Raw genomic sequence first — 56998 nt, 5'->3', positions numbered from 1 at the left:
CAGATTATATTTTGCCCCAAAAAAACCCTCTGGCAATCATGCATAATACATAGAATTCAGCCAAGTGTATACAAGATGATGGTTAATAATTGTGTCGTTTTCTTTCACATATTTAAAACAGGGCAATTTAAATATGTCATGTTCATTCAACTAAACAAATACCAGTAATATTTGCAGAGCTTTGTTTAACTAGTCAGTGATAATACATGAAAAAACACAATATGCCCTTCTCCTCACTAAACAGCTTGTTTACTTGTGAAGTTGGAGGTTTTGAAGCTGGTAGAAATTCAAACTAACTGAAGTAATTAAAATAAAGGAAAAGAGCTTATTGTTGTGTTTTTGTTTCCTGACCTTCCTCCTCATTCTACACATTCTTTGGCGAAGCAACATTTTCCCAAATACTTTGACCATCTGTTTTTGTGTTTAACTAAGTAAGAAGTGATGAGATAATTTAAGCATTGCAGAATAACAGGCCATTATAACCTCTGCAATCTGAGCCCTTATTGAATATATATTATACAACAGCCAAGTTCAACAAATGAACTAAAATAACAACAGCTCTGTGCTATTTCTCAAGGCGAAGAATTGATTTATTAGCAATAAAAATAAACTAAATGTACTTATTTTTCCTTCTTCTGTAAAAGGTTTTGTATATATAAAAAAAATATGTTTACTGAACTCTAACTTTACAACATTGTGCATGGGAATGTGGAATGTCCTAATTACAGTCCACAGAAGATAATGACAGGGCAAATTACAAGACCGATCCTTAGCGACTTTGCATGGAAGTTAATATATTATATAAAACACTTTTGTCACAAACATAATTGCTTTTCCATGCAAAATTATATGATAATCACATTGGACATATAATGAGAGAGGATTTACAGTAATTTATTACTCGTGGCCTCCCTGAGGGCTTGTCGAAACACCCCTGGGGGGGAGGGTCACTCACACACAGCTAGCACCTCAAACACAACTTCTGATAGAAAACTCTGGAAATCATTAAATATACCCTTTGAAATCTCATGGGTTCATAATATTGCACAGAGGAATACTGGGTTATCTTTTAATTTAGGTCAAACAGTTCTTGCACAGTTTGTGTGGTATCTGTGTAAAGGCCACCTCACCCACATTGTTAATGTCACTTAAATTCACTACCAGTGGATTGCATTAGAGAGATTTCTTTTTTGAAGCATAATGCTGAGGGCAACACACCCACACCGTTGTCTAAGGCAGTGTGTTGTTTGCCTTGTCTGGCTTTGTGTGTATGGAACCCTTTTGCATTCCAACGTAGTTTTGATTTATCCAATCTTATATATATATATATATATATATATATATATATATATATATATATATATATATATATATATATATATATGTATTATGCACACACATATTCATTTTAAATTTGAAATATGTCAAGTGGAAGAGGAGGTAGGAATCTATCTTGCCATACTAGGAAAACCAAATCCAAGACCACACAGTCTCTCAGGGACATGTCAAGAGCTGGTGCTTCAAAGCCATGCTGTACCCATCTGTGGCAGCCCTGTCATTTTGGACCGTCTGGCTGCGGTGGCCGTGCCTTTTCACTTTCTTCTTGCTGCAGCCTGTCATTGAGCAGCTCAAATAGTTAATATCTGACTCTGAGAGGACTCTCTGCTGTACCTTTCCCTCGGCCGTGCATTCTTCAGCAGATGCCCTGGGAGGCCAGCCTTCAGCGTTACTTCAGTATAGGATTACAGGGGTCCAGGGCTGTGGGGTTGGCTGAGTGTTTTTACAGGAACAGAGGTGGCTGCTTTGGGTCTAGAAACGTGGGACATTAAAGTAATACATTACATAACCTACATACTGTACCCACATTATAAATATATTATATAAACAAGCTTAATTCATACATATATATATACATACATACACACTCACACATACATACATACATAATACATACATACATAAATTCTAATGCTACTACTAATCATTATTATTAGTATTATAATAATAATAATTATTATTATTAGTAGTAGCAGTAGTTGTAGTAGTAGTAGTAATGTGCACATTATGTGTCATTGACATGTATTTATTTTACACAATTATTGGGTGTATTTTGTATGCAGATGCACACACTTTCTCCACTCCTCTCCTGTCTGTAACGACAGAAGCGCTGTGATGAAGTGCAGGTGGTCGGTGTGTGTGTGACACTGTTATCTGAGTTAAAAAGTTTGCGGTTTTTAATCCCGCAGACCCCTGTGCTGGAGGTGGAGCGGGTGGACAGGCTTGCTTGTGCGCACTGACTGACACAGATGCGTGTCTGGCTCCGGGCTGAGGGGCACAGCTGTGTCAGGGGCTACACACTTTTTTTTTTTGCACCGCTGTGTCCTGGCGTTTCCCACTGTTTCCTTCACTTTGTCTCCCCGTCCAGGCTGGTCAGGTCCGCTCTCTTCTCCCGGGCTGTGGCTCTCGCTCGCCGGTGCTGGTCAATGGCTTCGTTATTAGGATCATCAATGAAAACATCCTGAACTCTGATTTATCTCCATTTCCAGCACTGATGGCACCTCCCGTCTCTGCGCAAACTTTAACCGTGTTGGGTCTGTTGTTATCCACGACTGTCTACTGTCAGACAGGTAAGGCATGTTCACTTTTGTGGTGTTGTGTTTCTCAATGCAGATGTTTTTAGGTGTTATACATTGCACAGTTCAATTGTAATAGTTAAGGTGAGTATGCACATCTGGCATTAAGCAGAAACTGGACGTAACAAAGTTTGTAACCAAGGTCGATATCTCTGATGATGATGATGATGATGATGATGATTGTAGTTGTAATTGTTTGTATGGTCCTTTTAAAATTTTAAATAAATTCCAAAATATGAGAGGGTAAGCCAGTGCCCCCAACCAACCCACAAGCTTACTGCGACGTTGTTTGAAGTATGTATTGGATAAATACATTCATACGTAATGTAACCGTATAACCACATTTTCGTGTAAATTAATAGAAGTCTAATTGAATATGTTTAATTGTGTGTGTCTTATTTGTTTGTATAATCGCTGTCCGTTACATCTAATCATAACCTCCCCTTTCACATATACTCCTGTGGGGTAATCCAGCCGTATTTGACATATTGTTACCTATCCACTCCTTCATACACTTATTTGTAATCTACTGTTCCCACCTACAGCACTTTATTAAGTCCCTGCATTAACGAATATAATAAATGTGTGGGACGGAGTTGGATAGTAAATAAGTTGGTCACACCATTAACGCAGCGCAAAGGACGCTTCAGATCTGCTACACATTGGCGTTGCAGCTGTGATGGCTCCTTATAGCCCAGGCATGTTGACTTGTTTTAATGAACTCGTCTCTTAAAAGTGCCCCCATCTTCCCCTGCGGTGTCAGATATTTACTGTCGGCTGGAGACGCTGTTGGCTGCTGTCTGTCTGATCCTGCCCTTCTGTTGCCCAGCGGGGTGCCACTGAACAGCCACATTTCTCTCTGGGTATTTCCATGGGCAGCCCACAGGCACAGGCACCGACCGCTCAATCATTCCCATCCCATGTGTTCTTTCTTTCTTTCTTTCTTTCTTTCTTTCTTTCTTTCTTTCTTTCTGTAATATATATATATTGTTTGTGTGAATAATATTATGAAGATCATCCTACATATTCAGTTTAGAGATATTTCATCCTGTAAACAAATCTACAAACACATTTTCCTGGAGCTTTCTCATTACAGACGGAAGCATAGTAAGCTAACAGGACCCCATTATGCTCTTTAAAATACCAAAATGCTGAAAGATGTTCTGGACTGTGATACATATTTAATTTAATCTTTTTAAAGGCAATACAGAAATATCAGTCATTATTTATTCCACATGGAGATGCACTTTCTCCAAGCGACAAACTCTGGCCACCTTGTTCACATTTTCTCAGTCTTCTCAGGTCCTTCCAGTGTAAACATTTATTTTTCAACTAAGTTGCAGTTAGTCCCTCTGGGTGCTTGCTCTCTTTCTTGTTGTGCCAGTTTTTTTGGCCCCTTAGCTGGAGGAGATGAGGCTGAGAGACTGAGCCTGGCTGTGCTGACTTCGGTATCGGTTGCCACTGCTGTGACCTTACGGTGTCTTTGTTCGGTGACATTGCAGCCATAAGTTGAGTTATAGTTGGTCCTGTAATCTTAGGACAATGAGGAGTTTGAGGGATGCTTGTAGCACGGAGTTTCAGCGTTGTCATTCATAGATGGTAATGAGGCCATTTTCATTTTATTGGGTCGTCTGTATCTATCAGCCATCAAGCTCGAGCTCAGTGCCCTTGGTTGTGTCCTCTCGATCTCCCTTGTGACCTCCAAGTCCGTTTGTTGCTCGGCCTGAAATGCTTGGCTTGCTGTCTGTTGCCCCACATTTGTGGAAGATCTGGACTGACTCCATGACTAAGGTGGCTCTTGGGTTGCTCTGCAATGCCCGTATCTTCTTCTTTGCCATTTGATCTGTGAAGAATCCCCTTTTTAATTGCTTTCAGAAAATCAGGCTGTAGAGTAGATTGAATCAAACAGAGTCTTTATTTAAACTGCTTGGAGAAAAGTAATACACACAGACACGCAGGTCTCTGTCCTTACTTCCCTAAAATCATAGAGCTTACATGATGTTATATACATACTGTGATATCCTGGACAGGGTGAATTTGAACCAATAAGGGGGAGACAACCCCCTATCTTATGATATACTCACTATCTTCCTGATTAAGCTTAAACACAATGTTTTCTATTTTATGCCCAAATATGGAGACATATGTGGCCATTTAATTATTTATACTCCACACGTATCTAACGCATGTCTAGATAGGCAAAGGGGGGTTGTGTGCCCACTTCCCCATCTTCTTGTGGTTTTACTAGAACGTACGTTCTGTACTAAATTTGTATTGTGTGTCTGCAGAGAGATGCATCTGGTACAATCCAGTAGAAGCTGGTCTCATTATGTGCTCTTTGGTAACCTCATGTACGGGTGAGGAATTTGGGGCCTCTTCAATCTGGCAACTTTTGAAGTTCTTGACTGATCTAGTTCTTCCTCACTGACACCCTGCTCTCCTCCATGGGGTTTTCATTTTTTGGGCTATCCTTGTCCTTCTCATTTATCCCATTGAATAAAGACTTTCTTCACCTTCTCTGTTTGGCCTGTTATCATACCTTCCTCAGCTCTGTTGTTCTTTCAGTTTTTTTCCCTCTTTCTTCTAATTCGTTTGACCTGCTGTCAACCCCTCACCGAACCCCTGCTCTCCTTTAGCTTACCTGCATTATCAGCATTAGTTTCTGATATGCTAGTGTTGCTCGATTCAGTCTGCCTTCTTTCAAACCCTGTCATTAGGACACCATAGTCATCCACGTTTAAAATGCTGTCCCTCGTAAATCTCATGCCAAAGCTATTTTCCATAAATAATAAAGTATCTACTGTATTTTTATCAATGGCAATATATTCCATGCAATTACTTTGGCTAGTGAACTACTACAGGACCATTTAGATGGGATCTTTCAAGACAACCATGTAGTCAGATCATCTCAAATTTAAATGTTTATAACAAAACGCAAAGTTTCCGCTCATATTGGCAGTAGTGAGTTGTTGTTGACATTGTGATTATGTGTATGGTTTTCCCAGCAGCCCCTGAGTGCAGCCCAGAAGGACACCAGATTCTCCAGAGCCCCTACCGCAGTGTCCACTTCGACTCCCAGAGACTCCAGCAGTCGGCCATCCAGGATTTGATATGTGACCACTCCTTGAGCCCGGGCTGGTACCAGTTTCAGATATTCGATAAGCCGGCCAGCATGCCGACCAAATGTGTGGAGGTAACAGAGCGTTGTGTTGTCAGTCTGGTGATTTGTCTTTCTGTCTGTCTGTGTCTGTTTTCTTGACGAGGACTTACTGAGTGACAGACTTGTTTATCTCACAAGCAAATCCTTATTTTCGTTATCTTTAGAGCTGAATCCTTAATGAATAAACTAGTCATGTTACTGTAACGAAAGACCACAGATACATAAAGTTAATCCCTTATATAAACATAAGGAATAGGACATACCGAGTATTTGCTTTAGATTTTTTCTCTTCACTCTATAAATAAATAACCTCATGCCGTGAATACATTAGTGTCAGTTCAGATTCTGAAGTGAGTTATTTAATCTCTCTTTGATCAAGGGGAGGCAAATAATTATTTCAACAGGACCAAACTTAATGAGGAAATCTGGAAAGTAGCAGTAGCAGTAAGATTCCTCTTATGTGCAATTCCAGTTGTCATTTTCAGTTTTAACTCTATATTGCACTTATTTGTGATTCAGGGCATTTTCATTTTCCAGGGGAATTTATATTTTTATAAACTGGATCAGAACATGCAGATGTTCTGGCATAAGTAGATATTTTCTTCTCTTGCATTAAGCCCCTACAGCGTACTAATATCGTAATCATAATTTGTACTTCAAGATCAATCTTTTTAAGTGAAATAGGACACAGTGTAAATGCTCAAACCCCTTGAAGTTCAGAAGTGTCCTTTTCTCATTAAAATGATAAAGAAATATTTAGGAATTCTAATTGGACTCTTACTGTGTAAGAACTATCACAACTATGTTTCTATTGTCATTATTTAAAGAAAAAAGAAATGAAAGAATTAATACAATAAACAGACGGGGGGAAAAACACAAAAGTATGACATTCAAATGTTCTTAGAGGATCCAAAGACGTGATGTGGAAAAATATTTTCGTATTAAATGAAACCTATGTTTATTTAATTGAAAGTGTAAACCCACGGAAACAAAGGCAATACTGCAACACTTTCCCTTCACTCTGTTTGGCAGGTGAACCGCTGTGGGACGCAGGCTCCCGTGTGGCTGTCTTTAGCGGACGGGGAATCTCTGCCCCGACCCCTGGAGGTCAAGCAGCTCACAGCCTGCGCCACTTGGCAGTTCTTCCTCAGCTCCACGAAGGACTGCTGCCTCTTCCGCATTCCCATCAGTGTCAGGAACTGCGGGGACTTTTACGTGTATCTGCTGCAGCCGACGCAGGGATGCATGGGTTATTGCGCCGAGGGTCAGTATTGGGAGAAACCATCGCCATGGTCTTTATATGTCAACTCCAAAGATGCTTCTGTGAAGAAAGCATCATAATTTGTGTTTGTCTTGATCTATAAACTTCATGCAGACATTTTCCAATATTTTCCATTATTTACGGTTTGTTTCTTTAGGAAATTTGCTATGACTGTTTTTAGTTTTGGTTGAGTATCGTCCTTTTTAATACTTCTGTATAACATTTACTTAATTATTGTTTTTGTACACAATATATCATATCTTATTTTGTGTTTCTGTTATACAGTTGTTTCTGGCACAAAGACGTCTGACTGTGGTCCAGAAGAAACAGATATTGATGGGATATGCAGAGGTAAAATAATCCTGCATAATCTTTATTTAAAAATCAAAAAATACTTTTAAATTACAATATATCAACTGCAGGTTCCAAATTGGCCACACTGGTTTAAAAATACAATGATTAGACAGAAAAATCAAGTTATACAAAAACAGGTTATACAAAGCACATGCACCTTTGAAAATGCATTTATTTACTTATTTGTTCATTTTTCTACTTGTTTGTTTGTTCCAGCTAAACAGCCGCCTCCCCCATCCATTCCTGAAATCATGGCTGAGCTTTCTGGCGAAAATATTTACCTCAAGTGCTCCTTCGATGGTCATAATGGAAACAGCTCTTTGGGGTATGTTGTGGCTTGGTCCAGACTTTCACCCAGTGGGACCAAAGAGGAGCTCAAACAGGAGACCACCGTGCAAACCTTCTCCTTCATTGAACTGGACGGTATCAACCTGCGCCTGGGAGACAAGGTATACGGCCACCTGCTTTCCTCACATTTCTTAGTCAGGGGACATTTAATGTGCGAGCTTCTTATTGTCCTTCTCCGGTTACACTGTAAATGATAAACAAAATGCTTTGTCAAATGGAAACTCACACAAGAGAATCAACAGCCCTGACCAAATCGTGTACTTCACACCAATCTTTTCAGTACCGTTGAGCAGTGTCTCGTCATAGCGCTGTCCTCGCGTTCTGTCTGATGCAGAAGAACAACAATCATGTTCTAGTGAATTATTAGAAGTTAAAATAGCAACCCATATCGAACAGCAGTATTGTGATTGTATTTATTGTCACGGATAGATTTACTGCCTGAGCGCCAGCTTCTTCCTGGACTCCCCCGATGTGAAGGGCGCAGCGGTGGAAAGCAAGGAGTTCTTCACTGGTATCCAGGTACGCCACGCAGAACTGGGTTATATGAACCAAAAAAATCAATCACTAGTTTGCAATACTGGTTTCGGCCAGTCGGTGGCAGTCGCTGGCTTTGGGACAGTCCAACAGCAACCGAGGGATTGATAGCTATTGAAAATTCAAAATACACAATTCAATTTTTTCTCCATTGATAGCCTGTACTTGATGGTACAACTAAAAGCAGTAATTCTAGAATAAACATAATTGTGTATTACTGATCTGCATACATAACATAATACTATACATTTTGGCCGAATCTTTTACTTTTAAATGCCTTTGAGTACATGTCATCTCTTCCTCCTTCTAGCTGAGTCCTGAGGTTTCGTCTGTTTCAGAAGATGGTAAGGAGTATAAGTTAAAAGTTGAAAGCACGGTACCCATTCCCTGCAACGCCGACGGGAAAGACATCGAACACTGTAAACTTACCCTACATCTGAACACAGTCAATGAAGGTAAACATTTTGTAAGTAGTAGTTAATACAATACAGTTTTACATGGGTAATGCAAACAATAACGTGTAAATGTGTGTGTGACTTATTTACTCAGTGATGCTCATCAAAATGTTAAAAAATGTGTTATTATGTGTCCCGATATGTTTTATATCCCTTTTTCCACACAGGTGAGAAACACCTTGGCCCAAACCTGGTCCTGTCCTCCTGTCGAGTCGATCTGCTTCAGGGTCCCTGCCGCAACAGCAGCTGCGCCTCGACCGCCGTCCATTTCACCGCAGTGACGGACTTCGTGCAGGACGGGGACAGAGTGACCGAAATCACCGTCAAACCCATCGAGAGTAAGAACTTCTTATGGAGCGGTTACATCCCACAAGGTGTTCAGGTAAGCCTTGAACAATATCATCTTGACACCATTATCATGACAATTGTTGACGTTCATTATCCTTAATCTTTTCTTCATGTATTCCTGTTATTAGTGTAATTGTTAAGTATGAAAATCATGCATATTATGATATCACAAATCTTAGATTCACAAACAATCAGACCTGAACCACTCCTGTCACTACTTTGTGGATTACCATAAGGTTTTTATATTTTGTTCTTGCAGATTAAGGTTAAGGATATTCCCTCTGCCTACTGCTACGCATTTACAGACCCTCACATCATTACATTTGACGGCAGGTACTGTGAAATCTTTATGAATCCTATACATTTATACATGTGGTGTGGATGGTAACAGCGAAAGACATCTAAACTCTGACACTATTCATAGAGGGAAAAACTGGTGATATGAGAGGGTGGTGTTATAAAAGGGGGCTGTATCGCATATAGAGAATTTAAAAAGCTGGTGGGTGTTATTCTCTTTCTTTCCTCATAGGAGATTTGATAATTATCAGACCGGGACCTTTGTGTTCTACCGGAGCATGGCGCGGGAGTTCGAGGTTCACGTCCGCCAGTGGGACTGTGGGAGTCTGCATCACCCGGCCTCGTGTGTCTGCGGCTTCGTCGCCCGTGAGGGAGGGGACGTCATCGCCTTTGATATGTGCAACGGACAGCTGAGAGAGACCCGGCCACACCTCTCAGTGAAGAACAGGGACCTGGTCAGCAACAACATCCAAATCGCCGAGTCATACCAAGGAAGGAAAGTGACAGTGAGTGTTTCAGTGTATCTAACATCATGTGGTTGAATACTTACTATATAGCGATAAGATAAAATACACTGATGTTTTAAGTAGAGATGCCTTTTTAATCCTTTGTCGCCTTCGAGTCCAGAGTGAGTGTGGGCTATTCTTTATTTCCCCCGCAGATTACATTTTCAACGGGAGCTTTTGTTCGTGCCGATGTCGGCGAATGGGGAATGAGTTTAACCTTCAGGGCCCCGAGCTCCGACTATGGCCAAACACAGGGCCTGTGTGGGACTTTCGATGGTGATCCTGAAAACGATTTTCACAAAGCTGGAGGCGATTCTGTGCCACAAGATGAGTCAGGATTTATCGATGAATGGAGGTGAGTCTGCGGAGATGTTATTGAGCACATATTCCAGACATAATTAATGGAGAAAAAGAGGTATATATCTTATATAATAATGATATACACTCACCTAAAGGATTATTAGGAACACCTGTTCAATTTCTCATTAATGCAATTATCTAACCAACCAATCACACGGCAGTTGCTTCAATGCATTTAGGGGTGTGGTCCTGGTCAAGACAATCTCCTGAACTCCAAACTGAATGTCTGAATGGGAAAGAAAGGTGATTTAAGAAATTTTGAGCATGGCATGGTTGTTGGTGCCAGACGGGCCGGTCGGAGTATTTCACAATCTGCTCAGTTACTGGGATTTTCACGCACAACCATTTCTAGGGTTTACAAAGAATGGTGTGAAAAGGGAAAAACATCCAGTATGCGGCAGTCCTGTGGGCGAAAATGCCTTGTTGATGCTAGAGGTCAGAGGAGAATGGGCCGACTGATTCAAGCTGATAGAAGAGCAACTTTGACTGAAATAACCACTCGTTACAACCGAGGTATGCAGCAAAGCATTTGTGAAGCCACAGCACGTACAACCTTGAGGCGGATGGGCTACAACAGCAGAAGACCCCACCGGGTACCACTCATCTCCACTACAAATAGGAAAAAGAGGCTACAATTTGCACAAGCTCACCAAAATTGGACAGTTGAAGACTGGAAAAATGTTGCCTGGTCGGATGAGTCTCGATTTCTGTTGAGACATTCAGATGGTAGTCAGAATTTGGCGTGAACAGAATGAGAACATGGATCCATCATGCCTTGTTACCACTGTGCAGGCTGGTGGTGGTGGTGTAATGGTGTGGGGGATGTTTTCTTGGCACACTTTAGGCCCCTTAGTGCCAATTGGGCATCGTTTAAATGCCACGGCCTACCTGAGCATTGTTTTTGACCATGTCCATCCCTTTATGACCACCATGTACCCATCCTCTGATGGCTACTTCCAGCAGGATAATGCACCATGTCACAAAGGTCGAATCATTTCAAATTGGTTTCTTGAACATGACAATGAGTTCACTGTACTAAACTGGCCCCCACAGTCACCAGATCTCAACCCAATAGAGCATCTTTGGGATGTGGTGGAACGGGAGCTTCATGCCCTGGATGTGCATCCCACAAATCTCCATCAACTGCAAGATGCTATCCTATCAATATGGGCCAACATTTCTAAAGAATGCTTTCAGCACCTTGTTGAATCAATGCCACGTAGAATTAAGGCAGTTCTGAAGGCGAAAGGGGGTCAAACACAGTATTAGTATGGTGTTCCTAATAATCCTTTAGGTGAGTGTATGTGGTAATAAAATACACAAGTCCAGATGTTGCATGCATTACCACTTGCAAGATATTTACGTTTTTGTGTCTTTTCAGAAATGTGAAGTAGAAGTTTATGTATTTGCTGATCCTCTGTTCAAGAAACGGAAATAAAAAACATGATGTAATATTAATTTTCTACAGAGTGGTGAGAATGATGTTCTCTCAATTGTTTGATGAGCTTCTTTAATGAGATTTATGTGTCTCTGAGAGGCATAGTTGAAACACCATCTTTCATTTACAGAGTGCCTCCTGGGAAGAGTTTGTTTGACAGCGTACCGCACTATGAACACTCTCGACGCAAGAGACATTACTGCAACTGTGAACGAGAGCCTCTGGTCGCTCCTCAGTCAGTAAACAAGCCTACAATCCCTCTGGAAGCCGTGGCTGGATCCTTGTGCCTTAAAGGTGAAAATGTAAGGCTCTCAACTTTAATACCTGCCCTGGATATCACGGCAGAATACATCCACTCAGTCGAGCTGCTCCGGGGTTTGGAGAGACGCGAGGCCGAGAGCAAAATGGAAAAACCTTCTCCCGGCAGGAGACTCCACAAGCAGGGCCTGCTCAGTCAAGAAGGACACCTTGGGAGAAGCAGACGGAGGCGCCAGGGTTATTATGAATATAGCTCAAGCCTCCCGTACCAGAGTCTCAGCCAGACCGACTTGGAAGGATTCAGCTATTTCTTCCCAGAGGACCATGAGGACGATACACTCTCTCATGTCCCGCCTTCCTGGCCGACCCCCTCAGGGCTGTCTGAGTCTCGAGCCACACAACTATGCCACCATACCATCGCCAACTCCAGCATCGGCACGGGCTGTGCCACCCTCCTGGGCCCCAGAGTGCGGGACGTGGTCAGCATGTGCGTCTCAGATGTGCAGCTCAAGGACGACCTCAGCTGGTTGGGAGCCACCCTGGCGTTGTTGGAGAACGAATGTGAGAGGAAGCTGTTGGAGGACGGTGGCCCTGGGGAGCCAGCTGGGGACATCCTGTCTTTTCTGAAGTGTCCCAACCTGTGCAGTGGAAATGGGAAGTGTGCCGAGTGGGGGTGTGTGTGCTTCTCCGGGTTTGGTTCCTACGACTGCAGTGTTTTATCTGGTAAGGGTTGTGCAAATCCTTTGACTGCAGCTGTTTCTACAAAGAAACATGTTTATAAATTATATTCTGCAAGGGGTTTCTTTAATGATATTTGCCTTTCAAAATGATCTAAACTGTCTGTTATTGTTTTTTCCAATCTTGTATTTTTATTTATTTATTTGGATGATGCCTTGTTCATTTTCAGGACTGTTTAATAAGCTGACAGTTGTGTGTTGTGTTGTTAGGATGAATGAGAAACGTGGCCATAAATATATAGACTTTATTTACCCTTCATTGTTAGTACAATGTTCAGTGCTTAAGAAAAGCTGTCTGCTGTCTGCCTGCTCCAAATCTTAAATTAAAGTCTGTATAATGTATATTTAATTTATTTTGCTTTAATCATGTACTCATTTTTATAGACTGAGAAATGCTTGTTAAATTATTGTTTTGTATGCATGTGTATCTAGTCTCTATGTGCCATGAAAAAAAAAAACACCCGTTTTTTTCTTTTGTGTTTTATTCTTATTTTGTAATATTGTTCCGAAGATCAGATTCCAGAAATCACTGAGCTGGAAAACGGCGGACTTTGTGACGTCCGACAGTACGACTGCACCTCCGTACGGGTCTTCGGTCAGGGTTTTAAGGACTCGTTTGAGCTGAAATGCGAAGTCGTGAATGAAAAGGTAGATTTTGATCAGCTCTGATTGTGTATGGATGCCTTTTAAACTAAATATTTAAAACATTATTGGTATGAGGCAGTTGTGCTGTTCAGCAATTTCAAAGCGTAATCAACCCAATTGATTAACTTCAAAATCTTTCTGCCTCAGATATATTGTATGTGTGTATATATTGTATGAAGTGTTACATATTATATTAAGAATGTAAAGTTCTGTAGTGACATTTTATCATAATCATAATTTCTACATCATAAAATAAAGAATCCCAGAAGAAGGTCGAATTTGAATAGAAATGCCTTTTTGACCCTCTTTGGCTTCCATTCTTGTGGATGTTTTATTGATCCAGTTCTGTGTCTTGACCCAAATACAATCTCCTTCTTCTCTCTCGCAGTTCTCCGGAGGCGAGTGGACTCTGGGTAATCCTCAGTTCACAGCAGCGACCTTCTTAAGCAACAGCGTTTTGGATTGTCAGCTACCACCCGAGAGCGGGCAGCCATCCGACTCTGTGGACATGGATGTAGTGGATGACAAGCCTATTGCCCGGTGGCACATTAAGGTGAGTATTAGCTTCACAAACACTCGCAATAATACACTGGATGTCTGTGCCGAACGCGTGCTGACCGTCTCTCCCGCGGCAGGTCTCCAACGATGGCTACGGGTTCAGCGACGCAAAGGTCTTGACGTTGTTTGACGGAGCCTGTCACATATGTCAACCCAACGCCGAAGCCCTCTGCACGTTGAAAGTGGGTTTGTGGCTTCAATAACGTAAATAAATCCTGTTCATCGGTTTCAGTGTACAATAAATAATTAGAAAAACGCCCCAGCTCTAATCAGAACTGTGACGATATTAATAATTTACATATTTGTGTGTGACTTCTTCCTTCTGTCTAATGCAAACCAATCCAGACCTGTGTCTTAAACTTGGCAGGTGGTTCAGAGTTTATGATTTGCTCCAGCCTGTGTTTGTGAAACTGTCCGACTTCCTGCTTGTGGACAGAGCACACCTCGTCCAAACACACGGGCACAGGGAATAAACTGTAGCCCCCCAGGGGAATCAAACGTGAGAACCTACCCACTGGGTCGATCGGTGTCTCGCCTGTGACAGGACGGCTCTGTGGGGGGGACAGGGGGAGGGATGTGGTTAAGGTAGTTAAAACTCTCCCAGCTGGCATCCTCACCTTTCCCACAGTTAACATTACGGTTATTTCCTCAAACACAGGAAGCAATCTTGTATTTATGTGTCAAAGGCTAGATCCCAGCGGCACGTGAAGGCAGTGTGTTTCTCTCTCTCTCCTTCTCTGTTGTTTTAGTGCGGCACCGGGTTATGTTCTGTTATTCTGTATGTTCTTCTGAATAATATGGGGCATATGTAGATATCCTGGAATTCACGCATAAATTACCTTTTCAGCTTTTGTTTGGGTGCAATCCAGATCATTATTTAAAAATGTTTGTTTCTAACTTACCGATCTAGGAGAAGACATGTAACATCGATGGTCTCTGCTATGGCGAGGGGTACGTGAATCCCACCAGCCCGTGTCTCATGTGCAGACCGGACTCGTCCAAGTTCTCATGGTCAATCACTGAAAGTACGTAAAACAACAACTTAAACTGGACATCATTCAATAGTCCCTAGGACATTTTCTCAGAATGTTTAGTTTTATTGCTGTCATCGTCAAAAATGTATCACACTTTAGTGGATGTGGGAAAAAAAGTAATTGTACTTCTAAGTGAACAGAATAAACGGATAAATATGAAAAAAACTGAGTGGAAGCAATTAAAATATTAATATACCTTCGAAGGAATAAGAGATTAAATACCTCACTATGCAAAACAATTCAGTGCTGGAATCAAATGTAATTAATTCATTCATTCATTTACTGAGGCGCAATTTTCTTTCACAGATAACGCACCTCCCGTATTCCAACCAGTACAAGACCTCCAGACCTTCAATGGTGAAAACTTTGTATACCAGTTTCTGGCCTCTGACCCTGAGGGCTCAGCCGTCCTGTTCACGTTGGAGTCGGGGCCCAAAGACGCAGTTCTGTCCCCGGCCGGGCTGATGATCTGGAAAGTCATGTCAAACACGCCACAGACATTCGAGTTTGCTGTATCTGATGACTGCAATGCTGAAACCAGGGCCTTTGTGAAGGTAAACGACAACAAGAAAAGATAGATTATGAATTGTAAGTAAGTAGTATGGAGACACTTTTGACAGTAAAGAAAAGGCAAAAATTCTAAACCATTTCCTTTTATGTGTACCACAAGAGGGAGCTATGAATATATATATATATATATATATATATATATGTGTGTGTGTGTGTGTGTGTGTATCTATATATATATACACTCACCTAAAGGATTATTAGGAACACCTGTTCAATTTCTCATTAATGCAATTATCTAACCAACCAATCACATGGCAGTTGCTTCAATGCATTTAGGGGTGTGGTCCTGGTCAAGACAATCTCCTGAACTCCAAACTGAATGTCTGAATGGGAGAGAAAGGTGATTTAAGAAATTTTGAGCGTGGCATGGTTGTTGGTGCCAGACGGGCCGGTCTGAGTATTTCACAATCTGCTCAGTTACTGGGATTTTCACGCACAACCATTTCTAGGGTTTACAAAGAATGGTGTGAAAAGGGAAAAACATCCAGTATGCGGCAGTCCTGTGGGCGAAAATGCCTTGTTGATGCTAGAGGTCAGAGGAGAATGGGCCGACTGATTCAAGCTGATAGAAGAGCAACTTTGACTGAAATAACCACTCGTTACAACACGTACAATCTTGAGGCGGATGGGCTACAGCAGAAGACCCCACCGGGTACCACTCATCTCCACTACAAATAGGAAAAAGAGGCTACAATTTGCACAAGCTCACCAAAATTGGACAGTTGAAGACTGGAAAAATGTTGCCTGGTCTGATGAGTCTCGATTTCTGTTGAGACATTCAGATGGTAGAGTCAGAATTTGGTGTAAACAGAATGAGAACATGGATCCATCATGCCTTGTTACCACTGTGCAGGCTGCTGGTGGTGGTGTAATGGTGTGGGGGATGTTTTCTTGGCACACTTTAGGCCCCTTAGTGCCAATTGGGCATCGTTTAAATGCCACGGCCTACCTGAGCATTGTTTCTGACCATGTCCATCCCTTTATGACCACCATGTACCCATCCTCTGACGGCTACTTCCAGCAGGATAATGCACCATGTCACAAAGGTCGAATCATTTCAAATTGGTTTCTTGAACATGACAATGAGTTCACTGTACTAAACTGGCCCCCACAGTCACCAGATCTCAACCCAATAGGGCATCTTTGGGATGTGGTGGAACGAGAGCTTCGTGCCCTGGATGTGCATCCCACAAATCTCCATCAACTGCAAGATGCTATCCTATCAATATGGGCCAACATTTCTAAAGAATGCTTTCAGCACCTTGTTGAATCAATGCCACGTAGAATTAAGGCAGTTCTGAAGGCGAAAGGGGGTCAAACACAGTATTAGTATGGTGTTCCTAATAATCCTTTAGGTGAGTGTATATATATATATATATATATATATGTGTGTATCTATGTATAGGTAGATAGATAAATTGTTTTTTTTCTGTTATACAGTAAGCTATCATGGACAATGTCTCCCCCAGGTGAGAGTGCGGCCCTGCGATTGCTTAAATGGCGGATCGTGTGTCACAAACATTAACTTCCCCCCTGGAAGTGGGCAGTACCTGTGTGTCTGTCCCCTCGGGTTTGAAGGAGAGAAGTGCGAAGCCAACATTGATGATTGTAAATCCGACCCATGTAACCGGGGCAGATGTGTGGACGGGCTGAACTCCTATTCCTGTGAGTGTCCTTCTGGAGTACAAGGTAAATGCTTCTTAACTCTTTCGTAACTGTTTTTATTCATAGTAGTGGTAGCAGTAGGAAGCAGTACTTTTCATATTTGTGTTGTGTATATATATATATATATATATATATATATATATATATACATTTGTTTTTGTTGTTATTAGAAAACCATCAGCTGATATATTTTTTCTCACAGGTACTGACTGTCAGGTAGACATTGATGAATGCGCCTCCAGTCCCTGCTTCCCCCGAGTCGAGTGTAACAACACTTTTGGTTCCTACGTCTGTGGATCCTGTCCGCCGGGCTTGTTTGGAGACGGAAGAACTTGCAGAAGTGGGTTCATTTCAAAAGAAGTTTTAATACCATGCAGTAAATGTTTCAAATGCTTCTCGTGATAAAGGAGTCTCACAATATTTTGAGATGGGAGATGCCAGGCCTTGTACTGTTCTGAGTCAGATGTCTCTCTTGGGCTCCAGCTCGCTTTCCAGGGCCCCCCAGCAGCTGCTCCAGCAGACCCTGTTTCCCAGGGGTGCAGTGCTTTGACCGGAGCCCCCCAGAGGCTGGCTTTACCTGTGGATACTGCCCCCCTGGACTCACGGGGAACGGTCAGACCTGCAGCCGACTCCCACTGCCCGGTACGGAGTTTGTGTTTTTGAAATGCTTTTCCTTTTGACAACTCTTTCATTTGTCACTGTGAGCATAGTTGAGGTTACAGGGAGTCCTAAACTAGGGCTGTGTGTGCTTACTGAACAAGCAGGGTTTTATTTAGTGTTCTTTGGTGACAAGAGCAAGAAATATTCCTACAACGCAGGGTGATTAAACTGCACACTGTGTTAGGGGGGTTGTTTTCACTCCGACAACTAAGAGGTGGGTTTTGATGTGGCCGGACTAGAAGACTGTGCCCCCCAAGATGGTCTCTGTCCATCTCAACCGGGCTTTCACAAATTAATACCACCTTCTGACTACGGGATCCCTGCTGGAACTGGCCTTTGTATGCATTTGTTTGCATTGCTGTCGGCTTTAGGAATAATTTATCACATTCTTGTTGAACCGTATGTAGTAACAACTCACATATATATTAGTAGTAGTTGTTGTTCTACTACTTTTTAATAGTTACCTTCCAAACCAACCATCTTTTCAGGACAAAGGGCATCAACCACGACAGCCAATGAAACAGCAGTTCCAGCTAGAACTGTCTCTACGGCGGGAGTGAAACTTGAAAAGGAAAGGCCATCAGACTCAGGCAGGACAATTGAAAACCACTCATCCGTTCACAGATCTCCAGCTCACACCTCCTCTACTCACAGCAAGGTCCCCAGGCCAGAACAAAGACCTGTTGTGCAAAGCAAAGGAGCAACTTCCTCTTCAGGGGACCAGACTTTACAGCCCAAATGGTCCTTTGAAGCTGAGAGCGACAGAACCCTTTCAAGTAGCAAGAAAGTGTCACCGAGCGACACCAAGAAGGACAATAACCCCAGGAGTAGAATTGCACAAGAAAAAGGCATCCCAAACTCTGGAGGTCCTCCACTTCGCAGGGGGCGTCTGGAGCGACTGGGGACGTCCGACGTTGTCGAGCCACCGGAGCTGTTTGAGCCCAAAGGAGAGACTGCCACCGTGTCATCTGTGGTGACCTGCACCCAATCTCCCTGCTACCCTGGGGTTCCCTGTGAAGCGACTCAGACGGGGACGTTCAAGTGTGGCCGCTGTCCGTACGGATACTCCGGAGATGGAATAAACTGCAAAGGTTTGGTTCATAGTCAAATTCATAGTTTGGTTGAATTGGCTGAAATGTTATTAAAATAAAAGCATGCCATTTATGTCAGAAAAAAAGACAGGCTGTTGATTTTGAAGGAGATATATATATTATTATTGTGTTACTTCCAAAGATAAACAATACTTTCAATATTTCAATAACACAAGGTTTTGGACCAAATTATTTTTGTGTGGTCAGATTTCACACAAGTAGAGATTCCTTTGCACACAAAAAGCCAAATAAATTTTCACATAATGAAGAATACTAAGCACTTAAGAGTATTGCTTTGTTGTCCCTGCAGCTGTGTGCCGATATCCCTGTGGCCAAAACATGGAGTGCTCTCTGCCAAACACCTGCCGGTGCAAACCAGGATACACCGGCTACAGCTGCCACATCGGTGAGAAAACAAACCCGTCTTCAGGCGCCGTGTGTTATTTCCAAACAGTCTTTTGTGTGTCTGACTTATCTGCGTTGTCCTTTAACACCAAACGTTGCCTCTCCCAGCTATGTGCCGCCCGGACTGTAAGAACCAGGGGAAGTGCATCCAGCCTAACGTGTGTCGCTGCGCCGCGGGATACAGCGGCCCGACGTGCGAAGAAGGTGTGCGCACTTTAATACATCTGCTTAGAATCAGTAAACACATTCTGTCGTTTCAGCACCTTACTAATTAACAACCCTATTGTATCAATTAGAAGTGGATCTTGCTCCGTGTCGATTGAAAGCTGGTTGAGAAATAAAAAAAAAAAAATGTTTTGTAGCGAACTGCACCCCCTCCTGTCAGCACGGCGGGACCTGCCTGGCCCGCAACCTCTGCACCTGCCCTTACGGATACGTTGGGCCAAGATGTGAAACGAGTAAGAGTGCTTTCATATTGCACGTGGTTTTGCTACACAGCTGTATTCACACAAATAGCACGAGGAGGTTCGTTTCAGGAGCGGTTGTACAGTCTTCTGAAATCGGGTTTCTATTTGGACATTTTCACATCCCTATATAATGTATGAACTTCCCTGTATAGTTCTGCATGATTGATAGTAGAAACTGCATGCACTTCATGTTGACAGTACACTCAAATTCATAGCATTGACACTTTCATAGGGTGGTGACTATCCATACTGATGTGAACATTATGGTGACCGGTGTTCTGCTTGTCTTTCCTCAGTGGTTTGCAACAGACACTGTGAAAACGGGGGAGAGTGCGTTTCCCCCGATGTCTGTAAATGTAAGGCAGGCTGGTACGGACCAACGTGCAGCTCAGGTAAGATGGTCTCTCTCCGAACAGCAGGGTGTTTTTACCTTGTGATATTATTGCTCATGCCTGCTCCACCCCTTTGGCACACTCCAGGGAAGAGACTCTTCTGTTTGCACTTGCTTTTGCTCATTTGTTCTTCTGCTTCTTATCATATTTGGACTTATTGCCTTTACTGCACTTTGCAATGCTTTGAAAATGTTTCTCGTGAAAACTGTCAGGCACCCTGGGTAAGTGCATCTCTTATGGAATAATAAATCCATAATAAATACTGCTTTGTATATAGAGAATTGCAAATAACAAAGAATCTCCAGATCACAATCGAGAAACTGAATCTCTCTTTATTCTTGGTGTCGTGTAGCTGTGTGCAGTCCGGTGTGCTTCAATGGGGGTGCGTGTATCAAGCCCAATGTCTGTCTCTGCCCCAGTGGGTTCTACGGCTCTCAGTGCCAAATCGGTGAGAGACTTTTCCTCTACTGTGAACTGTGAGCTGCTGTGCATGAAAACAGAAATGAAATAAAGTAACTATCCAGAATGCAAAGCGCTGGTCTTATGTTTATCGCTCTGTTCCTGTTTTAGCCGTTTGCAGTCCTCCTTGTAAGAATGGAGGCCACTGCATGCGCAACAACGTCTGCTCCTGCCCAGAAGGCTACACCGGGAAGAGATGCCAGAAAAGTAAGAGACTCCACAGCTTCATTCGGCTGAGCTTTTCATTTTCCCTGTTTCCCCCAGTACAGGAGACGGTAAAGAGGCTGATCGTGCGGTTGGCGTTTGCTGTGGTAAAATGTTTTCCCTGTGTGACTTTTTCAGGTGTCTGTGACCCAATGTGCATGAACAGGGGGAAGTGTGTCGGCCACAATCTGTGTTCGTGCTCTTCTGGGTGGAGAGGGAAAAGATGCAGCCAACGTGAGTGTGTCTGCATACCATGCAATGTATCCCGTCTCTGAAACCCTCTCACCTGACTGTTCATGAGCAGATCTACTGCACCGCCACAAACTGCGTTCCCAGTCTTAGCGCAGGACCTGAGAGAAGCAAATTTAGCCATACAACAATGATCCGTACTGGATTATTTCTCAAAAAAATTTCAAGAAAGGGACGGGGAGATGTTTAGAAAAGGGGATTCAGTTTCGCAGCCTCTCTCGCAATGTACGTAGTGCACCGCATTGTACAGTTAATGCAAAGAACTGAAATCTTCTGCTGACTGTTGCTTTTCTGTCATTATATTTTCAGCGGTCTGCCTGCAGAAATGTCGAAACGGGGGCGAGTGTGTGGGACCCAACACGTGCCACTGCCTAGTGGGGTGGGAGGGTCTGCAGTGTCAAACGCGTAAGTCTCCGCAACTGTGCTGTCGTAGTCCTGGTACTTTTACAGATGCACATTAGGGTCCAAATATCAGAGCCCCACTTGGCTCTTTTTGTCCCCTGCTGATTGCTAACTGATTCAAGGATTTCAAATTCCCTGTCGTTCCCTACTTGTTCCAGACTCCCACAACCCTCCGTGTAAAAGAAGTGCTTCCTGTTTTCAGGATTAAAAGCACTTCCCCATAATTTCCTCATCGTGTACTCTGGTCCGGGGCATCACTGTTGATGACACTGTTGTTTTACAGCTGTATGCCAGCAGAAGTGCCTGTTCGGGGGCCGCTGCGTTCTTCCCAACCAATGTGCCTGTCGTCCCGGATACACTGGAGGTTCCTGTGCGAAAAAGGTTGGAAACAAACTTACTTAACACAATGGTGCCTTTGATGTTCTTGACTCTAGAATGCATTGTAAATATTATTCTTGTTTTCTTGTTATTTGCAATAACAGGCTTGGCTCCTGAATTACAGACATGGACATTTCCAACCCTTGTCTTTTAAGGCAGGACAGTGAAATGTCAGCTTTTTCTATCAGAAATCTGAGGGAGCAATACAGACAAGATACAAGATGCTGAATGTATTCACCACACAGCTCTGAGATTCAATTTGTGAATACTGGAGTAAATACTGATGCTTTTTTACCTCGTGCTTTCCCAGGTCCCTGTCGGATGAATGGGATTTTGTGTTTCATTCAGAAGAACCATCCTACGAACCACTGACATCGTCAATGTGTCAATAAAGCAGTGCTATATTGTTGCAGTTTATCTTCCTATATGCGAAAAACATGTTGCAAATAATAAGGGAATTTGTGATCTCCCTGAAGTTTGTTTATTATTATTAATTTGACATCCCTTGTCATCACTACCTCATGATGCAGTTCATTTATTAAAGCCTGGTCATGTCACATAGTCAACCAACACAGTGTTATTATCCCAGAAAGACGATCTTTAATGGGGGGCAATTGTTACTTACAGTTATTTTCACAGATTGATGTGCACTGTCATATTGTATACAGTATTTATTTAGAGATTGTTTTTTTATTACATTAAATAGATAACTTTCAGAATATTAGGGTATTGTTTTTCCTGAAGAAGAAGAAAATAAGATTTATCTTAAAAACAAAATTGCGGTGGTCAGTTTTGTCCAGACTACCTATGAATGAAAGATGAGGGTTTTTAAGAAATAAATGAGAACTCATTAATTTAACTGAAGGGTGACGAGGGAGATGTTGAATCAGTGCTTTGTAAAACTTGTATATATGATGTGAAAATACCAAATTGAATAAACTATGTTAAGGACTTTGTTCAAGTTATTTTTTGAAAATTGTATCTTTCCTGTTAGGATTCCATCTCACAAACTCCTCCTCCTGTCAATCAGACACACTCAACAGCTTTGCTTAACACTGTAAGACTCACTGGCCAACAGGGGTCGCTGTTTTGATATTTAGGGTCATGTTAACAACACAGTGTGTCAAGCGTGTTGTACTGTATTTACTACACAACAGGACAGAGCTGAAGATAAACACTGGAAGAGGCAACTGGAATAGGTAAGAGAACAATTCATCACATTTACAAAGTCTCCAATTGCCTTTTATTAAAAACATAATTACAAAAACAATAATGTAAAAGGTTACACCAATTAAAACAACATTAAACAAATGGTTACACTGATTTCCACAGATAAAGAGAATTCCCTCTTTTGCTCTGTGCATCCCTTGCAAAGCTATATCTCCTATTTAGCACCAATGTACATTATTTTTAGACATAAGATGAGTGTGACGTTTCGGGAATTGTAGCTGATCTCCCGAGACCGTTCACCTCATTGCTTCTTCTTCTCTCTGCACTGGGGCCCAGAGTAAGGGCCACGGCACCGGCACGTGTGGGGCGCGACACATTTCCCTCCATGGAGACAAGGCTGGGTGCACACAGCTGAAAAACAGTCACAGTGCAATATTCAGTATCTCAGGCTGGACTGGTTGTTATCAAAATGTCACAGCTGTGATTTTTTCATACATTTTTTTTTTTACCATGCTGATTATATTTATGTGTGCTGCATAAAATATGCAGTCCTAAGCTATGCACCATAAGTGATATGTGCAAATGGTCCAATTATAAAGATGACTGTTCCTCTTACCAATATGGCACGCCCCCCCGAGCCAGCCCTCGGGACAGCTGCAGATGCCAGGGGCCACACAGCTCCCGCCGTTCCTACATCCCTGAGGACAGATCGCTGAGGACAGAAGACATGTCCCCGGTTACAGGGCAGCACACTTCCCTTTCCATACTCTTAATATCGTTAATTGTGTTAAAATAAATGCACAGCTGCGAGGGAGAAATGCCAAAGCCTCCATTCACCACAGCCGAGTCACAGACAGCTTCAAGGAAGTGATTTCAGCCGCTCTGCTCTCAGACACTGAACCTTAGTTACCTTCTTGACATTTGGACCCTGTCCAGCTCGATGGGCAGAGGCACTTTACTACGCTGTTCACAGAGATGCATTCCCCCCCGTTCCAGCATCCGCCTTCACATGTTACTGTAATAGAAATACGCACATCACTCTGCTTCTTCTAAAACACATACATACACAGGTACACATGCACACATATATTCAGACAGATAGGTAAATTATCTATCTATCTATATATCTAGATTGTTGAGTTGCTGATTTATATGGCTTGGTGTATAAGTTTATAATGTGTTAATTGTTTTTTGAATCTGTTAAATAAAGTTAATTTTAAGTTAATCTCTTTCTCTCTCTCACTAGACAATCATGACTTTTATATTGTCTGCAGTAATATATATTTAAGGGGTATCTCCTTTTAACATCTCCATGTCATGTTATAACCGTATAACATCGATGTCATGTACAGACTTTTACAGAGAAGAACAGTTACCTTTGTGACAATATTTGCCTCCATATCCTGGCAAACATCTGCATTTTCCAGGTCTCAGGCACTCTCCCCCATTTTTACACTTGGGGTAGCATGTAGCTGCAATTAGAGACATATTCTTTACTACAGTTTATCATAGTATCAAATAAATTGGCAAAAATAAAATGTACTTCTTTAGTAATTTATCTGTGTCTAAAAAGATTCTGGTTGTTATAGTTGTGCAGTTTCCAAACTTAGTTATTCATACTTAGTACATCATATAAGTTAATGTCTTTAGAAAATATTAAAATTGCCAACATGATTTATATATTACAATGTGACTAACACTAACACTAGGAATACAGATAGCTACGACTTACACTGCTGTCCTAAACTTACCAACCTGATAAATGTCCCACAACTCACCTATGGAATGTTTGCAAACCAGTTCAACCACTGGAAGGTATAATAAATGTATAACATAACATTGAGCATAAACAGACCAATGCTTTATAGTCCAGTTTAAGCATTTATTAACATGTATAAAAACAAGACAATAACACCATCCATAAATTGGAAAAGCCAAGTTGGTATTTATGCTTAGAAATGGACTGAAATTAGTTTTCAGTCTATATAAGAAACAATGATTGTATAAAAGATGTATCACTTGTTACAAAGGATTAATCACACATAATGACCCATGACTTCACTACATAAATAAACAAACAAATAAATAGATAAATAATCACCATACTGGCAGAGCTCCCCTTCGTAGCCCTTGGAGCAGAAGCAGGTATTGTTCCTGATGCAGAGCCCTGCATGACGACACGGTGGGTCACAAGTAGCTTTTGCATCAAATACGAAGGGAATGACGACCCCTCTGGACGCCTCTGACCGGCCATCGCACACAGACACACACATGCACAGGGACGCCAAGAAGAGCAGCATCCTCGCCAGAGCCGCACAGCTGTGCCACAGACCCATGTTCCCCTCACGGCTGGTGACCTGTTCACAGAGCAGAGATCCTGTGGAAACTTCTCTGCAGCTCATTCAGGCACATTTCCCCCGAAGGCTCCAATTGGTTAAAAGTGGAATTGCTGCAGGTTTAGCAGCCTGGGACAATAGTGGAAAATGAATAATGCATGAGCAGGAACCTTTAACCTTCAATACAGGGTGTGTGTATATCTATCTATACATGCATGTCTAACCATGACCATGTCAAGTGCATTTCTGACAATATTCAATATTAAAAGAAGTTTCTTCATGTAGTGCTGGTGAGAAAAGTCTTCTATTTTTTTTCCCAAGATTTCACAAAAACTCTTTGCTGTATTAATTATTTTCTTGTGGGTTAATAAAGAAATAATATAGCTGGTTTATGTTTTTGTGTTTTTCTTTTTTCACAGATTTCTACCCAGAGATCAGCCAAGCCTTCGTGATGAAGAAGCCCAATTATTTCAGCATCATTTAACATCTACGGCCGTGATCATACATGTACATGCATGTTTTGTTTGCATGTAAGAAAACAAAAACAACAGTTTTTGAAATAATTATTGGTCACATACAAATACAGTTTAACTGTATAATTTATGAGATGTTTAAATGTAAATGCTTCTTCAGATTCTTGTATTGGCAAATTGTATGTGCACTGATACTGTTGTGTTGCAATAACATAAAATAAAATATCGCTGTGTATCATACTTTTATCTCTCGATTTCAAATTACACCACAACATAACTGTAAAAAACAACTTGATAAGAATACCAGATAAACACTGGAATCATTACGAATGAAATAAGATTAAGAAATAAATTAAACAGGGACTGTGTGACTGTTCAGTGGAATATGTTTCATGGGACATTAGCAGAGGAAAATTCTTCAAACATCGTTCATCAGCTTGTTATTCTACAAAATTTAAGAGCAATTTGAAACCTTTCATTACCCTCTCTAATGAATCAGAGATATAATACAGTACACAAGCCCTACAATTTGAATTGCTAATGAAGGCATAATGTAAGATACGGAGACTTCAGCAGCACTGTGTACATTGTGCTTTTCCCCAGGCCAGTGGTATGTTAATGTCATCACAGAGGAAATGTTTATTTGAACTAAAAGCTCATATTTTACTCTTTTTACCAGATGTTGAACACCAGCTTTCGCAGATGCACTTGAGATTAGCACATGCTAACAAAAATACAGAACTCAATATTCAGCAGAAATGTATTACCTGTGACCACAATTTAAGGCTGTCATGTTTGTGAAAGCTAAAAAAATAAAACTATAACACTGTTCAGTCAGTGAAGGTTAATGGTTTGACATCTGGATGATGCAGAATATGGCTTTACACAACAAAACACAAACTGGGATGGTACACAGAGAACAGGCATTTATTTGTTTGGATCAATATTTTAATCACAATTCAGAGGTAACTGAATCCCAGAGTTCATTTTGTATCAATGATGCATTTTTGTGTAGCAGCAGGTTACTGTGAGTTTACTGTCCCTTCACCAACATCTTAAAACAAGCGTAAAAGTCACCAATCAGCACTGCCAACTGTCTCATCACAGCTTCTTCAATCTGCTTCACCTGGCTTCAGCCACTGCGAAAACCCTGCTTTCTTCACCCCCGACTAACCTCACTGCCGGAAGCTCAATGCACAATTGTTTCCCATCTTCAAATCACTTTTTTACCACAGAGACGAATATCTATCACAGAGCGTTTCTCCCTGCAGATAACGTGGCTAAGGAGTTCTCTCCTCTTCTCTTCCTCTCTGTCTCCATCAGGGTCACGACACACATCCATCCATCTGTAATTCAATACAGCCCTGGCTTCCTCAGCACTGACCTCGGGGCTGCTCCCCTGAAGGTTTCTGCTCCCTGATGGATCCTGTGCTTTACTTCAAATGACACACAATACGAGTACAGAGTCTCCGAGTTAGATATTTGCTGAAAGTAAAATCTAGAGAATGAAAAAAAGGATTCCAGAGATCTTTTTAAACATTACATTTTACGCTGGGATGTGAAACTCTGTCGGGAGACTTTTAAGCCCCCAAGTTGCCTTTGTCTAAAACTGGAGTGGGTTTTAATATCTTTTTCACGCTTGTTTCAGGTCTACACCTGGCCAGGGTGCAGGGATAGATATTAGGTAAGCTGTCCAAATCAAATCCGACCACGTTCGATTGTCTATATAAATAGCCTCAGCTCTTGACTGATCCGTAGGTTACTCTGGGACTCGGTTTCTGTTTTGAAGTCCAGACTCAGGCTGCCACAGCGCACAGACATTGGGATTCTTTTTTTTTTTTTTTTTTTACCGGATCCAAGATTTCACTTTGGCCTGAATATGTAAATAGCTGCCGCTTCCTGGGATGATTTACATCCAGCCCGTGACACGCAGGGCTGCTTTGGGAATCATCAAACACAACTCTCCAAGTCAGAGCCTCCAAAGTTGGACCAGTGCCGAGCACATAATAGGAGAAACAGATGGTGCCAGTATTCACAAGAGGTGGCTGCAGGCAACGATGGAGGGAAGGAGGGCCTGATACAGCAGCTTTATTCGAATAAAATAAGTACAGATATCACAATGCAGTTAGATACTTAGGGTACTTAGATATGTAGGCAGTATTGTGAATAATAAATATAGATATATATCTTCAATTTTGCTGCTCTCAGTCGCTGTGTGAAGAATGTGAATATCTAGATGATCGAGATATTAAATGTAAACCACGCAACAGCATGGTGGCTGCAAAACTGCACACAACTCATTCCTTTTGTTATTTCAGTAAAGGATCGAACGTGAGGCGTGCTAAATATCTGTGCTGTCGTGTCTCAGCATCTAATCAATAACACAGAGCAGGATCACTGGCGATCTTGCTTTTCAGACCATTTTTCACAGTCGATCCGAGGCTCATTGGACTAGTCTTTGTGGTGTTCAAATCCTGCAATGCTTCTTCCATGAACTCGGGTCTGTTGGGAAAATCCTCTTGCTTTTGAAAACGTCCAGCGATTCTGAATTACATTTGTTTAGAGAAGAGTCACCCAACTTCCTCTCCTCGAAAATCACTGGTGTCAGGAGCTAGATGGATGGGGCAACATAAATCTCTGACCAGATGTGTCCAGCATGAATTTCCATTATAGAAATGACCCAAAGGAAGATTAATGCATTGAGAAAAATACATTTCCCTATAAGTTCAATGCACATGACCTATCTATTTCAGTAGAGCTATACCTTCTTGCTTTTATTTCACTTTCTTTCTGCATCTGTTTTATTGTTTGACTCCAGTAAGTGGGACACTTAAGGCTGTTCTTGAAATACAATCGTTTTTACAATTATTCAGACCCTATATAGTTTTTAAATCAATGTTTTGTGCATTAACATATGGAAAATACTAAACACTAAAAACTATGGGATCTTGTGAGATTAGGTGTGAGGATGAGCTGGGAAAATGCTGATTATTTTTAATATTTAATAATCAGAAATATTGCATAACTATGTAGACAGTCAAGGTCTGTGTGTAGATTTGTAGTAATTTAATTCTTACAATTATGCAATTTTGAGGTGTGATAACTACTGTCTGCAACTAAATATAGATGCCTATGTGTAATCGCAAGTAAGAATTAAGTCATTCTTCGCATCCATTTATTATAATTACTATCATTTAATTGAAAGCAGCCTACTGTTATCTTATGCATTTTCCCATCGCTTAACTGTCTCTAAAATATTTGTCAGCCAGCATTATTCATCTGGCAACACCTGGCAAATGTGCAGCAATACTTCATTTATTGTGTGTGTGTGCGTGTGTGTTTAAACCTTGCAAAAATACAGGAAATAGTCTTAAACACTAATGCATTTTCCAGGGGGGCATCATATTTCTATTCCTCTCTCTATTATGTATTTATGTATTGTGCAGAAGTAAGACCTGCATGCGGTTGTGGGACTGTGCTGTTTTAAAATCCTGGCTGAGCTGCCCGTCTAATAGTGTATGCCAGCTTCATTCACAGTGCCTCAATGATCAGATAAATCTGAAGCATTTCTTAGGCAGGTCTGTAAGTCAAGACACAGTATAACACCCATCACTTGCAATTTCAACAGCCTTGATACCAACACGTTTGTATTTTATCTGCTGGTACCTTTGTTCAGAATTACATTTTGTGCTTCAGTCCAAATGGTACATTCCTACAAAAGAAACACCAGCTGACCAGACAATGGTTAAAACATCTGCGCTGTATCAACTGATGTTCTAACACCTTTCATCGCTCTCAGTACCTGGATTTAATAAGAAAACAAAAACAAACCCTGGTCACCTGCCAAACACGGATTAAACGCACCGTACTGGATGGCAGAGTCATGTTGCCGGGAAGAACAACGCTCTGTCAAGGACTGGGGTTGGACTTCGGGCCAGTGGGTCAGACCCTTGTTCAGGCCAGTTTAAATTCCAGCCTTGAACTAAACAGCAGTGTGACACTGTAACTGCAGGAAATTGGGATTGGAAGGTCACTCAGGATAATTGCAATGATAAGTGTATTATGTATGATTAAAGCTAAAAAATGTGATGTTGACGTTTTCAGCAGTATTTCAGTCTGCTCTGGTTGATCAGAATACCCTCGGGGTAAAACACAAATTGATAATAAAAAAGCACAAACGGAAATTCAGACAGATGTTAAAAGATTTTTTCATTTTATTTGAGGAAATGTATGATTTCTCAGATAATCAAACAAAACCAGGCATTGAAGTATTAATGTATAAAATCCGAAATGGCCAGTTTGTTTCCCCAGCTGTCTGTGGAATATAACATTTTCACCACCTTCTCAACAACAGGGAACATGTGGGCGCGATTGACTGATTGAGACACATGCTTCCACTTAAGACACACATCTCAGATAACCCTACAAGCTGCCGTTCCCACCGATTTCACTTCCTACATTCTTGGAGGACAAAGAAACTCAGCCCCTTTTCATCTTGTCACTCACTTCTCCACACTTCAATGCAAACATCTGATGAAATCAACAAGCCCTAGTTACAAATAACCGTGATTAGCTCAAGTCAACTGCTCTGTTATGATTGCATACTTAGTTTCTTTATTTACTTAGGGTAGCCTTGTTCTATTTGTATTTATTCATTTTACAATGATTGGGGATTCATTTCTAAATGTATACAAACACAGACACTAATTGTCACAGTGTGTTTAATAAAAGTGTAATTTCTTCAAATACATCTTCTACATTCTCCCCATACACACACACAAATTAAATAAAAAATAGGCCTTTTTTCTATAAACTATGCATTTACACAAATCATTATGTGTACTGAGCTGAACTACAGAAATACAAAAACAAGCAAGACAATACAAAGAAACAAACAAAAAACAAACCTGCACCCAGACGCCCCCTTGTGTGGCCACCAACAACTGCACACATTTTCTGTTTAGTGGTTGATCATTTTTGCGAGAACAATCAGCTTAAGCAAATACATTAACAGCACAAAGAAGCCAGCGGAGGCAATCTGACAAATCCTAGATGGGATTTGTTAAATCAGATATCCTTGCAACTCTTGATCGACTTGATGGTGCAGCCATCGAAAGGCATCGAAAGCCTTTTTGTCAACGCTGCTGGTGCACTGCTGGTTTTCCCCGTGGGGGCCATTTCATCCATGCTTAGACATATCTAGACTTCTCACAGCCTTGTCAACAGAAAGCCCTGAACACAGCAAGCCTAGAGAGGTTTTTTCAACCACTTCTAAATCTAATAAGCAGTTGTTTACCTTCTATAAGTGTTAGGTAAATGTGGGAATGCACAAAAAAACAAAAAAATAAAAAGGCTAACGAATTAATATAAAAATATTGTCAGGAATCTCCCAAACAAATCTGCTTCACTGCGAGTGCCTTCTGCCATTATTGAAAAAAATAAAACAGGAATGACAAAAAAAATGAAATAAGCAGGTTTATTTTTTTTTTTCATGCTGGCGGAAAAAAACAAGTATAATGCAAAACCACTACGTTGTTAACTTTACAATCCTGACTCGGCTAGATTTAGTCCAGGACATTGTTTTGTAGAAAGTAGAAAAACAGTCCTCAGTATATTCCCCCAGTAGGGCTGTTCATTGGAGGAAACCTATTCAGATTGTAATTTGATTGGTGATCTGAGAGCCTAGAAATGATTGTTCCTCAACGTTGACAAACACAATCTGTTCTGAATTCCATACATCAGACACTTTGCAAAATGTTTGGTATCTTCAGCTCATCTGAAAACCTTTTATTAGATTCAACCCCCAGACAAGATCATTACAACACTGCCCCAGCAATCTGAATCACTCAAAACGAAATCAATCCCTCACCAATGGAAACTAATTTGATATATATCTCAACAGTACAATTTCCAGTATCCTATGATATGAATTTCGAATAAGACACAATTCTAAAGCTTCTATTCAGCCGCTACATAATGTGTCTTCTAAATAAGTTTTCGAGGCCTGGTATCCAATTTGAAAAGAAACAATGTTCGGTGGAATATCTAGAATATAAAAGTTTTTTAAAATAATAAAATAGAACTTACTTCTAAAACAACCATGACATTATCAAACTGTGACGCTGGATTATATATACAGTTGGTTGCAGACTACAACGGGCACTATAACACATTCAAACAATGTATTATTCAAAAGTGGGACCTCTATTTTACAAGGGGAGTGTGGAAGTGGTTTTCTCCCACATCTGTACTGCCAGATCAGGTTTAATTCGTGAGAGATACACAAAACTGGAAAAAAGAGGGCATCTGCTCTCTTTACTGTTGCCTAGCAGTCTAGGAAATAATGAATGATTACACTTCACTGAATTCATGTATATAACCAGCAAAGGATACACATTTAACACAAATTAAAAGTTGCATGTGTTCTGGGGATGCCAATACAAGACATGCAGTTTAGACTTCATGAATTTGTTTTGAAAGTCAGATATAAAAATATTACTTCTTTAGAAAAGTTGTTCACAAGTTACTGAAACATTGTACACGTGTAAGATTGCTCGATATCTGCCCACTGATACATTTATTTCGTTGCACCAGCACACTGTACATGTCTTGTTTTTTCCACATGGACTATAATACAATAAAGCGAAATGTACCAGTTTTACAACAATATGATTCCAGATGTTCTGAATGTTGTTTATTGTTACATTGTCTCCAGAATGGTGAGATAACCATGCAAAAGTTCAATCAGATGCAGATGGTGCATGATTGGCAGTGATCTCCCGGCTCTGCAGCAGGTTAGTATCCACAGTTCGAGTGTTAACCCGAGTGTTAACGGGTTACTGAAGATTATATTGATTCCTGACATCACTACGCACAAGAAGCACATTTTCGCAAACACTGTGAAAAGCATACATAATGGTTTCGTACTGCACAACTTTAACAGTATAAGAAAAGGATTGGCTATACAATAAAATTAGTTAAACCCTGTGAAAGACATTAACAGAATGAATGCCACTGACACCACAGCTTATGAACCCAAGTGTTGTACAGTAATTTGAAGTACTAAAGTGCAAAAGTGTTCGGTAACAACCCTCGAGATGTTTCCGAGTATTGGGTCCTACACCACTTTCATTTCTGCAATATTAGGTACCCAATTACACAATCCTTGGGGAATGTTAATATAGATTTGTTTGTTATTATTACAGCAGCATCTATTAAACACAAATTAAAAATAATAAGAACAACATACTCTTTTTTTCACAATTTTCGCAAATTTAATTTAAAACTAAAATAAAAATCTGATTTTCCTCACAACTGGAATACACAGCATAAACAGTAGAAAATGAAAGCATGAAACTGACAAGAAAAAGAACTAACATACATGACTGATAGTGAACTGCACCTCAGATTGATTTTATTTCTACAGTCCCTTCAAGTACCCTTTCTTGTTTGTTGTAATTCACTGAACTGCCAAGGGCAAGAAAATAAAAAAAACAGATAAACATGTGGCGAACACATTACACACAGACTTGGACTGACTCTGTGTTCAAGCGAGACGCAGGTCTTTCTGTAATTATAATTACACCTCATCATCTCTGCGATCTGAAGTTATATTCAACAACAACAGCACATGGGAAATGCATGTTGTTACATTTATTCTGTTCAAGCTGTTCACAAACACAATGATTACACTGTGTGCGGCAGCTTGGACCTCTTTCAGGTTATAAAATTCAGCATTACTGAAGCAAGTCTAAACAGCTCCAGACCGTGAACTCAGGCCTCTGCTGATGGACCCAACAGGAGGAATAGCAGTTCAGTCTTTAATTAAATCAAGTACAATTAAGCCTCTCTAAAGCACATTTAGCAGAGAAAGCTCACTGAATCAAGTATCAGAAAATAACACCATAACGAGACACCAAAATACAAATTAAAACATGTTTCCATTTTAAAGTTCTTATGGCAAACTTTTCTCCAGGCATCTTAACACGCTTTTACATTTTTTAATTCATACAACAGCTCCCAGCGTACCAAACTCCCCAGGTCAACTTCCGGTTTCATTTAATGATCAAAACAATGCCTTATTTCACGTATCTGACCGGGCGTGTCCTCAGCAAGATGAAAGCTGGACACCTCTGAAGAAGAAGACAACACACCTTTCTAAACGAAACGCTCAAGTTGCAACACGAACGGAACAGTGAAGTCACGGACAAGCGCCAGAGAGTCGAGTCAGGAAGTTCTGTATGTGGCGAACTAGACGGACAGACAGGAGCATGATCCCGGTCATTCAGACACTTCCAGCACCTTCACTCGACAGGCAGAGATAAAGAGAAGCTGTATTCTTGCAGCCAGGGTGCCTATTAAAAAACACAATGACAGTGGACGCGGAAGTGAACCTGGGAGGTTTTGTACACTGGGAACTACTGCAGCGTTCCCCTTGATGACATTATGATTATGATATGCATCTAGGCTGAATCTGATAAGTATCGGTGAGAGACTCCGACAAGCCGAACACGTCCCACTTCTGACGAGCAGATCTACATATTAATAAATCACCTGAATCCTAAATGATTCTTGGAACGGGAGACATAATATCTTTAAGGGTTAATGAGAGATGGTTTGTAACTGAAGGTCTTTGAAAGAGCGGTTAGAGTCAGTGCATAAACAAGTGGTCCTGACAGGAAAAACAGCTTTTTGTTTTGTTTGTTTTGTTTAGGGTACAACGCAATCAGTGTTTTACTGCATATAGAATACGCTGGTCAACAATCACTTCATAAAGTGCCTTTCATTTCTTTTAAATAAGAAATAAATAAAGGTCAGTAATGGGGCACAGCTTAGGAGGATTTAAACAAATCTTTTTTTTGTTTTTTAAGTTATGCCTAAAATGATAATTATACAGTGGCATTTTAAATGGCCATCTAAAACACAGAACTGTATAACATTAAAAAGATTTTTTGTTTGCATATTTCTCTTTTCGTAAAACTAAGGAAAGAACAGAGTGAAACCAGCTAGGCTATCTTCAAGTACAAACAAAGCAGGAACACGTCTGTGGGCCCAAGCAGATTAGGCAAATGTCCCCCCTGGATAAAAGCACCCCCCCCACCCCCCGGCGGTTGGGGTTTAGGCTGGGGGCGGCAGAACGTTTAAGACCTCGGAGTGGCCGGGCAGGTAAGTGGTGTTGCGTCCGCAGTCCACGTACTGGTACCGTTCCTGAGACACCTGCTCAGTGTGCCCGAAGTACGCCGTTGTGACGGTCACTCTGCGCGAAAGGAAGAGAAACGACAACACGCGTGTTAGCTTGGGCACTCAGCAACACGCCACGGAGCGTACTGTGCGGTGATGAACAATTTCCACACAACCTAGTGCGCCACGCTGCACTTTTTAAAGAAGTCATCCGCCAGCTGCTGTTTTTATTTTAGTCTATGGTTTTTAATAAAGATTGATTATGTAGAGAGAAGGACGAGGTGGACTTACTGCATCATGACTACAATGCTGTGAACTTTGATAGTCTGCAATGTGCAATAGTCACTGAAAAACAGAAGAGACGCGCATTAATTTAACAGAACTCACCAACTTAAAAAAAACGAATACATTAATTTTAGCTCTGATAAAAATCTGAATAAGGGTAGTACTCACTACATGTAACTCATCTCGTCTGCTATTACCGTTGGTACCATGTAGTCAATCTGAAAGTGAGGGGAAAGAGTTTTCACATTATTAAACATCGCATTAGGCACTGCACCAATAAATCAGATTATTTAACAAATAATACAACATAAAATAAAGCTTTTCGTTAAGAATGCATCACACCAGAACACAGGTTAAGTGGGATGAAAACGTTTAGCAATTCTATATGCGTTGCAAAGTGTCAGTTCTCTCCGGCAGAGATGTGTCACTGCTAGGTTGGTTGTGTTTTTGTCGGGTCAGCGGTGAATAATCGATATCGACAGAGGCTGTGCTGCTGATGGGAAGAGACAGGAAACACGTAGGAGACGACATTTAAACCGCAGTCAACTAAGAAAGTGCAACAATCACAAAATGGCTGCACAGCTGGTCAACCAGTCAATAAGAGGGTCAATTCCTGCCGACGTGACACCATATCTCAACACCCTTGCAAATAATCAGTAATCATCTCATTTCCTTTTTTATTTATTTAACATCAGAACAGTGATCCGCCTGAAAACACGTCACCTGCTTCATGTCAAGCGGTCCGATGGACGTGATATTGTTCATCCTGGATTTTCCGATCACGGTTTTGGAGAACTGGACTTGTGCGCTGATGTTGGCCACCTCCACCGAGTAATAGTTGTTGTTGGTGATATTCAGGGTGTTCTGGAAGAGAGGATCCCAAAACATCTTCATTCACTGCCAACTGCTGTCAACCATTACACATTTATTATCTCATCTGGTTGATAAAATAAACAATTGAACAATATTGTCTTGCCTTGCCAGAGCTTTCACACATGCATCTTTTAAACCGTTATACTGGTTTAGCAGGTATAAAGACTCTGAAGTAGAAGAAACTGAAACCATCTAACAAGGGACTGACCGTGACATTGAGGAACACGATACGCTTCGCTTGGTCGTAAGTGACGTAGACGGACTTGACCCCCACATAGGAGACGTCGATGGAGCGGGGGAACAGGAAGAACACGGCGAGTCCCGACAGCAGCAGACAGACCAGCACCGAGGCCGTGACGTACAGCTTTCTGGAGGGATGAGAAAGAAGAGGGGGGAAAGAGTGCGCAGTTTAATATCATTGGACAAGGGCCACGTGACACAGGAAGATATAAGAACAGAAACACAACAGGGAAAGACCATGCACACTTTTCTGGCGAAGATTTCCAATAATGCCTCGTTGCTCGTCATATGCTATGAAATGTATGTGTCACTTGATACAGACAGGACTGTTGTAAACATAGCTTGTAGTTATTACTGTTATAGGCCTATACACTTACAAAGCAGGCTTTGGGATGCGGGAGGCTTACTTAGTGATAACATTGCTATACTTTAGCTATGCTGTACATTTGGGAGGCTAGACGATCTATAGTAACATTATAAACAACTGTTATTAATGTCAAACATGATTATTTATTCTGCTCTTGTCTATAGCAGATCAGCATCCTGTCCTGTGTCTGCTGCCACAGGCCTGGCTTCTCTTCCTGGAGATTAGGACAGGTGAACAAACTCTACACACACGATTACACCAGGGACTTGGAACTGGGGTTACATACTCAAGCATGGTACTGTGTAAGGATTTGTATAGGCACCAACTAAGTTATTATTGTAGAGAATCACCAAAGAATCCACAATCTTTCTATCAATCAATCCACAAAACTTGGCTTCACTATGAATCTACGAACCTCTGTGAGCAGCAAGGCATTATGGGAAATGTTCGCTGGAAAAGTCTGTATAGTCTCTCCCAAACACAACAGCCAGATGACAAACGCGACAAATTGTCTCTTGAAGGACCCTAGTGTGTCTACTTCCACTATGTGAATATGCTTCTCAAATCTCAACAATATATTTGAAGTAAATATTACTGAACGCCACTAGAGTATAAAGGATAAAAGGAAGCCATTAAAGGTTCAGACATGACGAAGAGTTAAAACTGATGATCTTTCTCAATCCACCATGAGGTTTATAATAAGGTCAGCTGTGGACAGGGCAGTACTGTAGACCTAGATGCTTAAGCCCTATCAAAGCGTGTACACTGGATCAAGCCACAGGGTGGGTTTGTTTATTCGCATAATGGGTCCTGAAGCTCTGTACTCACGTCCTCCTAGGTCTCAGTCTCTGGTCACTGTAGGGAATCAACGCGACGAGCTGATTTTCCTGACCTGTGTGAGAATGCATTTAAAAAGGTTAATAACTGTTTGTGTGTTTAAATGTAAAGTACGTATATAATATATTTGTGTAGTAATTTTCCTTGTCACTGGCTCATTGAAGTCTATTATTTCTTATGTTGGAAGCCGAGTATTGAGTGATAAAGAAATTAAACGCCAAATGGTACCAGAGCATTATAGATCCTTACATTTTTATATGAGGCACATTTTTCCTTTGGATCAGAAATTCACAAACTTACTATTCCAGCGATGGATGACTAATACACCCGAGTAATCACAAGCCCAGCTGTTCTATACGCGCTCTTACTTTAATATCAATAACTGAGATCTGACAGCATCTTGCACAGTGATTCAGGGTACAAAATGTCAAAAACAAAAGCATTCCTCCATCAAACTGAAATAACGCAGAAAATTGGCACTTAAGTCTTCAGCTTTTGTTCTTTTTAAATTCAGCGTATGATTTTTTGGGAGGGTGAAAAGCCATCCATTAGCCAACTTCTGTTGCAATTAATTTACTTGAACTCTCAAAGATGTGACTGGCTCTGTACCTCTCGGTATTCTGCCCGTGCCCTGGCACGTGGGGCATGTGACGCTGTCTCTCCCTGTGAACTCAACGTACGGGAACTGAGACACGTCGCCATGTTTCCCGTCTTCGCCGTGCGAGTCGGTGTGGATCAGGCCGTTGCGGTCCGAGATGTCCGGGGTGGATGTGAGGCCATCGTGGCACTCATCCTTAGTGCCGTGCATCGGCAGGTGAGAGAAAGACTTCCCCATCGTTGCAGCTGTGTGAGTCAGAGAGAGAAAAGCAGGTTTTCAAGGTGTGAAATAACAAGGCCTTTACAGCTGAGAATCTGCCAACTCTAATTATTCTCAGAGGGCCATCAGCGATAATTGCTAAGGCTGTACCTATATATAAATGCATGTTAACCGATGAAATAGGAATGCATTTACAAAGAATTTCTCCGATGCAATAGCTCCAGACAGCGTTTACTCTCTGTGACTAAAACGTGCCTCAGGAGCTTGAATTTCTGCCAAACGGTTGCATTCCTCCCCAGAATTTAATATTAAACCTCCGCCCTTGCAAATGTCAAAATAGCAGGTTGGTTAAAGTTATACAGACCAAAAAATGTCAAAATAAATGTCATATGAAATTGTGCAGCTTAAGCAGAGATTGTAACTAGATCATCCAGCTACACTAGTGTAGATGTTATGGATCACTACTATCTGATCTACTAATGGTTCCCCTGAAAAAGAAACCACAAAACAAATCAAATAAGGGACGTTATTGCAATTGTCACCACTGATGTCAAAACTGCACTGTTTAATTCTGACAAAGCTACTAACACCACAGTGACTTACACCTGTTTGCATTTATGAGGTTGGACAATTTGATATGATGTTTTATGTGTGTTTTTAGATCAGTGTATTTCACTTTTATTAACACCAGCAGGAGGGGTGTGATTCACATAAGCTTTATAAACTTGTTCATGCGGATTCACCCACACTCGCAGCATTAGCTAAAATCATATGTATCTTCAACAACTTACATAGAGAGAACACCTGACCAATATGTCTAACGAAGTACTGATGATTTCTCTTTAATTACAACAATTATTCAAACCTATGTCACTTAGCCAACTATGCTATACGTAGATAAAGTAACAGAACTGGTAACTATGAAATAGTTGGAAAACATCTTGGAGGTGGGAGTTTTTAATTTTAGAAATGGCTCTACACAAAGTAATTTAAACTAGCAACACTGCACAATAATCAGGTGTACACTGCATTGTGAAGAAGTGAACCGAATTGTGCATTAAAATGGCAACACATGCATTTTTAAACGGGACCAGCTGCTCGCCCTGCAATAACGGAGTATGCAATTACACGATATGCATGAATAAGCAGTGGACGGCAGTGCGGTGTCGGCAGCTCACGTTTTTCAGTGTGTTGGACAGACGCAACTTTGCGACAGTGCTCGCTGCGTGTTCGTGCAGACGGTTATGCAACGCGGAACAAAGTGACACCAGTGATTAAACACCGACAGAGGCGACTGACATCCGACACAGCTGCAAGATACCTTTCATGCCACACCGTGCTGGCAAGACTGTTATGTTTCCCAGCAGGACAAATGCATCCAGAAATAACACGCATGACGTCACACACACACAACACTGCACGGTTATGCTACTGAGCCGTGTTACAGCAATATGGTGGCCGATATGAAAGGCCCACCATCGCATCTGCAGCAGCACAGAGAGAGACCGCAGCGCTTTCATCTCTGCCCGCGGTGACACGCCACGCCAAAACACGCATCCACACAGAACACGCATGTACAGTACCCCTCTATAATCACGACCAACACGCAGTTGATGATGACCTCACCTTTTCTTGTGCGTGTTTTCAGGAGCCTTTTCTGATCATGGGATGCTTGTTTACCTCTCCATCCAGCCCCAGTGACATGCGCACTTCTCCGCAGCGCCGCTTAGAGATTGAGCCATGACGTCAGCCGTCGGCCTATTTCCAACGATGAGGTGAGTTTTTACACTCAATAAATAATAATAATACATACAATTACTCAAAACTAGTAACACAATAATAATAATATGCCCATTCTACAAGTATTCTTAGTAATGTACAATATTTGTTAGCCATTGCTAGTAATTGAACATTTAAATAAATCTTATCATTTACGTCCAGTAAACAACAAATCTTGTTATTGTTTAATATAATAAGTGAACAATACCAATCTTGTTTGTTTACTTACATTATAAATTACTAGCAAATTACTAAGGCACTCTATAAGTAATTTTAATTAGCTGGTTAGAAATTCAAGTAAGCCACTTTTTTAAAGAAATCCTGATAGAACAAGTAAATCCTAGTACATGAACAGTAATGCAAATTAAATAATAGTGAAGAACTGCATTTCTCTCCCTGTGTGTCTGTGTGAACAAGGTCACTGTCTCACTGTGCTGCGGTACTGTGCTATATTTCAACCCTGATACCTAGAAGAACAGGGTCTGATAAGAACCAGTTTTCTCCAGCAATTTAGGCTTGATACATTGTACAAACCCCCCTTATATTAAACATTATGTATTCCTTAATTCTCCCCGGTTTGACTATATATGGGTCTTTCTGAGCAGTTGTCAGTCAGAAACCGAGCTTTCACTCTTCAACAGGACAACCGTGGGCCTGTTATCTGTCTCTCCTGTCTGGTCTAAATAAAAGTGCCTGTACTATGTAACTTCTCTAATACTCTTGGACCTCTTCCATGCAGCTGCTTGTAATAAAACCCTTTTGAATGGAGGGACATCTCTCTCTGGATTTCTGCGACTCTTCAATAGTAATTAGTAGTAATATGCAAATAAATGTTTTAATTGTTATAGGTAAATGTATTTTGGTGAGTATATGACTACATTCTTCCGATTAGCAATGCAACTTTTATCAGGTCATTTAAATAATATCCAAATAGAAGGCATTTCTAAAATATGTCATGTCGCTCAAACACTGGTTGATTTAGAAGGACAGCGCCCTTTGGCACCACTGGGATTGCTTATCTCATGATGAGGTGCATGTAACACAATAAATGGATCCCCTTCAAATGCAACTATCAAAATGCGAATCTGAATACACAAAGAACAACTTATCTGAAACAAGTCTTTAACAAATTTCTTGTTTGAGACAAAAATGCAATATTACATTTTTAAGTATATTTTTCAATTAGTTGTCACAGCAAAGGAGAAGGCCTATACCCAGAACATATATTTATGCATTTGTTTTTTTGTTTAACTTTTTAGAGAGGGTTGTACTGTAATGCCCCTACCAAACAAGTCTCATTCTCGTTACATTTTCTTATATTTAGTCTTCCCAGATCTCCCCAGGACTCGATGCTCCCCCAATCACTGTATGCCTCCACAGTTACCACATGCAACTCTTTTTTCTTGCACGTGACTATTGACCAAAAACTAAAAAGTAAGTCTACAAGCATACAATATGTTCTCAGAGAAACTTATTGACACCCTTAACCTGATCCAGTGTTATTCACTTATTTCTTATAAATAATTTAATACACTAATTAACTTGCACTTATTTAACAATGATAGCTTTTGAAGCTTGTTGTACCCGTTCATCATAGCGAGTTTGAGTAAAGATTTGTGAACTGAACTTTGTTCTAACGATTGTTGTATTTCTTAACAGATGAACCACATTTCTGTGTGCTCTCAATTACTTTCTTTGCCTTTTAATTGTTAATTGAATACCCTGCAGGACTGGGCCTTGATTAAAATCCCCCCCTTCACGGTGTGTGGGCCCAAGATGTGTTGTCATCTTACAAACCCATGACTTTTTATCCCACTCATGTGTAAACACGTAAATAAATAGAAAATACATTACTTTAAAATGATCTCTTGGGTAACTGTGTGACATCAGACATTGTATAAATTGTTGAGTCACAATCTGGTCTTCCCCTACAAATGTATGAAAAGGTGAATAAAAAATAGCTGTGTGCAGGATGTTACATACTATATACAGTATATACAATGCAGGAAGATTAATTATATAAAGATAAGGGTATAAACAAAAGTATATATCCTGAGCACATATTTTTCCCCTTACTCTGATCTTGCCATGGTGTCAGTGTAAAGTGTTCGTTTGTTAGACTCTGGGGGTGACAAAACCCCCCAAAGCAAGTCCACCAGCCGTAAGCAGCTGAAGCGAAGTGTATGTGGAGTGCTGAGCGAGGGAGACCCTACAACATGCTCCAGAGGGGCCGGGGCCCGACAATTTAAATACTGGAGGGATTGCTGATCAAATTAAAAGCTGCTTATTAATGTGGAATGGAGGGGCGGGTGACAGATGGACGCAACTCATTCCACTGGACACCGATAATCTGATCTGTGCTCAATGCCCTTTTCAGCAGGACGACACGTGAGCGGAGCGGTGACAGCTGTGACCCCCATTCAACTTGTCTGTGCAATTTGCATTTTAAATCAAGAAATGGTTCCTCTGAGTGCCACAGTGGGACCACCACCGCCGGCAGGGGGGGATGGGTGGGACTCCCCATGGACAACTGCAAAACTGTGCAAATGTGAAACCATTACATTAATAGAATCTCGTTTTTGTTGAAATGTACTAAACAACAGTTTCACAATGGCGTTGTGTGGTTTACCCTCAGTGATGTGTGTGTTTTCTTCCTGCCCCTGTTTGTAAATGTAATTAACATATTGATGATCATGATGTAATCTGATATTGGGATATTGAAGCATTAGGTAAACTGTTAGGTTACAGTTTATTGAGCAGTCTTAGTAAAATGAGCAGCCATTCTGGGTGATTTGAGGGCCATTGAGTCATTAAAAATGGTTTATATTACAGCGGTAAGGTACACCTTATAGGGCTCATAAATAAAAAAATAATAAAATCTCTCTCTCTCTGCCTTCCGGGTTTGATTCAATTACTACTTGTAATAACCCAGAATGAAAGTAGTACATAATTCCCGACTAAATGACTAGAATTAAATAATCTCGAGCTATAACTCTTGGCAAAATCTATACCATTACAAAACCACAGCGATCATTTGAATGTGTTCTGTCCAATGTGTTGAAATACAGTTCACTGAGACATATTTACTGTTGTAACATTTGTCTTTTATATTCCTTTTAAAATTGATGTACGATATGGTACCTGGAAATGTATTTTTCATGGGTATACAGAATAAGATTCCTCTCTGCATTTGCATAACAGTGCAGTTTATTCTGCTTAAATTAGTCAGAGGAACAGGAGGGATGTCGCAGATTTTTATATTGTAGTTCAGATGCTAAGATTTAGTCAAACCTACAGTGTGAATCGCCACACGATGGCAGTATTAGGTTTTTTTAATTCTCTTTTGATCGTCCTCTCAATTAGATTGGAGCTTAGTTATGTGGCATAACAGACAAGAATATCAGGGTCAGTTTTTGTGTTGCATACAGGAGGCAAGGTTTTTAACACAGCATTCATTATTGTGACTTGTCTTCACAGGAGGGTGATTACGCTTGTGGTTTACTAAAGATATTACAGTAAAGACCTTTTTTTGTTAAGCTTATCAACCACTCCTTTTATGATATCTGTCATTTACTTTTTTATATAATCTCTTTCTTAAAAGGATAAGTCTTGGATGTTTTTCTTTCTTTCCTAATTGATTCTATAAATGAATCCACTGCTTCCTTTAAAAGGATTACAGATAACATCTTTTAATCAAAACAATGTATATTACATGATAATTATCACTATTAGTCCCACCATTACTTGCTTATTCCGCTTAGTTATTTCTATTGTAGTGAAGACATCAACCTAAGAAATAAAGGATAATTAACATATATAAATAAAGCACTTTCTTTGAATCTAAAGCTACACTCAGGACTAGATGAAATTAAAAATGTGACCCACCCACTGAAAGCAAACTACAAACCTATACTTCATAGCGGTTACAGTTATGATTAGAAGAAAGTAGCATTCTTCCCCCCCCATTGTAGACAAAAGTTGTCTACAATGGGGGGGATGCATGCTACTTTCTTCTAATCATAAAAATTGTCCTTCAGTACATTTTGGTGAAAAATACTCCATCCGGTTGAGAATGCATACAAAACACAAGCTTCTTGCTACATATAAATACACGTGATTTATTTTCCCTTCCACGAATGTTTATTAAGTGGTATATGGGTCACACTGTTCTGTGCCAGTTCCTGGGTGGATAAAGGCACATTCTTTTGCCTCGGTCCTCAGCCAGACTGTGATATATTTTGACGAAACCTCGTTGCCCACAGTGGTTTAAACCGCACGCTTTCACATCCTTCTGCTTTTTCCACCGAATCCTCTTGCGGAGTAGAAACCTCCAGGAGAAATAGGAAATCAGCCGAATAACATTTTTATTTTGTTATTTTGTTCAGCAAAGCATTTATTTAACATAAACATGTCGTAACGTTTACACATCCCCGTGTTTAAACGTGGTTCAAATGTGAAACTGGTGAACTGGCTGTTATTTTGTTACTCTGGTTTGTGTACACACTGTGCATTATTGTGGCACAGTTCTTACCACTTCTGCTTTAATGGTTGTTTTGCATTGCTAGGCTGCTTAAAATAGTACATTACTGACACTTCATCTGGTAAATATTCGTTGCCTCTTCATTAAACAATCTATGTTGAACACTGCCTTATATAATCAGCTTCCCTTTAAAAAGAGATTGCATCAAGGAATTGGAGGCTTAACTTAAATAATGACTCAGAGCCCTTTTCTTTGATATGTTATCCTCCTAACATCGCATCAAAATAGGTCTCAAGATAAACCTGTAGCCCGCTCTGTGAGGTGTCTGGCCATCTGTACATTGTGTGCAGTTTTATTATTTGTCGTGTTATTTATCTTGCATGTCCGTTTACAACAGGACAATGATCCAGGCTGGGCGCAGGCTATATTTAAAGCTTTTATATAAAATAAATAGTGCTACATTTCCAATTGATTTATTCACATTGCTTATGGAAAACAGATGATGTTCGAGTCTTTGTCTTTCATTTGCATTATTCTCGTGCCATTTGCATGTTTAAATGTGGTAATTGCTCTCCTGTGCCTTTGTCTCGCTTCCACTCGCTGAAGGATGCATAATGTCTCTCATGTTTTCCCATGTTGGCCAAGAATGAAAAAACAACACAAGTATGTATATTAGAATGTAGTCAGTGTATATGCCTTGTAGACATTCACCAGAAGTATGGTAATGCAATAAGATTTAATTAATCTATTTAGCTCCTAAAAGGGTTGGGGAAATGGCAGATGCTGATCAGGCTGGCTTTTAACACCTGCTTGAGTAGTGGAGAAATGTGTTTTTGGTAGGTCAGTGAAATTATCGCATGGGAATTACCCTGGCATTGTCAGCTTTAGTGCCCAGCAAATAACTATTTCCTGTGTTTGTTTATTTTGCCGCTTGTTTTCAAATGAGAAAATTGCCAAAACAGGAGATTAAATGAAATGAGCTAACACGTTTTCTAGCAATAAAACAAGGTCAATAGATGTGCAGAACTTTCCCAAACTACCACACAGCTGTACAATTCCTGTTGTTAACATGGGTCTGTACAGATGAGGAACATGTATTTTTCCATTATGACAGAGTCAATTCTGATATTAAACACCAAGTGTAATTTGCTATGATGCCAATACACCTTACAAAAGTAAGGGGCACACACAATACAAAAGCTTATCTATGTGTTTCTTGGTAGATCTGAGAACAAACCCGAATATGTGACATCATTGATAGAGTGAAGATGTTAAAATGGCAATGGGCCAGACACACTGCAAGAACAACAGACCAAAGGTGGACAAAGGAGGTTATTGAATGGATCCCAAGAGATGACAAAACACCTAGAAGATGACCACATAGAAGATGGGAAGATGAAATCATATACTTTGCAGTGACGTGGAAAAGACAAGCTGTAGATCTTGGGGAGGCCATCATCCAGCTATGGATCACTATGGGCTGATGTTGATATTGATATACAATGTCTATAGAAATCCAATTTTTTACATTTTGTTGTGTCAGTGCCTCAGAGTTTCATACATTTAAGATTTAGAATTTTACATTTAGGATTGTTTTCCACTTATCTACATACAATACTCCACACTGGTGGGGGGCGGGGAGTATAACATATTATAAATATAAGATATTAAAAATACAAAATTGAAATCATAATTCATTAAGTGGCAGCAATTACAGCCCTGAGTCTGTTGGGATCGGTCTCTACCAACTTTGCACACTGGCAATATTCTTCTTTACAAAACTGTTCCAGCTCTGTTCAGTTCCTTGGGCAGCGCTGATGGACAGCAAGTCATGCCACACATTTCTGATTGGATATGTCAGGGCTCTGACTGGGCCACTCAAGGACATTTACCTACTATCCACTGGCCTGTAGTTTTGGCTGTGTGCTAGAAATGGTGTCCAGGACCAGGGGTGTGTGTGTGTGTGTGTGTGTGTGTGTGTTGGGGGCAGATAGTGTTTTACTGGTGATGGTGAGTTACTTCTTCATTCTTGGATTACTTTGGTGTACTATTTTTACGTGGGCTGAGAGAAAATACAGGGTCTAGCGACGTCCCTGCATAACACTTTGCATTGAAGCCAAAAAGGTCCATTTTATTTTGACACTTATCCAGCCATGGTATTTCAGTATTATATTGACTTAATATAATTAATTGTAAGTTGTAGGGAAGGATGTGTATTTAAATAAAATTTATTTATTTATTTATTTATTTATTTATTTATTTATTGCCAGGCTATAAGGCAACAAAAGGTGGACAGTTTGAAATGCGATGTAGACTTTTTCATTTTGTTAACACTGGTAAAGAGGCTGAAGGAAAGTTGCCCGCGTTTGCATCCTGGCAGATCGCACTTCACTCAGTGTGGGCTCTGCGCGCCTGTAAGCAGCTGCATTGCGGCGCTCAGAGGATGGGAAGATACCGCCGTCACAGGCGGGTTGAGAGGAGACGACAGCACTTAAACCACCTCCCAGTGCCCGTGTCTCCAGCTACACAACACACAGTGAGTATTGCATTGCTATATTAGCGCATGCCTGGAATATGCGGCGTTGTAAGGTGCATCCTGTGCATTAGTTCGTTATTATTATTATTATTAGGCTATTATTGTTGTTGTTCTTGTTTTTTATTATAGTTAACCGTGCTGTATTATATTAAAACGTTGTTTTTTGTTTGTTTAATCCAGAAGCCCGTGGGTTTAAAATGTAAGTAATACCAAATGAGGTCACACGTGATGCACTGTTAATGGTAAACTTATATTTGACAAAATAAACTGATCACAGCAGTGCAAAAGCAGGAACAGGGCATTTCAATTATGAGATAACTGACAACATAATTGACACGTGTCCAAACATAACATTTTTTTTTCCCTTTTAGTTATAATAATCTAAGTAGAGAGTTGTATATGAAATTCACATTTTTTCAGACACAGTTTAGTGTGTTTGTATATGTATCTACAGTAGAGGTAACTGCTCTCAATGGAGGCACGATGTTGCACCATGATTTCTGGTCAGATGGTTTGCTTTGTGCAGCGGACATGTGTGTTAATGGACAGCCTTTCTCTTACTTCCCTTTGTGGCTCAACCCACAAAGGCATCAATGGCAAAGCTTGTGTGCAAGTGCTAAATTGTATTTCATGGTGTTTACACGCCATCAGTTGTGTTGTTGTGCCATGAGGGTCTGTTCAAGGCAGGCTTTCCAACAGCAGATCTCCAGAGCCACTCTTCAATAGTCATTTATCACTTGTGTACATCTCGGGTTTGCAGCACAGCTTGATACCTGCACTTTTATCCATACAGAGAATCCACAAAACAACAAGAAACTGAACAAAACTTCAATTCTCTTGGCAGTTTGGAGTTATGACTGTATGGGTTTCATAACTGTGATATGTTTAAATCTTAAAATATGAATTAGTGTATATTCAGCTACAAGGAAAATGTGTTTGCAGGCTGCGCAGTATAGTGTATTGTTATTATTAATGGGTTGGTTTTAAAGGCAAGAAGAAACTATAGAAAATAATAACCTAGTAAGTAAACGTTATGTTTTTTATGTTGTTGTTGTTGTTTCAAGTGGCAGGAAAATTCCACCCACTTGAATAATACAACCATTTCCAGCTATTGTTGCCCTGATGAAGCCAAAGCAGATACAATCAAGTGGCAGTGCGAGCTGAGGCAGGTGGCACGAGGCCAAGAGTGACAAAAACATGGCAGTCCAAAGAACAACCACAATGCTGGGGAAAATTATTTGGTAAAGCCAGGATTATGTGATCCGTGCAGGACTTCACTTCCTCACCCGATATGAATATGAGATGTTACAATGATACATACATTAAATTAAGCATTATATTTTCAAGTTTGTGAAACTAAATAATATAATATGTAATGTAGATTGTAAGATCTTTAAACCTGACATTGACCAAACAGTTGTGCAGATTCCATCCCTAGTTTACTCCGTATGAACACGTATATATGCATGTTCTCCACAACAGTAGATGTCAACCTTCATCAAAATGTAGAGATTAAAGAAGGTTATAATTTACCATGTAGGCTATGTAATGCATTTTATACACTTTTCATTGTAAACAATTATGGTTTCACACAGTCATTTTACAAACACTCTCTTGCAGTTCCTTTGCCTTGTGTTTGAATGTACATTCTTTGGGCATTGATCACTCCGCAGCGATATTGAATGTAAGTTGTGGTGTCCATCAAGTTATGAGCTTTTTTCAATGCTGTTTTTTTCCTGTGGTGAAGCGTCTTCTGGGTTCTTGTTCTGACTAACGAACTCCATCCCTCTGCGCTTTGAACTGGAGCTTAAAGTCTGGATAAAACACACTTATTGGTATCCTTCCCATTCAAATTTCATAAGATGCTTTGCACATATTTATTGATTTATCTGAGTTTTTATTTAATTTAGTTCCTTGATTTACCCTTAATTGTGTGAATACCATTGCTGATTAATTTTTATTAGCCTTTCTCAAAGACTTTCTGGAAAATAAGTTTAAATTGAGTCAAAATGTGATTTCGAGAAGTGGTTTTGCCTCTGCAGACGAATTTGTAAAATGTATTTAGTATTATAACCCTGAGCACATGTTGTTTGCATATTTTAAATTGTTTAGAGCTAAAAAGAGTGTGATTGTATCAGCCCTGACCAGTGGGATACAGTGGGTCTACTTTAGATCAAAATACATTATTTCTGTGCCATCTTTTTCTTTATTTTTCCATTTAATAGAAACAATGGCATATAGACGAAACTGCTTTTAGTTTGGGACAGTGTAGACAAACCAACCCTGGTCCTGGAGAGCGATGATGTCTTCTGGTTCTTGTTTTATCCAAACCATTAACTACTTAATTGATTCAATTATTGGGTTTACTTCACTACATTCACTCTACGTTCAAGGTATTGAGTGATTGATGGTTTAGAAGAGTGATCCATGAAACCTACAGGATTGTGGCTCTCCAGGAACAGATTTTGACATATATAGTCTCTGTAAAACTATATGGTTTATCTATATAGTGTTTATATACACACACACACACGTTATTTTCAAAAGTATGTACTAAAATCCCCCTGATTAAGCATAAAAACAGCTCATGTGCTCTAGTATATATGTTATCGGCAGAATTAAGTAAATAATCTAGATGTCAAGCATTAAAAAGGGTTTAACATCATTAGTGTTATAATTTGAGCTTTTTAGGAATCATTAGTAGATAGAGGATTAGAAAAAATGGTCTTTGACTAGTTTACTAGAGATTCGTATCTAGTCCTGGTTTGGGGGCCTTCTCGATTGATAATCTATCGGGGTGTTAAAAATAATGTTTTTTATTTTCATAACTTGGTTTTATAATTTGTTTTATAGTCAAATTTGCACACAGCTGAGTCAAGGTTGTGGATTGTAACGCTCTGTCAAGGCTCTGCTTATGCAGCGAAAGAGCGTAAGTCGCCTTGTAAGATAAGAAATACACCACAAATACAGCGAGTGCAAAATGTTACATTGTAAATAGATTTAATGGATTCACATGCCAAGATATTACTCAACACCGACCACCCGTGAGTAACCTCCTCCGCCTCCCCCGTATTTGCTGTCTGAGGCATATTTTAAGTGGCTTCTCTGTTCAGTTTGGCACATGCTGGGAATTCGTAAGACTCTCTGCAGGAGGCGCTGATGTGTGCCAGTACACCTGACACGCTCTCTGCACATTCCTCACAAGAGATAATCATTTTCCAGTTCCAGAGTCACGGAAAGCGCAGTGAAACGTGGAGCTCGTCCTTTACCTGTGATCTTTACACATGCTTGTGTTTGTCTGGCTGCACTCGAGTCACTGAATTAATGTTTGTTGATACAGGAATTGTGCTTGCTTTCGGCAATGATAATACCAGTATAAGTCTTTCGTTAAAAGAAGAAAGGTATAATTTTATAATTTCTCCATGCATGTCCTTTATAAATCGTTTCACACAATCAAAGTCCTTCAGTTTTCATACTTTACATTTTGCAGTAATAGTGGAGTGATTGGTTTTGAAGACGATATTATGCAGGAAGTTATTCATACATAATCCTGACCCTAAAAATCCTATACCTTTTAGATTGGCTTGTTGCGTTGACTTGTGCTACCTTATTCACTCTTCCCAAAATGATTTTCTGAGAAAGAATACTACCTCAAAGGGGGAAGGGATATTGTCGTTACAGTGGGAACTCATGAATGCATTGTCTAAGAAAGCTGCCTAACATAGCCCCCTCTGCCTGCTTTAACTAGTACAGCGCCTGCCCAAGGCTCACATGCAACCTCAAAGTCCTTGGGTAGTATTCTCCTTCAAAGATAACCCTGGTTGCATTCACAATCTATCGTTATCTTTCGAGTTGAGAATACTACCCAAGGGGGGAAAGGGTGGACCCAAGCTGTGGCGGAGGAGACCCGTGGCTTACAAATAAGGAAGCCAGTCCACAGGCCACAGCCTGCTAGGAAAAAAGACCTCAACATAATGTCAATATATTATGATATAGAGTGAGCAGGCGATCCAACAGGGACCCGCACACTAACACAGGCCACGCTCTACTGTGGAAGGATGAAGCCACGCCACGAGTAGGGCCAGGTGCTGGATTAAGGTCAATGTAGCACTTCCACGCCCGCATACGTGCACCCTCCAGGAACTGAGAGACAGGAAATGGGCTCCAGGCGACTCACCATCGATCCGTAAAGGACAAACGGAAATGGCCTCTGCGTAAACCTCGAGATGGCATAGGTCATAGGTGATACCGTAGAGCACCTAAACAAACCTGCATCAGGCCGGGTCTGTGACACTACTGCTAGAGGGCCAAGCAGTCTCTGACGGATACAACTCTGTCCGGGGACAAGGAGGCGGATATGTGATCGGATCAAGGCCAAAGCTCCAGAAGATTGTCATTACCTCTTGGTTACAAACAGATCAAGAAAAGCCCTTATACCAAGCTGCTACACGAGGCATGGAGAGGGTACAGGCTGATCACCACATTATATATTATATATTATATATTATATATTACCAGGAATTGGTGATCAATTTTTGTTTTGAATCCTTATGCTCTTGTTTTCTTCAGTGAATATAATTTGGCAAATGTGTTAGGTGATTAACAGGTTGACAAAAGTGAAATCTGACCCTAAATTTGTGTTGCAGATTATTTTATTATACAGTCTGGTTAATAGACTTTGCATATACGGATATATATATATCAGAGACACGCCATTTGTAAAGTTAAAGGTTTTAGGGTATTCTTATATCATTAGAATAAATGTGCAGTTGTTTTTATTCTATTTAAGAAGAAAGTGTGAGGGAACTTCAAGAAACATAAAATAATCATTAGGCTGTATAGAAAAACAACTTCACATTATCACTCATCAAGCAGTTAAGTAAGTGGCCATATGCCAGCATTTTAATTGCTGCTGCTTAAAGACTTACATATCATACTGACATTAAATATTTAATTGGCTTCCCTGTTATAATGACAGAAAAATAATCTACAAATTTGTAATTGCCAGCGAGTTAAAGGAAAGCGAAACATAACCTTGGGAAGTTCTTAAAAAAACAGGAGATTCAACCACATTTTTTATTAAATTAAAGTGAAACGTAGACATTTCAAGTTAGAGTTAAAGAAAAAAGAGCTAGTGTAAGGTTTACATCTTACAAAGCAGTTTTATAGTCTTCTGTATACATGAAACAAAAAGTTTTTCACTAGGTTCAAGTTGAATAATTGTTTTAAAACTGTATTAAGGTTTATGAAAGTTCTGCATTGTTTTTGAGGACATTCCAGACAAGTATAACCCTGCTGAGGTACTTTAGTTCATATCCTGTGTAAAGAGTGCACTTTGGGTTTCACATAGCAAAAGCCTTTTTTATTAGGATTGTACTCTTAATTTAATGTGTAAAAGTGGAATAGAAATATAAAACACTGGCAGCTGGATCACCTATTTATAGGATGTAGGTAGGAATTTGACAATGTTTAAATATAAAACTTTAAAAGATAAATGCAAACGACCCGCACAGAGACCTGAGATGTGCATTCATTGTAGAATATGGAAATAGACACTGAGGTTTCTATTCATGTGCTTCTTCCAACAGCTGTCGATCAAGTTAAAGTTGAAGGGAGGGGGGTGAATTTATCTTCCTTCCATTTTTGTGTTGAATTCGTGCTGCTGTGCCTGAGCTTTCAATGGCACAAATGCAATCTTAATGTGGAGTTTGTTGTTGGGACATTAGGTGTTTTATAGCTGCTTTTTCAGCTCCTTGAAATAAATTCTTCAATATTTTATACGCAGCAGGTTGAGCGAATGCTAACCCTGGGCGGTTGCTGTTTTGTGATGGTCCTTGGAGTGACCGTCTGAATTTGTGCTGAGGAAAAGCATCAGGATTGTAAAGACGCCTAAGGGGAGGTTTGTTACCTTCAGCTTGGTTCTGGCCAACATCAGCTTGATGAGCAACAGATTCATAATAATAATCTGAGTAGTTTGTTTATGATCGACATGAATTCCACTACTAGAAATGAACATATATATATATATATATATATGAACACAGCTGGAGTTGACGATATGGAGTGGATTGGTGACTGGGTGATGGACAGAGATGTTTTTAGTGAGTACGGTCGACTGCTTTTTATGTGACGCCAAACCACTGTACATGTTACAAAACAAGTGAAGTACTATTCTTTCATTTAAATTCTGTCCATTTTCTGTTTCCATTTGAACGGTTTACATAGACACTACAAGACAAGAGGGTCACTCCATATCAAATCACATTTTTTTTCATGAATTTCCCTTTTGGCTGAAAGCTGTCAAAGAACACAGGTAAAAACAAACGATGATAATCATAATAATAATGCTTTTCAGTATTTGTTTCTGCAACCAGCTGTTATTAAACTAATTCTGTAGCAAATACAAAAATTGTACTTTTCTGCCTGTTTTCCTTCTTTATTTATTTTGCAAGAATTTATTTTGTCTTATTTGCTCACACTGTGTCTTTACTTCAAGGTAGGTTTAGATCCTTGACTGAAATTTACAATGATTTTTCCTCTGGTGAAATGATTGCAGGTATGACAGTGGCTGTGGACTATTGTTTAAAAGATCTGACTGAGTCATCAGGAGCACTCAGATCAATATGAGATATTTACATCCTGGTGCTTTCTGGAGACTGGGCATGTATCACAGTTTAGTGCAGAAAAGATGAGGCTTGTGTCAAGAACAGTGTCATCCTGGTTTCCATCTTGTGGTCCTGGTGTCCTTGTTGGGATTCAATGATCGATGGACTCCAGTGTATACCAGGATGTTTGAGGCAGAAACCTGGTGTACTCTTTCCAGGATCTCAAACAAATGAATTCTCACAAGGATACCAAAACCAAACCACCAAATCATTAAGAGAGCATGAAATCAACATTCTTGATTGGCCATCGCAATCTCCATCCCTCTGTCCAGCAGTTTGTGTTGGCTGTATGACCTGCAGGAAGGCTGTGCACAACAAGCCCAAGCCATGTGACCTGGAGGGGCAGGAGAGGTTCTTCATTGAGGATGGGTCAAAGACCTCTCCTCAGAAATGCCTGAACCCATACAGTTAAAGCCTTGGTTCTGACTTGAAAATATTCCTCCACCAAACATCCCACTCAGTAGACCCGAATGAACACAGTTGTGTACAAGGTTGGCACAACTCTTTCACCCTGCCATTCATCGGGGCCTCGTTCCTTCCTCTGGTCATGATGTCATGGCTTCTAAGCACAGCAGGTCCTTCTGCTTTTGGCAGAGAAAAATGTTGTTGTGGTTGCTGATCTCAGAGAGAATGGTAGGACTGCCAAACCACAGATTTATGGAGCTTCCTCTTGTGGAGCTTTTTCCTTCCTTGATTGCTCTGTTTCTGTAAGCAAACTTGATCCCTGTTTCCATCCAACTGGCAGGATGAATAAATACAATAAACCTTTTTTTAAACCTTATAACCTTATGCTTATATTTGTCTTAATATGCCATCATACACAATCATAGCAAATGCACGTTGCTCTATATACAGAAAGCCAATGCTATGTGCTGGTCGGGAACGATTTTATTCTCTGTACATCATTTCCCCTGTATCAGATTACTCAGTATCTCTGTTCCTTTCCTGTTCGGTGACCATATGGTCAGGGTCACATACCTTCTTAGTGTTCTGTTTTTTTACCTCTGTGACTCCCATTCAGCATATCATAGTCAGAGAGCTGAGATTGACCCTGTTTCTCCATTCTGCTTCATTATGCTCCAGTAAAGGCAGCTTTTTAACATTACATGAATACCGCCGAGTTTACAATAGATGCTCTAATTTTCTGTGCACGTCTTACAGATGAGGCTTTGCACCGAAGGAAGAAGATACATTTGTTTTCGGGACCTTTGATTCAGAAGGATAATACTGTCGTCTGATCAAGACTGAAGGTTTTTTTATGCAGGATGTTTTTGCTGCTATGCTACAAACTCAAACTGATGTAATATCTACTAGACTGACACAATACTAAATATGTTTTAAACAAAATCTGGTGCAGTTTTTTCCGAATCTGACATGTTCTGATGTGTGTATAAGTCTTCTGTCGAAAGAAGAAAAAGTAATAACCATGGATGAAGAATATTCTGTGAAATATAGACATGTTTAGGCATATAGGCAGTTGGAAAGGCATTGTATGGTTTTCTTGCTAGGTCTGGTGGTGTTGTCAGAAGCTTCAGTGGACTCATCTCAAGCAACTTTCCTTCACATTCAGTGGACAAAAACTGAACGTGTGCTCAGAGCAACAGTTGATCCTGAATGATGAACACCCGTCTCTGTATTCAGAGTCTGAATTCCTCAAAACATGTCCTAGGCCAGTAAGTTGTAACTCAACCTGGAAGGGATTAAACCAATCTTGTTTAGGTGTCAAGCTAAAGATGGATTGTGATACTCTTTTTTTTCGACAGAGCCTATAAAACACTGACATCTCTTTTACAGATTGTCATGGTCTCTGCAAAAGACTTCTGTGGCAATGACATCGAATGGACAGATAAATAATCTCTGTGTTCGCTTCGTTGTATTTTTAGAACAAACCTTGAGGTTAATATCCTCCAGGATATTAAACTAGGCCGATACAGGAAGAGCCTGCAGCAGTCTTCAGCCAGCAGTGGTGGTAGTGGAAGTGGAGCATTAATTGGACACCAGAGTCGTGTAAGTACAAACCCTGGTGCATCCTGAATTTGGACTGAATGTAGAACGCCATCATATAACAGTGGGCAGTTTGCAAGGACAGAACAACTCTGTCTTTCTCATGAATGTTCAGAAAAGCCACAGGGCACTGAGTTACATAATTGGATCAATTATTTGTTAAATTAAAGCAATTCCTGTAGCCCCGTGGACTAGGTTTATAGCATTTCCTTTCAATGAAGCCTTTTCTATGGCAGGAATTGCATCCCCGTAGATACAACAGGTTACAGTACAAGAGAATACCTACAACAATGGTTGTTTTGTTTAGCCGGAGTAGGAGACTCAATACTCCTTGGCTGTGGAATATTGGTGGCGGGAGTTGGCAATGTGACATCATGTCTTTAATTAATGTTTTTCATAGGGTAGGACACCGATGTTAATTTCAATAATATTTTCCGAAGATAACGAGGGGAATAATGTTTTGTAATGAGTAATATGCTTATTGTCAATATTTCGCCTGACCGAAGTCATTGGTTTGCGGTGAGACGGATGCAGCAGTGACCGAGATGGTCTGAAACAACTAGACGCAGTTTAATTATCACGAGGGCCCCGTGTTATGTGCAATCCGTCCAGATAATTGATACGCAAAACAGGGCATTAATTATCACATTCCTATCTGACTGATCTAAAGCAAATGCAGAGATGATTAGCAATTAGAACACTGGAGAGACTGCATTAATTAATATTTTGTCAACTTTGTACTACGGAGTGGTAATATACACACCGGTGCTCACGGTCAGAGGAAGACCTGTCAATCCTATCAATGCCTGGTTCAGAAAAGACAATGGGGAAAAAAATGACACGCACGATGTGCAGAAATTAATTTGTAATCTCTCCGATTTCTCTCTCCCTTTTAACCCGATCAGAATAACACTTTTGTGGTGCGGTAGTTAGCGTAGCTCCAGGAACAGAGATGAAATACTAGTTTATAATTACCCCCTAACACTGAGGGGCCTATGAGAGCACTTTTAAGGAGATGTGCAAACAAAAGAAGTCAACGGCAGGAAAAGGAGGACTAAAGCAGAGGCGACGCTGATTGATAGAAATTC

At 40.5% G+C, this 56998-nt stretch overlaps 3 protein-coding genes and 1 long non-coding RNA gene across 5 annotated transcripts; 2 read left to right on the top strand and 2 right to left on the bottom strand.

The window, feature by feature from the left end:
* Positions 1 to 2152: 2152 nt before the first annotated feature.
* Positions 2153 to 22824, top strand: vwde (von Willebrand factor D and EGF domains). Of its 2 annotated transcripts, none has more exons than XM_066715532.1 (31): positions 2153 to 2627; positions 5642 to 5826; positions 6826 to 7057; positions 7340 to 7405; positions 7625 to 7857; positions 8186 to 8275; positions 8601 to 8745; positions 8913 to 9127; positions 9353 to 9426; positions 9623 to 9896; positions 10052 to 10251; positions 11825 to 12675; positions 13201 to 13337; positions 13723 to 13887; positions 13970 to 14074; positions 14803 to 14917; positions 15233 to 15480; positions 16966 to 17185; positions 17364 to 17501; positions 17645 to 17803; positions 18310 to 18912; positions 19223 to 19318; positions 19426 to 19521; positions 19680 to 19775; positions 20081 to 20176; positions 20529 to 20624; positions 20747 to 20842; positions 20978 to 21073; positions 21398 to 21493; positions 21774 to 21871; positions 22179 to 22824. In XM_066715532.1, the coding sequence occupies exons 1-31, from the start codon at positions 2552 to 2554 to the stop codon at positions 22191 to 22193; spliced, it is 5412 nt and encodes a 1803-aa protein (XP_066571629.1). In that variant the 5' UTR covers positions 2153 to 2551; the 3' UTR covers positions 22194 to 22824. The 2 variants fall into 2 exon arrangements, with proteins under 2 accessions (XP_066571629.1, XP_066571628.1); XM_066715531.1 differs by having other exon boundaries at positions 5639 to 5826.
* Positions 22825 to 23088: 264 nt separating this feature from the next.
* seraf (Schwann cell-specific EGF-like repeat autocrine factor) lies at positions 23089 to 25470 on the bottom strand. The gene is made up of 5 exons (XM_066715535.1): positions 25140 to 25470; positions 24415 to 24510; positions 23949 to 24053; positions 23655 to 23750; positions 23089 to 23449 (listed from the first exon to the last, which is right to left on the bottom strand). Exons 1-5 carry the CDS (start codon positions 25438 to 25440, stop codon positions 23340 to 23342), a joined length of 708 nt encoding a protein of 235 aa, XP_066571632.1. The 5' UTR covers positions 25441 to 25470; the 3' UTR covers positions 23089 to 23339.
* Positions 25471 to 30043: 4573 nt separating this feature from the next.
* On the bottom strand, positions 30044 to 40157 carry tmem106ba (transmembrane protein 106Ba). The gene is made up of 8 exons (XM_066715534.1): positions 40073 to 40157; positions 38239 to 38472; positions 37621 to 37684; positions 36394 to 36553; positions 36036 to 36176; positions 35481 to 35530; positions 35319 to 35372; positions 30044 to 35103 (listed from the first exon to the last, which is right to left on the bottom strand). The coding sequence occupies exons 2-8, from the start codon at positions 38462 to 38464 to the stop codon at positions 34965 to 34967; spliced, it is 834 nt and encodes a 277-aa protein (XP_066571631.1). The 5' UTR covers positions 38465 to 38472; positions 40073 to 40157; the 3' UTR covers positions 30044 to 34964.
* Positions 39704 to 43309, top strand: LOC136760232 (uncharacterized). Its single transcript, XR_010820182.1, has 4 exons — positions 39704 to 40020; positions 40139 to 40221; positions 41550 to 41659; positions 42603 to 43309. It is a non-coding gene; the product is annotated as an uncharacterized LOC136760232 (long non-coding RNA).
* Positions 43310 to 56998: the final 13689 nt, after the last annotated feature.

Source organism: Amia ocellicauda, chromosome 10 (genome assembly GCF_036373705.1).
Source record: "Amia ocellicauda isolate fAmiCal2 chromosome 10, fAmiCal2.hap1, whole genome shotgun sequence".
Lineage (NCBI taxonomy): Eukaryota > Metazoa > Chordata > Actinopteri > Amiiformes > Amiidae > Amia > Amia ocellicauda.
Note: the sequence above shows the minus strand (reverse complement) of the source record. Positions and strands in the feature narration are given on the sequence as shown.

What these genes read in the sequence shown, in the direction of transcription:
- vwde (XM_066715531.1), top strand. Translation starts at nt 2,552, where the DNA reads ATGGCACCTCCCGTCTCTGCGCAAACTTTAACCGTGTTGGGTCTGTTG. An exon ending in ACATCCCACAAGGTGTTCAG is followed by an intron (nt 9,128 to 9,352) that starts GTAAGCCTTGAA and finishes TTGTTCTTGCAG; the next exon opens with ATTAAGGTTAAGGATATTCC. An exon ending in TGGGCCAAGATGTGAAACGA is followed by an intron (nt 19,776 to 20,080) that starts GTAAGAGTGCTT and finishes GTCTTTCCTCAG; the next exon opens with TGGTTTGCAACAGACACTGT.
- seraf (XM_066715535.1), bottom strand. Translation starts at nt 25,440, where the DNA reads ATGAGCTGCAGAGAAGTTTCCACAGGATCTCTGCTCTGTGAACAGGTC. An exon ending in AGGGGAGCTCTGCCAGTATG is followed by an intron (nt 24,511 to 25,139) that starts GTGATTATTTAT and finishes CTCTAATTGCAG; the next exon opens with CTACATGCTACCCCAAGTGT. An exon ending in AGGCAAATATTGTCACAAAG is followed by an intron (nt 24,054 to 24,414) that starts GTAACTGTTCTT and finishes TTTCTATTACAG; the next exon opens with TAACATGTGAAGGCGGATGC.
- tmem106ba (XM_066715534.1), bottom strand. Translation starts at nt 38,464, where the DNA reads ATGGGGAAGTCTTTCTCTCACCTGCCGATGCACGGCACTAAGGATGAG. An exon ending in TCGTGTTCCTCAATGTCACG is followed by an intron (nt 36,177 to 36,393) that starts GTCAGTCCCTTG and finishes CCTCTCTTCCAG; the next exon opens with AACACCCTGAATATCACCAA. An exon ending in AGCATTGTAGTCATGATGCA is followed by an intron (nt 35,104 to 35,318) that starts GTAAGTCCACCT and finishes CCTTTCGCGCAG; the next exon opens with AGTGACCGTCACAACGGCGT.